Below are 72,089 nucleotides of genomic sequence, written 5' to 3' on the forward strand. Positions count from 1 at the left end.
CGCCATAGGAAGCCCTGACTAACATCTTTGAGGGCGTAGACGGGGCATTGTCCCCTTCTATACACATTTTCCCTTTTTGGTCTATCCTTCCGGGGACGAGCCTTGCTCCACTCCATGACAACCAATCCACGCAACTTAGCATAAGCTAAGATCTGCTAATGGCCGGAATACGCCCAACAGTCCAGGCAAGATGAACATCATCACGGGGGCCGTCCCTTTACAACAAACACTACATGCCTCACCTTGCACCTCCTCTTCATATGCGCTTGATAATCCACTGTTTGATCCCTTTCATGCAAATAATTCTATCATGCCTCAAAGCCTAACCCTGATTCACATTTTGCAGATTTCCCCATAGTAGCCGTTAAAAAAAAAAAGTGGGAAAGAAAAGGAAAGAAGAAAAAGAAAAAAAAAGAAAAAAAAAGAAAAGAAAAGAAAGAAAAGAAAAAACTCACAATCATAGCACGACATTTAGGGGTCCTCAAATTAGGTACGCCCAGTGACCTTGGTCGGCTGGCTCCATCCCTAGTCCCCTAGCCCTCTACACATCCCCCACAATTGTTCAGGGCACATTAAGGGTAGGACATACCTAGGGAGCTTGTCTCGCCTATAGTTAGACCTGTCACCCTGACCCATTTGCACGATTCCTTTTTGCACTCTACCTTAGTATCATTGCAATCAATTGTGGTAAGCACCACACGAATGGCCATGAAAAGTACACGGTACTCATCAAGCAAACCCAATAGCTACCAGCTACTAAAAGTTCGGTGTCAATGTGTTCAATTATGCTACATTGTGCTATCACAATGCAAAGGATGTCTCATACACCTTCCTGTGTACTTCTCCTCAACATGGACAACTTTGCTTCATCCACACATTGTACGAGGAACCAGACCCACGGTCTTCTAACTACATAATATCTAAGTATGTACGAGCACTCACATCATATCTACACCAAAATATATACACAATTTGGAACCCAGGCTAATACTCTCAGCTTGCTTAGAGTTCGACCTGTCTCCCAAACTAATCAAACTACGTCTTGTGCACGATAAGAAGACTAGCACTACCCCTAGGGAGAGACCACATATGAGAGGTTTTCAATCGCAAGTACTAAAGACTCCATCAAATGCATCGTCAGCTCTTCATCGTCACTCAATTTTGACCTCTTGACCATTCCTATCATGCAAGCCCACCAAACAATTGGCCTGTGTAGAATCCCCACAAACCACCACCTGTGCCAGTCCCCAGTGCAATCCCCAACAACAAACAGCCCTATCCCCAACTCTGACCACCCTACCACCAGCCACCCATGCCAACAATGTGCCCCCAACAACCTTCATCTACCCACCACCAGAAATCCTCCAAGGCAACCACAGAGGTCCTTGCCACCCATGTCTTTGGTGCATGCTAAAGCCTGCTACCTACAATTGTGAGTGCCATGGGACTAGCACTCGTCTAGGAGGGGGGTAATGTTAACCCTCAAACGAACAAGGTGGAAAACTTGGAAAATCTAAAGCAAAAGACAAGGCCAAGGGAAAAGTGATATAGAAGACGAAGGCGTGCCAAGAAGAATCTGTAAACACAAGAAGTGCAAAAAAGTCCTAAATCAAGGAAAAAGGCGCATGAGAAAAAGTGCAAGTCTATATTGTTGTAAAAAAGTGCAAGGCGAACCATGATTTATTTTAAGATTGCCGGGCTCTCACCCGTGCAATTTGTAAATGTAGACGGGCGATGGAAAGGAAGCTAGGAAGATAGGAGGACAATGGGAAAAAGGGCCTAGGCCATGGCTGGCCATGTAAAAAAGGGGATAAGGGGATGACCGCCCAAAAGGGATTTAGGGTTTTGTATATAAAGTTGAAAAGTGAATGAGAAGCTCATTCTTTGGTGTGTGGCTAACAAGAGTCCTCTCTTCTTCTCTTCTTCTCTTCACCTTGCTTGTGGGTGTGCTCTTGAGAGAGGGAGTGTGAGACTGTGAGGGAATGAGTGAGTGTGTGGGAGTGAGGGATCAAGAGGGTGAAGCTCTTCACCATCTCCTCTTCTCTCTTCTTCTCTCTTCTCTTCTCTTCTCTTTTCTCGCGCGCGTGGCTATGGTGGATGGAGCTTGGAGATGGAGGAGGCTTGAGGATGCTTGAGCTAGCATCTAGGATCGTGGAGCTATCGGCGTGTGCGAGAGAGGAGGAACTCATTTGGGCATCAATGTAAGCTCACTACACCCCGAGAGGATCGACGATGCGTCAGCTAGGTGAGAGATAGCCATGAGAGATCGCTTAAAATGCTTGAAACAATAAGCGGTCCGTGGGTCTTGGCAGTTGAGTGTGAGCTCCCACTACATCTATTGATGGGGTGCTTTAAACCTTCTCTAAGCTCTTATGCTCAATGATCAAATAAAAAAAGATGGAAATTCTTTACATGGGGCATGACACTCCTGTTGATTTGGATCACAGGTTTATGGCTTCAAGGTCCTTAAGGAGGGCAAAATTCTAAGATAGGTTGTCCTCTTAGCTTGTGGTAAAAATTTTGGTGGTTCAAGGTCAAAGTGCAAGTTACAATATAGAAGTGGAGTGCTAAGCTCTCCCTTGGTGGAAGAATTCTCATACTAAATTACAACACTAGTGTTTGTGGTTGCCATCTTTGCATTCGATGTTGTGTGTTTGAGAGAAATAGAGAATCTATTCATATGTTTTTCCCATGGTAAAAGTCAGTAATGGCATTCTATTGCATGGGATATTGTCATGTAAAGCTAAATGTCCCTAATTTAGAGGAAGCATAGAAGCTTGCCTTTATGTGGAAGTCATTTGTTAAGTGCATGCTAGGATAATTTTATCATGTCACTTGAAAATCTCTCACACTCCAAGTCTTTGCATGAGAGGAGATATAAATTTGGGATCATGCCACTCTTACATGGCTCATTGTAGATCAAATTGCATGCAAATGGGAGATTGATGAAGAAGTCATCATATCTAATAGGGGATTTAATACAAAGAGAAGGGAGGATTGGCTAGACTCTTGTAATTAAGCATTTAGACTTGATAAGATGCCTTGAGATTAAGAGAGGTAACTTCCTTATGGATAATGCTAAGAGAAGAGATTGTCATTCATTTGAGGGTAGATATAACTTCAAAGCATATGAGTAAAGGAGCAAGAAGTACCCTAGGACCAAGCTAAGGATTTGGAAAAGGAGAGTAAGAATTAGTTGGTCTTGCACTCCTTTTGGGGAGACCTAGCTTAGTGCATCGGAAGACCCCTTATAAGTTTCTTGCAAGGGAGAGGCAAACCTATCCATCCATTATGTTAACTTTGCAAGCTACAAAGAGACAATACATGTATTTGGGGAATGTGAGGAAGTCAAAAGCCTATTGTCAATTCTTATGAAATGGGTGGCAAGTGCAAGTTTTCATAGAAAAGTCTAGTAGCGAATGTTATTTTTGAAGATATTGGGAAATTCAATGAAGGAATGGTGAAGCTTTGAGATGTAATAAGAGTAACGACAATCATTAGCTCCATTTAGGTTTTCAGAAGCACTAAAGCATTTGGAAAGATATTTTCTATTATATGTAACTATGTTCTCAGTCATAAAACATCTCCATCTTTGTGGATATACATATTTTCTTGATAATATACCATTGATTTGACATTTTAAAAAATGTAACAATTGTGACATAATTTGAGATAATTGCAATCATTTATTGAAAATATGAAATTCATAGGAGACATGTGTCATTATGTGAACATTCTATCTACATGCCCAACAACAATGAATGTATATAAAATTTGCATCTTGTTAAGCGTACAAATATTTTATTCATACAAGTCAAAATTGTAGCTTTCTACAAAGTAATGGAATTAATTTGCATATTATTTATTTAAAAACACAAATATACTACATATGGGATGGTTTTGATAATGCAAGCATAAAATTCATGGATGCATGTGAATGACACCTTAATTCTTAATGCCAAAACACTTTGAATTTGCATTCAATACTTATCATAAGATAGAGACACAAAGCTCAAAATATAGGTGGGCTTCAAAGAATAGGTCTATATTGATGCCTTTACAGTACAGTAGAGTGCTATTAATTTTGTACACTCAAAGTCTTAGAGTAAAGCCACATATAAATAATAAAACTTACGCATAAATATAAGGAAAAATGAGTACTTAGTATGTTTATTGATGCTAGGAGGCATATTCCATGGTGGATTTCTTGATTATATTTATTTGCCGGGACTCATACACAAGGTGGATTCCTTATGCGAGAAGTTGACGAGGATTGCTATCCTTTTTGGGCGTAAGATTAATTTAATGTACACGTGGGCGATTTCACAGTGGGTGATTTTGCAAAATACATCTCAAATTAATGGACGTTTATGAGTTTAGAGTGCGCACTCGAATTAAATTAAGGTTAGGATAGAGTTCTAACTTATTTAATTATTTTGTAGCTAAAGACTGCTAGGTATTCACTTTTGTTGGCTTTTATCTAATTAGTTTCTAACAATTGTGAATGCTTCAATTGATGTGTAGAGCAGGCGACAGAGACGTTGGGTAGCACTGGGCGATGGCGTGAATCCAAATACCGAGAAGAATTACTATTTTTGGTGGGCACGTGCCTTATTACTAAAGGTGTGGCACCAATATTTATTTAGGTGCGCTTATTTATTAAAGCACTTGACAAAATATTTATTATCTTGTATGTGCATAGGCGCATGGTTAAATATTTCATTATTTGACGTTTATATTTGGGCACAGCCCGACTTTTGGACACCGACACGCCTTACTCTATATTTGGGCAAAAGCAAATACAAAAGCCAAAAGCATGCTATTTGTAAAGCGGGCTATTTTTGAGCTTAAAGATAAATAAATCTATAAATACATGCCTTATGAAGCGATCACACAAGGCATGGGGGAGATTGCACCCAATTTGTCTTTTTGTCTTATGTCGTGAAAATTCTCTTTTACTTTTTATGAAGGTTTGTAGAGTTTTTTGTTCTTGGGGACCTTCCGACATTCACTATGTGCATATACAGCATTCGATCTACGCAGCAGTGGTATCAGAGCAAAGCTGAGATCAAGAGCTTCAAATCTCTTACCATCTCGCGTGAAGGCAAATCTCCTAGAACGAATAGGCTCTATAGGCTGTTTCACGATGAACTGACAATACAAGCGTGTTCCTAGCAGTGAAGAACCCCCTACTGTACCCTCTGATCGTGAAGGACCTCTCCCAGAAAGTGGAGAACCACTCGAGAAGTCTCCTCTTCAAGTCATTTTTTCTCAGAAAAAAGGAATTCATGATTAATGTGAAGCTAAGCTTAATGCTTAAGCTTAGAAAGCTTAAGCTTTAAGCTCTTTAAAATTCAATGAATTGCGGTGGAAGGATATACACATGGGCGGTGATTCCAATGACGCTATATTAATGTCCTATGCACTACCAACGATTTACTAAAGCTTTATTTTTACAAAGCTTAACTAAAGCTTCAAGTCAATAATCAATCTCCTATTTAGTGGTTGTTCACACAATGGTATTCTCGAACCAACTTCGAAGTTCCAGCAAGCCCTTGTTCCCACTTGCAACTTGGCAGAGCTAATTTATAGCAAGAAGGCTGTCACACGCAGTCTATGTGAAAGACTATTTTTCTTAGAAGAAGACAGTTATCAATTGCCGTACTCAAGAAAAGCAAGATCATAAAAGCAAAAGACATTAAAAAAAGGCAAGCATTGTAAACCCAAATTTGAGCTATGCTCATCCTTCTGATGAGATTTTTGAGTATGTACGGTTGTTTGAGATTTTTGCAGGATGTCGGATCATAATATGGATGATTTTATGGGCGAAGGCGATTTGCTAGAGCTGATTATGGAGTAGAAATTGGATCTAATCATGATGCAGCTTCAAGAAGAGTGAAGAGCATGTCAAAACTTGCAAGTACAACTGGGCTACACCTCAACAATCCACTGTCGATCAATATGGAGCGCAACTTGAAGATGTTATTCGATGTACTACTGATGGCACACTTGATGTATAGGCTCTTAGGAAAGAGGCCAAGATAAGTAAAATAAATGTTAAATTCTATACTTTTAATGGGAAACGTGATGGAAAAATTGTTCTTTCTTTCATCAGTCAGTTTGACGATTATTTTCATGAAGAGAAATATGCTGAAAAAGATAAACTTAAAACCATCTAGCAAACATAGTATCATTATGGTGGAATGTTGTGTGCAAGAGTATTGATTGTCCCTCTACTTGGGAAGCCTTTCAAAAGAAAATATTGCAGAATTTCCTTCCACCTCAGTTCCATGAGAAAGCTATCAACAAACAGTGGGATCTCATGGAACAAAGAGATCATGAATCCATCCCACAATACACTGAGCTGGAGTGCCTTACTTCAACTTCGAATGCTTGAAGATATTCATGAGGCGATCCACAAGCGCAAGTATATGTCTAGTGGTTTGCTTTGTCACTTCTATATGGAAGTGAATATGTTCAAGCCAAAGACTTTGGAGGATATGATTTCTTTAGCGCATGATGTGGAGGGTAAAATTCGTGGATGAGAAAAGCGACCACAACAAATTTTGGTTAATGGTAACTTTGGTACAAAGCAATTCAATTCTAACTTCGAAGATTCAATCAAAATCACTTTGCTCCTTCTCCTTTGCATAAACCCTAGACTCGACCTCTTGCATTACCATCAATCGCTAATTCAAACCCTAAGCCTTCCCTCCAGCCAAATCCCAATATAGCCAAACTTCGAGCCCTTACCAATAATGTCTCCAAAGCAAAGCCTATGGTTTGCTACAAGTGTCATCAGCTTGGACACTTAGCAACGAATTGTTAGTCCAAGAAGCAAGCTGTTCAAATCAATCACTTGGGAGCAACTGATGACGAGGACCATGAAGATATGCCAAACTTCACTGAAGATGATGATGATATCGACGATGCTTTAGATACTTTACCAGGTATGCCAAATCCTCATTCATTACTAACAATGAAATGTTTTGTGCATGATCAAGAAAAGATTGTTTTGCATGATGATGGAAGCACACGTAATTTTATTTCTGTAAAGTTGGTGTAAAAGAATTGAATTTATCTACTGTTCCAATTGATTATCACATAAAGGTTGCATTTTTAGGCACTAGATACAATGCTACACAAGAAGTACATGATTTAGAGATTAAAATTGGTGATTATGTTGAGCGCATAAATTTCTTAGTTGTGCCTTTGCAAGCTAGTGATATTATTTTAGGAATGCCTTGGTGTCATAAATATAATCTTGACATAAATTATTCCACACATTCCATAAAAATTCATTTTAACGGAAACCAAATCACATTACATGGATTGCACACCTTTGATAATTTTCCACTACGTAGTCACACATAGGCTAAACGTGCATTGAGAAAAGGTAGTAAATCATATTTAGTATGGGTGAATGAAATCGATGCTAAGAAAAATAAGATGCATTCTAGGCATACACAATTTCTTTCACAATTTAAAGATTATTTTGCTATTGATTTACCACCTGGTTTACCACCTACATGTCTTGAAGACCATAAAATAGATTTAATCCCAAGTTCTCAACCACCATGTAAAGCACCTCATAAACAAAATCAGATTGAGAAAAAAGAAATCCAAACACAAGTCGAAGAACTGTTGAATCGAGAACTCATTAGGCCCAGTAGTTCTCCTTTTGGTGCACATGTCCTATTAGTTAATAAAAAACCTAAAGGATGTGCATTGACTATCGTGCCATAAACAAAATCACTGTTAAGAATAGATATTTGATCCCTAGGGTAGACGACCTCATGGATAAACTACAAGGGGCCACTGCTTTTAGCAAGATAGATCTCAAATCTGGATATCATCAAGTACGATTAGATACACCTGACATTTTTAAGATTGCATTTAGAACTCAGTTTGGGCATGACGAATTTCTTGTTATGCCTTTCGGTTTGACCAATGCACTAGCTACATTCAGTCGTATGATGAATCCTATATTTTTGAAGTATTAGAATTGTGTGATTGTTTTCTTTGATGATATATTGGTTTTAGTAAGAATGAGAATGAGCATTGTGAACGTCTACCTTTAGTTTTCAAATTTTTAAAAGAGAATCAATTGTGTGCTAACCTTGACAAGAGTGAATTTTTCCAAACCTAGATTGAATACTTAGGTCACATTGTTTCTTTTGATGGTATTCGCGTTGATCCTAAAAAGATAGAGGCAATTTTGAATTGGCCAATCCCTAAAAATGTGCATGAGTTATGTTCTTTCTTAGGCCTTGCCAACTTTTATAGAAAATTTGTGAGAAAATTTTCATTGCTTGCATTGCCTTTGACGAAATTGTTAAAGAAAGGTGTTATGCATCATTGGTCTGACAACTAGCAAAAGTCTTTTGATTTGTTGAAACATGCTTTAACACATGTACTTGTCTTGCAATTACTTGATTTTAATTGATCATTCTTCCTAATAGTCAATGATGCTAGTGGATCAGGAATAGGAGTTGTCCTCATGCAAGCTTCACATCCCATAGCCTATTCTAGTTGCAAACTTAAACCTTCTGAATTTAAGTATTCCACCTATGATAAAGAATTATTAGTTGTAATTCAAGCCTTACGTCAATGGAAACATTATCTAATGGGATCCAAATTTATGATTAAAATTGACCAACAAACTATCAAACATCTCCTTAGTCAGCCACAAATTTCTGACCGTCATATTAAATGGACTGCTTTCATTCAAAGTTTTCATCCACTTATCCAATATCAACCAATAAGAGAAAATGTTGTTGTCGATGCCTTGAGTAGAAGACCAAGTATCCATAATATTTCCATCCTATCTTTTGATTCCCTTACTCCTATGAAGTATACCTATGACCATGACCCTAGTTTTCAAGCTGCGCTAATAACTGGATTCCAATTGATTCTTTATCTTATTCTGATGGATTTATGTTTTGTGACAAAATATTGTGTGTCATTGTTCAATTTAGATCATTTTTGTTGTACAAACTTCATTGTCCTCCATATCAAGGACATAGAGGTATTATTTTCACTTTAAGGACATTGATTGAAGACTTTTACTAGCTATAAATGGAATCTAATGTTTCTAACTTTGTTTTTGAGTGTTTAATTTGCTAAAGAGTCAAGTGACACCATGGTAAGCAATATGGTTTGTTAATGCCTTTACCAATTCCTGACCATCCATAGGAACATATCTCAATGGATTTTATAACTGGTTTGCCTAATACACAAGCTACTCATGATATGATTTGGACTATCGTAGATCAATTTAGTAAACACACATATTTTCTACCATGCAAGAAAACATTAACTGCATCTCAAGCTGCTCAATTGTTTTTGAAGATTGTTTTCACTAATCATGGTTTGTCAAAAGTTATTATTTCTGATCACGATTCTAGATTTTGTAATAATTTTTAGACTACTTTTCTCATCTGCATTCCATCCTAAAACCAATGGGCAAATAGAAGCTACTAATAGTACAATTCTAGATCTTTTGCGTGCATACGCAACTTCAAAACACATTTACATCTACTTCAATTTGCATACAATAATACATTGCACACAACTACTCATAAAGCACATTTTGAAATCATTTATGGACATAGATTGCCTACACCTATTACATCATTGTCGAATAAAGTTAAAGCTGCTGATAATATTTCCAACACGTATGCTACTATTTTTTCTCAAGTCAAAGATATGATTATGAAAGCCCAACAATCATACACTAAACAAGCTAATAAGAAAAGAAAAGCCATGAGTTTCAATATCGGTGATTATGTATGGTTACGCATTGAAAAGAGAAGATTGCAAAGTGTTGAGAAACACCCTGTTGTTAAATTAGCACCTAGGTTTTATGGACCTTTCAAAATAATTCACAAGATCAATGACAATGCATTTAAATTAGAACTACCCAAACATTGGAAGATCCATAATACTTTTCTACGACCTTTTAGAGGCCAATTACCTAGCCACCCTGTCTATGAAAACCCTCTTTTGTTAGAAGAAGAAATTGAAATCCTTGAACCTGAAATTATTCTAGACACACTGACTTTATGACCACCAAAACTGGCCATAGATATTTTAGATATTTGGTTAAGTTTCAAAATCATCTTGTTGAAGAGGCCCAATGGATGCACTCCCACGACCTCAGTGCTGCTTACCCCTCATAGCAATTGAGGACAATTGCTATCCCACTTCAGGGGTATGATGCTAGGAAGCATATTCCATGGTGGATTTTGTGATTATATTTATTTGCCGGGACTCCTACACAAGGTGGATTCCTTGTGCGAGAAGTTGACGAGGACGTCTATCCTTTTTCAGGCGTTAGATTAATTTAATGTGCACATGGGTGATTCCATAGCGGGCGATTCCGTAAAATACATATCAAGTAATGGATGTTTATGAGTTTAAAGTGCACACTCGAATTAAATTAAGGTTAGGACAGAGTTCCAACTTATTTAATTATTTTGTAGCTGAAGACTGCTAGGTATTCACTTTTGTTGGCTTTTATCTAATTAATTTCTAACAATTGTGAATGCTTCAGGTGATGTGTAGAGTAGGCAGCGGAGGCGTTGGATAGCATCGGGAAATGGTGTGAATCCAAATGCCTAGAAGAATTACTATTTTTGATGGGCGTGCCCCTTATTAGTAAAGGCGTGGTGCCAATATTTATTTAGGTGCGCTTATTTATTAAAGTACTTGACAAAATATTTATTATCTTGTATACGCATAGGCGTTCGGTTAAATATTTCATTATTTGACATTTGTATTTGGGCATAGCACTGATACCCAAACGCCTTACTCTATATTTGGGCAAAAGCAAACACAAAAGCCAAAAGTATGCTATTTGTAAAGTAGTCTATTTTTGAGCTTAAAGATAAATAAATCTATAAATACATGCCTTGTGAAGCACTCACACAAGGCATGGGGGGAGATTGTACCCAATTTGTCTTTTTGTCTAATGTTGTGCAAATTCTCTTTCACTTTTTATGAAGGTTTGTAGAGTACTTTGTTCTTGGGGACCTTCTGACATTCACTATGTGTGCATACAACATCCAAACTTTGCACCATTTATTGCAAAGCCAATTTGAATTAATAATATAAAATATTTACATCCTTACAAAAAATACATAATTTAACTCTAACACAGCTTTGTAAGTTGGTAATGACTAGCTTCCAACTACCATCTTTAGCTTTAACCTTCAGTAATGCAAGCACCTAGTCATGAAACTTCCCAAACTAATTGGATGGATGAGAAAGGATCCATGGCCTACCCTTAAAAAGGGTGCATTTATCCCTTTCCAAACTTTGATCAAAACATCACTTTTCACCACATGCCAAACCTTCAAAACTAACAGGGACAATCTTCCTTTTTGATACAAAAGCCATTTTCCAAGTTACCACGTCATGAAGTTGAGCCCTTACTAGCCAATCTTGTAGTTTTTTCCATAGCATATGCACTACTTAGCATGACTAGAATAAGTGAAAAACATTTACTTCAAAACCTTTCCAAAGAGGGTAGTACATGCTCAAAGGTTTCCATTTTCCAATTTTATCTGGAGTCAGAAGCTTGATCGTTAGTAGTCTCCAATGTATCAAGTTAAACCTCATAAAGGGAGTTACCTTCTAGGAAGCCAAGACCAAACTTCTCAACTTTCTAAGTGAGAGAATTTGATGAAACTTAATCGAAAAGCCATGAGCCTCAAAAACCTAGTATTCATTTCTGCTCTCTAGAATTGATATCAACTGAGAAATTGGAACATCATTAATACTTGGATGACTCCAACTTAAGTTAGCTTTGAACTTGGGTGATGATAACTTGGAAGACCATTTAATGATTCTTTATTACTCCTAGTTATTCATTAATGTTTCCTTATACATGTCCATGAATTTTTGGGACGTCTTTTTGGCCTTTGACATAAGCCAATGGTTGTTTAGCCAACATTAGTTTCCCTCATTTGTCTCATGGCAAGATAAATGTTGCTCCTTGTGCTCCAATGATCGCATATGCAAGTTTCAATGTCAACTTGTGGAATAATTTGCTATTCAATGTCTATTTACTTTTGCATCATTGGGTTATAGAACATATTGAATGCAAACACATCAACCATGCTAGCTCTCATCAAGTCATTACTAGTTTGGTATTAGATGTGAACTACTACTCTAACATAGTAAATGATTTTCAAGAATTGATATCCATTCTAGGGTCTCATTTGGAATTTCCTTGGTTGTTCCAGGGAATTAAATCAACACCTCAATGATGCTCAAGAGTTGTGGTTGTGAAGGCTCCACGTAGAGGATTCTTTTCATATTATCTTGCAATAGGATCATGACATGTACATGGCAGTTTTTGTTGGTAAAACATGATCCACTTTGTGATGATATATGCTTTGTGTTGTTGGAAATGTAGAATAAGGATGCTACTCAAAAGAGCTATCAAAACTTCAATTGATACCATAGGCCCAATGTTCTTTTGTGGAAGCTTGCTCTAATGTTGTAGTGCAACTATATCCACAAATATGGCATCGTAATGAAGTTATTGAATGAAAAAGATGCTGATAGAAATAACATAGTTTGGTCCCATATCAAATAAGAAGGTATCAAATAATGAAGGATACATTGTCCATATTGATGGCTAAGGAGTTAATATACATATTATGTCATTTTCACAAAGTTTTTGGTTGCAATTAGTTACATCATGTTTGAATAGTGTCCAATAGAGTTGTATGATATAGCTTTGTCCACAACAAATCTAGAAATACATCAACAATACTTTGGCTCAGAATACACAAAAATAGCTATATGATATAATTTGGTCCACAACGAATCTAATGATATATCAATGAATAATTTGGCTCATAATAATGAAGATTACATAAAAATCCCATTGGAACTATGTTAACATCTTTCCTCAAGCTTTTTGGTCTTGCGTTAATTGCAATGGTGTAACAAGCCTCCTCAAAGTCCCTCTTAAGTTGTTGCTTGAGCAAGGTCTTGATGTCAAGAAAGAAGAGTTTAGTTGTTCAACGTGTCAATAGGTTTTGTGGTTCCTATAATTTATAGAATCTTTAGAGATGCCACTAAATTATGATTCAAAATAAGAAAGAGCTTGAACATTGGAAGGGATTGTAGTTTCTATAATCATGTTTTCAAATATGTAATTATCCCCCTTCTACCTACATTGTTCCTTTTTGGGGGACCTCCTAAACCCATATGTAGTTCTCTATACAAAATGATAATAGGACTGTGAAATTATTAAAGATCAAGTACTTGTACATTGTCCAAAAAAGTTGGGTTGGGGGGGGGGGGGGTGTGGTAGGCCTCAGTACCTTAGAGTTATTATTGGCAAGGTGATGCTAAATGGAGCATAAAAATTCATATTTTTAAGGAAGAAAATGTGGAACTTTTGACATTTATAAAGGTTTACCTAAACTATCCACTTATTTTAACTTTTTTCTTTCTTGGCCTCGTATGGACTTTACCTAGTAGAAATTAAGATTAATGATAAGCATGACCCTTTTATAGGTCACGTGTTTTTTGATAAGGCATAGTGTGAAAAGGTTGATTCTAATAAAACTAAGAAAAAATTTAATTTAATCAAGAATTTTTGAATTTATTAAAAGAAATTATGACTCCTTTCATTTTATAATTTTCATATTCAAATAGCTAAACTTAGCAAGCTATCTATAATTGTGAAGTCTTTGGACATGTCAAATAATCTTGAATTGGTTTGAGGGTTTTATACATGTGTCCTCTTTGGATCATAATAATCCTAATTTTTTGATGGAAATGGCTTTGACGATGAGGATTGATATATACCTCCTAGTAGATAGAGGTAATTTTCTATATGCATTATTCCTTTCCATCTCTTTTAAAAAAGGATGTTAAGAATGTATGGTCACATGCTACACATTTTGTGGTATGGAATTTGATTGCAATGTTCGGCTAAACATGTTTCAAGGATATATATGAAAATTCTATTAGACAACCTAGTGTGGCATATCTAGTTGGACAACCCTTGTCCCAACACTAGAAGAAAGGGAAGGATCTCAAGTCCCATGTGTCCTCTATGTTGTGTTCTTCATTTGACATATGTCCTTTTTCAAGGTGTTGCAAGGCTAGAAGGCTAGTTCATAGAGTGCTGTGTTTATGGTAGAGGTTAGAAATAAAGGAAAGGCTCCTACTATGTTAGATTCTCTATTGGAAAGGCTAGTAGTGTGTACCATCATAAGGTACACAACATGTGAAGTCCAAGGTACACAAGTTATGTAAGGAACAAACAATGTAGAGATCACTTCAACATGACTCCTTTACCTAAATAAAGCATTGGCATTCATGAGTGTGAGTAAAGTACAAAGTGATGTGTAAAGTGAGGCAAATGCATTTGATATGATTTGAGTGTTTCATAAGTGTAAAGTAATGAAAGGAACATGACATGACATGGCTCCAATAATTGTACACAAATGCCTCTTGACTTTAGTGTGCAATAATAGTCTAAAGATAGTGGTTCCCTCATACTCCTCATTCTAATAGTTTTCATCATGACTCTTGAATAGTGACACACATGGATGGTGATTTTTTGTGAATTCTTACTCATGAAATGTCTTGATCCAAAGGTCAAATTCATGAGATCCATACAACAAAATGGGCATCCACACAACCTATTTTATGAAAATATGCTTAGTAATTTTTATAGAAATCTAACTAGTTTCTAAAATTTGATATATCATATTAAGTCATCACATGAATATATTTCATGTTTATGAAAAGCTTTAACGATAAGAAAGATGGAAAAAGGTAGAGAAAACCTCTAGATATTAAATGAAGAGGTTTTTTGTTGAGAAATGCTATACAAAGTCTTGGAAATAACATATAGAATTCTAGTTGAAGGTTTTCCTATTTTAGTATAAAAAGGGTTTTTGTGAATGTTGATGTAATTGATTGAAGTAACATAATTTTCTTAAAGCTTGGTTTCTTAGTTCTAGTTTAGCACAACAGTCCTCATTTTCTTGTTTCGAGGGGATGATTAAGACATAGTTGAACTAATGCTTCCTTGAATTTGGTTTCTCATCTAAATCTTCATCTTAGTTTGGTGGAATTGGTACGGCCTTAGATGATTTATAGATTTAATCTAAATAAACTTCATATCAAAGAACATGTAGACATACCTGTGAGGATATTGCAACTATTCATTATTCAATGCATTATAAAGAAACAACATGTACACATCAATTATCTCAACAATCTTGTTTGCAACATTAATGCTTGAAACTCCCTTTCTAGCACAATTTATTATTATTTAATTGCCATATAGAAATGGGTGGGGCACACATAAAAGTGGATGCATGAGTGGGGCACATATATGTGAGGGTATCCTAAGCCAAGATACAATAATTCATGAGAGAGAGAGAGAGAGAGAGAGAGAGAGAGAGAGAGAGAGAGAGAGAGAGAGAGAGAGAGAGAGAGAGAGAGAGAGAGAGAGAGAGAGAGAGAGAGAGAGAGAGAGAGAGAGAGAGAGAGAGAGAGAGAGAGAGAGAGAGAGAGAGAGAGAGAGAGAGAGAGAGAGAGAGAGAGATTGTGTGTGTGTTATGTTTCAAATAGACCATGCAAATGATATGCTTACTTTTATGAAAGTACTAGATAAATTTGAAAAGAAAAGAGATATCATGTTTGTTAACCACTTACCAATATATGATTCACATCAAAGAGTTGAGAAGAGATCTCAAGTAAAGAATGGACTACTTGGTCATGTGATGAAATTGTTTATGCTTTTAGCTCTTATAATCTCTCCTCCTTAGTTTCTTAATAGGCACTTTATACCTTTTTAGACATGATTTACAAGTTATTTTTTTTTTACATGCTCATTCTTAAACGATAAACTATCCAATAGCTTTCTTCTTCTCTTTTTATGGGACAATTTGGTTCTTTAGAAAGCTATGGACCCCTAAAAATTGGTATTAAGCAAGTAGAAATGTGTACATCTTTGATAAGAAATATAGTTGATGGCAGATATTGCAACCATAGACACAAATGCATTGCTTATCTAAAGCATAATAATCCATCTTATAGGTTTGAGTCGTCCTCCCTTTTGTTTCATATGATCTTTCAGTCCATCTCAATATAATTAGAGTCTAAATATTTTAGGATGAGAGCATTTCCATCAAATGATATATTAACTTTTTCTTGAAACCACTATATTAAAGAAAATATAAATGAAAAACTAACAATTTAAATAGTAAAATTTCCTCGATAAGTTTTTGATGCATTAGAGAATTTCTTGATATCCACACTTTTGTCAATTGATAAAATTCCAAGTTTGATAGGATTCCACATGCATTTTTCCATTCTCTTCATAAACATCCACTAGTATTCTGCGCAGGCTTCGCACGCACGGAATGCTAGGCCACTTCGTAGCAGCTTCGTGCTATCACACGGCAACTTTACTCAACAATCCATTTCTCATCTTTCTCTCTCCTCTTTTCCCTCTTTGTTTTTTAATTTTTTCTTCATCCTCTCTCTCTCTCTGTGCTGTCTATTTTAGTTTATTTTTTCTCTTCTCCTGATTCTTTCTCTCTCTCTCTCTCTCTCCCCCCTTTTATTCTTTCCCCTCTCTCCTCTCTTTTCCTTCTCTCTCCCTCTCCTCTTTTTTCCTTTTTCTTTTTCTTCTTCTTCTTCTTCTTCTTGTTCTTCTTCTCTCTCTCTCTCTCTCTCCTTCTTTTTCTTTCACTTTCTTTCCCCCCCTCAGTCTCTCTTAAAGTATGTAAATTTAATATTTTTTCTATATATAATTCTCTCTTTATGTTCATATTCTCTCTTTTCTTCTCTCTCTCCTTTTATTCTCTCTCTCTATCTCTCTCTCTCTCTCTTTGCCCCCTTTTCTTCTCCTTCCCTTTCTCCTATTTTTCATTTTTTTCGTCTCTCCCTCTCTCTTTTAAAATTTATCTTCTCTCTCTTTCTCTCTCTCTCTCTCTCTTCCCCCTCTCTCCTTCTCTCTCCCTTCCCCTTTCTCTTAAAAAATATTTACATTTTAAAAGGACTTTTCTCTTTCCTCTTCTCCCCCATCTCTCTTCCTCTCTTCCTCTTTCTTCTTCTTCTTCTCTCTCTTTCTCTCTCTCCCCTCGCTTTTCTTCTCTCTGTTTCCCCTTTGTTCTCTCATTTCCCTCTCTTCCTCTCCTCTTTTTTCCTTAATTCTCTTCTTCTCTCTCTTCATTCTCTCTTTAAATTTTTATTTTCTCTTTCTTTTAAATTTTATATTTCTTCTCTCTATAATCCTCTCTCTCTGTATTTAAATTCTCTCTTCTTCTTATCTTCTCTCTCCTTTTCTTCTCTCCCCACTTTTCTTCTCTTTGTCCCTCTCCCCCCTCTTTTCCTCTTTTCTTTCTCTCTTTGTCTCTGTTCTCCCTCCCTCTCCTCTTCTTTCTTTTTTGCTCTCTTTGTATCTCTCTTGGTTTCTCTCTCTCTCTCTCTCTCTCTCCCCTTATTTTTCTTTTCCTCTCTCTTTCTCTTTTAAGTTTTTTTTCTATCGCTCTCTTTTCTCTCTATATTTGTCTCTCTCTCTCTCTCTATTTTTCTCTTTCCTCTCTTTCCCTTTCTCTCCCCTATTTTCTCTCTCTTTCAAATGATATATTTTCTCTCTAAGTTAAAAACTATATAAAAATGTTTAATTTAAAAAAGACTATTCTCTTTTCTCTTTCCCTCCCTCTCTTCATCTTTTTCTCTTTCTTGTTCTACTTTTTTTAATCCTTCTCCTTCTTCTTATTTTTCTATCTCCCTCTCAAAGTGTGTGAAAAACTGTCCAAAAAATGTTTAATTAAAAGAAAAGTTTAAATTTAAAAGTTTAATCACAGAGAGAGAGAGAGAGAGAGAGAGAGAGAGAGAGAGAGAGAGAGAGAGAGAGAGAGAGAGAGAGAGAGAGAGAGAGAGAGAGAGAGAGAGAGAGAGAGCCTAGGCCCTACATATGAGAGAGAGAGAGGGGAGGGGGGAGGAAGAAAAAGGTTTAATTTAAAAAAGACTATTCTCTTTTCTCTTTCCCCCCTCTCTGTCTTTTTCTCTTTCTTCTTCTTTTTTAATACTTCTTCTTCCTCTTCTTCTCTCTCTCTTTCTCTCTCCTTTAAATTAAAAAATCTTTTTTAAAATATTTAATCAAAAGAAAAGTTTAAATTAAAAAGTTTAACCTAACACACACACACACACACACACACACACACACACACACACACAGAACCTAGGCCCTACACATGAGAGAGAGAGGGGGGAGGGGGAGGAATTTAAATAAAAAGGGGAGGGGGAAAAGAAAGAGAGAGATTATATGTGAGAGAGAGGGGGGAGGAAGAAAAAGGTTTAATTTGAAAAAGACTATTCTCTTTCCTCTTCCCCCCTCTATCTTTTTCACTTTCTTCTTTTCTTATTCTTATTATTATTATTATTATTCTTCTCTCTCTCTCTCTCTCTCTCTCTCCTTCTTTAAATTAAAAAAATAGTTTAAACATATTTAATTAAAAGAAAAGTTTAAACTAAAAAGTTTAACGAGAGAGAGAGAGAGAGAGAGAGAGAGAGAGAGAGAGAGAGAGAGAGAGAGAGAGAGAGAGAGAGAGAGAGAGAGAGAGAGAGAGAGAGAGAGAGAGAGAGAGAGAAGGGGAGAATTTAATTAAAAAGGGGAAGGAAAAAAGAAAGAGAGAGATTATACATGAGAGAAGGGAGGAGGTTTTAACTTGAGAGAGAGAGAGGGGGGGGGGAGGGGCTTTTAATTAAAAAGGAGAGGGGCAAGAGAAAAGGAGAGATTACACATGAGAGAAAGGGGAAGGGAAGAAGGGGTTTTAATTAAAAAGGGAGTTTGGAAAAAGTTGTAGGTTTAGGAAGCCCTCTGGAGGTTCGGGGCTTTTCGAACCTAACCAAAATAATATAGTAGTAATATTTATGTTAACCACATGATGAAACAAGTTTCATGTAGGTGTCTCTTGAATTTATTTCATAAAGTGGCCTTATCTTAGCACGTTCCCAAAAAATTCTACAAATAATATTTCCTCTTTCATTCTACAAAATTGATGAGGTTAAGGAATGAGGTGGGCTATCCATAAGTATAGTTATTGAGTCTTTAATGGAGAGTTTTCTCATAACTATTAGTGGCTTCTGCATCATTTGGACATCCAAGTACTTAAAAGATCGGTACATGGTTTGATAATCTTATTCACAAAAGTCCTTGCATTGCCAAGGAGTTGAATTCCTTCTATGTTGCAAGATCTAACATTGCAATCCAGATTTCTCGAAAAGAATAAATGTGAGGTAAGAGGGGACTCTAATATTATAGATTCAATAAACTTAAATCCCTTTGACCAAAATATGTTTATGCATTTCTTGGTTTATCCATTTTTAAATAGTACTTAAAGTAACCTAGAGACTTCCCTCTTTCATTTTCTTAAGAACAAACTCTAGCTCCTCTTTTGTGAAAGGTTGATTAGTAGGATCTTGTTTTTCATAAAGATGAAACCCATAGTCTTGATAGAACAATTCATATTGTGTAACAACACTACTAACTATTTTGTCTCTTTCCATTTTTTTTTGGACAAGTGCTTATTGAACCCCTTGGCATTAACTCAATTTCCAACTTGATTTCTTATTTCATACTCCATAACTATCAACATCCTTCCATCTTGTCAATTTTAAGGCTTCTTCCCAAGTTAGGGTTGGTTGTTGACTTAGAGCAATGTTGAAAATTGTTTGAAAAAAAATATTTTGATGTAGTAAGGAAAAGTGCATTGTGAATTTATTTATGTCGTATGCTAATTTTGTGATAGATTCATTTTTACTTTCTAATTGACTCCTCCATTGTGTTGGTAAAGTTAGTTAGGATTATAATTAAGGATTGGTTGTAATGCACTTGAGGTGTTCTTTTAGACTTGGAGTGGGACAACCATTAGGGGTGGATCTTGCAATCATTGGGAATTGGCCTCAAGAGCATGAGATAGGTAACAATATAGTCCAACCCTTGTGCATGACCCCCTTAGAGGGATAGAAGAGACAAGTGTTGTGCCTTGGGGGGGGGGGGGGGGGGGGGATTATTGGTCATGTTGTCACCTTGCCAGTTGCCTAGCATGAGATGTCCTTATACATCGAAGTAGAGATGCCGAAGCTAGACATGGCAAAATGGATGTGTTTATTTTATTATGTAAACCATGTGTAAAAATGCATAATATTTCATTCAAAAAAAATATGATAAATATATTTTAAATTAAAAAAAAACCTCAACAAATCCATGAAAATAAACACACAATTACACATGAAATTATTTTAAAAAAAACACATGTTATTTTTGGCTTTTCCCTTATTGAACGAAAAGGTAGAACATAAACAACAAGAGTTGCACGCATGCGCACACACGCACACACGCACACACGCACACACACACACACACACACATCTTTGTGAGCCTTTGAAGAGGAGTTGCAATGGAAGAAGAGGGTGGTTGCTTCAAGCCTACAAGTAAGTTTGAGTTTCTTATTTTTGCTATGGCAATTTCCCCCCCCTAGTTGTATGCATGCATGTAAACAACTTTGTTGTCTCTATAAACTTGTGTAGCTTTACTGAATGCTATTGCTTGTGGACTTGTAAACACAGTTATCATTGCATGTATTCCTGCTCCTCTTAACATGATTTACAATGCATATTGAATTAGGTTTGTTGACATGGATTAGGTTGTTTTTTTCCAATCAAAATATGGTTTTTGCCATTTGCATAAATGCAATGTGGGCTTAGTGAATGTGACTATAGATGGATTAGTAATCATAGTTGTTGTTGTAGGTATTTTTAATTTTTTGTGTTATTTTTAACTCCTAATTTACTAGACTTTTGGTTTATCTAGTTGTTCATTTCTTATATATATTTAGGATATACAATTTTTCATATTTACTGCTTGAAAAAAAAGTGAAAGAAGAATCATCTTGCTAGTATCTTCAAATAATCAAAGGTACAACTATCTATGTTTACTTTGATGTTTAGTTTAGTTTTTTTGTACTCATTGTTTGTTATAACAATAGTCGAGTGGGTAAGTATATTTGAGCTATTTCTTAGCATTATAGGGTATTTTGGGGATAGATGTGAGGATATGTGGAGTGGATTAATGTGATGTGAAATGTGTTTAGATGGGGAAAACTTAGTATTTGATCCCTAAGCAATCGTAAAGTACACTTGTTTTAGAGGCCATGGCAGTTAAGCTATCAAGAGGAGCCTATTGTTGTGACATGGTGACACGGTCACCAATGTGTTTGAGAAAATCTAGAATGTTGGATTTGAGAATGGCAGTTAGTAGAAAGTTATTAGGTCATGCTTATGTGTATATGTAAGCCTATGGATATGCATACAAAAATGCATGCATGTAGGCTATGCATACACATAAGTGTTCTTGTCTGTAGCCTATGTGTAAGCATAGTCTATGAATATGAGTATATGTATATGTGTGCACATAGGCTACGCATATGCATGAGGTGTTCATACATATACGTACACTCACACATACTTATAAAACACACATCCTTATGCACATACATACATGTATATGCATAGGCTATGCATACATCCATACATATACATGTGCATAGCCTATACATATGTGTATGTGTATATGTGTAGGCTATATGTATATGTGTGTGTGGCCTAGACATATGCATGTGTGTAGCCTTTGTGCATGCTTGTGTGTGTGCATAGTTGATATATTCACGTATGCATATGTGCTATAGGCATAGGCACACACATACTCATGAACTATGCATACGTATGTGCACATGCATAATTTATGCATATGCATATACATATACACATGTGTAGCTTGTACTTATGCATCTGTGTAGCCAATACATGTACATAACCTATGTGTATGCATAGCATATGAATACGCTTGTGTGTATACATATGCACATAGGCTACTTATACATATAGGCACATGCATACACATAGACTATGCATGTGCCTATATGTATATATGTGCCAATGCATATATGAATATGTATACCAATATGCTATGTTATGCCATTAATCCTATTATACTAAGTTATGCTATGTATACGTATAGGCATATATATACATATAAGTATATCTATATGTATATATATGTCTATGTGTATATGTTTGCCTATGGGTATACATATACCTATGGGTATAAGTATGCATATGCAACTTCTAATAAGTGAGCCATAGTCAAATAAAGAGTAGTGGAATATAAGAGGAGGTTAGAGCAAGGCTTGGGTCCTAAGCAAATGCTAATTACTACACATAGTCAAGAGTAGATAGAAGCTCAAAGTAGTGCAAGCAAAGGGTTTTTAGCCCCACAATAGAGGGAGGAATGATGAATCCAAATGGATCAATTTGCTTAGTCACATTATGGGTCATGAGGCATTCATATATGAGAAGTAGAACTTATAAGTATTTGATTTATTTTCCAATTTTCATATGTGACTATTTGGCATCAATTGTATTTAATACTCATGGTGTTTTCATTTTTTAGTTGAGTATTGTTGGCCGACTGCCTACTAGCCACAAGATGACTTATAAGTGTCATCATAATAGGCTTGATATATGGATGCACTTGTGGAAGCAGGGTGTCATCATAGAGCAGTAGTGGGGTGAAATCATGGTATTGATAATTTGTTGAGTTGTTTCTTTTAGCACATGCATTGAAAGTTTTTAGTTATTCTAAACTTAAAATTTCAACATCTATAGGGGTTAAAAAATTGTGAGGTGGTTAGAGAGGGAGGGAATGGAGTAGGGGGTGATGCAGAGAGTGAAGAGCACAATGATGAGGAGGGTGATGGTAATGAGGATGAGGAGAGTGATGAAGACAACGAAACTTAACCATGTAGACTCACTGTTCGAGTTGAGAGCACTCTATAGGATACCAATACACCAATATATGATATATGGGAAGCAATTAGAGACCCATACCGCCTGTCTTAAGTCTTAGAAATACCCTCTAATTGTTTGATGTAGCTTGAAGGGTCCAATTTGAGCTTGCAATAGCTCCTTTAATTAACGCAAATTCCCAAGAAATCCATGACTCCAAAGATTGACTTTCCAATGAGTAATCTTTGAAGTAAGAATTCTTTCAGCTACCTCAAGTCTTTAGAAATAAGGAATTGAAAGGTTGCTGATGAATTATTCAAATTCAACTTGATGGTATGAAAAAGACGTCCAATGCAACCAAGTTTGCAAAATCCTTATGAATCCCTACTATAGACAAGATTCTTGAGCTCCAAGCAACAAAATCCCTCTATCTTGAAGCACTTGGTGAGAAATAAGAGGCCCCTACTGTCCATGCCTGGTCACCATAGGAGATTGAAGCTCAAGAAGTGGAAGGTTTGATTAAATGAGAAGAAGAGGACTTGTAGATGATTCCCAAAGACTAAAATATTGATTTAGAACCTTCATTTACTAACATTTAAAAGACTTCTTACCACTATCCACAATCCACCATAGCTAGGGTTTCCCAAAGCTTCAAAATAAGAGAATACTTGACTTAGAGAGAAACAATGGAATGCTAAACTTATGCCCATGGTTTGAACTAACATTAAGCACTAGAAAATGCCTCTTGATGCTCCAAACGTTGAAGAAGATGAGAGTATTTGATGTTGCCCTATTTGTTCTGGTAAGAGAAGCTCAATGTTGCTTCCATGGAGAATGAATAGCCTTCAATATTTATTGTATATGCTCCAAATGCACCAAGACTCCTGATAGAGTGAGTGTAAAGCAGCTCAAATCCTTGTCAGGAGCTCAAATCCTTGGTAAGGAGCTCAAATCCTTGATAAAATTTGAAGTAAAATATTTCTACCCTAGTTATTTTAGATCAATGGAGCAACCTTTTACTCAAAGGAGTCATATAAGCCTTCAATGTTGGGTGGTATAGCTTGCATTAAGCCTTATATAAGCAATGAACCAATTAGAAGCAAAGTAATTCTAAATATTTGTCGTGTGTATTTGCTATCCAAACTTAACAAAAAATGCAAATCGTGCTGAAGGGATTGGAATCCATGTGGCTTCAAGTTGGACCAATATGGTAATCAGTGACTTGCATTTGATATGTTGAACCCACAGCAAGTACTCAATGCAAGGAAGAGCTTAGTGAAGCAAGATAGAAGCCTTGCTCTTCATGGATATGGTGGAAACATGTTTGGAAAGGAAAGGAAAGAGCTCTCTTACAAATTGGTAGTGAAGATTTTAGCCTTCTCTAGCTCTGATTGCTCTACTTTACCCCAAAGTACCTCCAAAATGACATGTATTTGAAAAATGTATTACTATCTTTAGTGGGGTTGGCCTCCAACTTTGGTCCAAGAATCCATAAATTCTTCTAGGTTTGCTGTCCTCTTGGCTTGTGAGACCATTGGTCATAGTTGCTCCTTGTCATGCATGCACTTGTTGGATGTGAAGGTCCACGAATTTTCTAACTAGAGATTGAAGAAAATAGTCTTGAAAAGGAATTAAAAATGGATCAAAGACATAGCTTTGATATCACTTGTTATGAAGTGAATTGGGTGAGAGAAAGACAGGAGGGAGAACCTTGCTACAGGAGAGAGAAATATTGCAGAAAGAGAGAGGAGGTAAGATGTGAGAGAAATACTAGAAGAAAAGAGAGAAACAAAGGAGATGAAAGAAGAAAGTAGCCATGAAAGCTAGAGGAGAGATATTGAGCAAGAAGAAGACTTGTACTTTATTCAATTTGGTTCAAAATGATTGGTCCTTCCACCTTTTATACATGTACCCTCATGTATCCTATTTTCCATCCTTTACATTCTCTTGTGGTGATATGATTATTATACTTAGTTCACTATGCTATGGGTCATATAAGCTTAATAACTATGGGAAATATGTGGAAGTTGTGGCATGTGCAATTGTAGATTTGCAGGCAGTTTCAAGTGCATAACTTTGGCATGTGTGTGTGCTGTCATGTAAATCTTTCTCATTTGATGCATCTATAGAAAATTGATATGGTGTCTTAGTTAACTACTCTTGAGGCACCTCAAAAACACATGTATGAAGGCTACATGTTGGATAAAGTGTAGTTTATCTCATTTTCAAAAGATGGTTCATTGAGAGTTGTAGCTTGTACACATTAATGTTTATGGTCAAATACAAAAACAACATCTTTTGGAAACTACATGTACTTCATGACTCTCATTGATGGCTACTCTAGGTATGCATGGATATATGGTTTAAAAGCTAAGTCATAAGTTTTTTTGTGCTTCAAGTAGTTTGTTAGCATGGCTAAAAGTTTATTAAGATGTAAAGCATATACTCTCTATTTAGATCGAGGGGGGAGTAATATCTAAAGATATTAATGCATATTTGGGTGAATATACAATAAAACATCAATATACAATGTTATATACACCTGAGTTGAGAGAAAAAGTAGTTCACTCATGGACATGACATGATGCATGATTAAGAGTTAAGCTTTACCACATAGTTTCTCACTTGAGACTAATTTATGTATAGTATATGTATTTATTAAGAGGTGACCCACTAATGCTTTGTTGTAATTCAATGGAGATGATAATAAGAAAGATGCATAAGCTATGAGAGAGAGAGAGAGAGAGAGAGAGAGAGAGAGAGAGAGAGAGAGAGAGAGAGAGAGAGAGAGAGAGAGAGAGAGAGAGAGAGAGAGAGAGAGAGATGATTATAAAAACGATGCCATGTTGGTGTTCATGAACATTCTCCTATGCTTGCTATCTTAACACTTGTTGTGAAATTGATCCTCTCTCCTCCCCTCAACCAACCGGCATGAGCATTCTCCCCTCTCTCTCTTGCAATGACCTCCATCAAATGATAGCCTAAACCTTTTTCAAACTCCTTTTTCAAACTCATGTTTTTCCCTCTCAATCCTAAACCTTTTTTCCTCCGTGGGGAGTTCACCTTATAAAACATGTAAGATATCATGTGAGTTTGAAAGGAAGGGTATTATATTTAGTAAAATTTACAAAAGTATATTTACAAAACATGTTTTTAAATTACAATTTGAAAAAAAATCGTAAGTTTAGTAAAATAAAAGGGTCATTTTAAGGCCTTATAGAATGCAAAGAAAGAGTGTTTCTTAAAATCCTATGAACAAATGTTATAGAGATGATTTCTATAGGTAGACCCTCCGGGTCTACTTATGCACTATCATAGGAATTTAACTCTCTACCCCATTTCGATGTTTGTCATATATATGATGTAATGAAAAATCACCATCTCGTTCTTTTCTTGTAATCATCCTTGATGATCATGGCTACATATCTCCTATTTGTCATCCGATTCATTTCCTCTACTTCTACCCTTTCAAAAATTTTCATCTCTTCATACTAATGTGCTTTCCCTCTAACCTTATATAAAATACTAATAGCAACTCTTGTTTTTATAAGTTTCATATCCAATCATATTCTAAACAATGCATGGATTTATGAAAAATCTTATGACTCATTTGGATGTTTCTATGTATTCTCTACACAAGAGAGTGTCAAGTTATTATCTAGGCCGCACACTTAGTTGCCCAAATTTTATTAGATATGGCATCACAAAAACCTTTAGTGAGCTTAATAAATCTTTTCAAATGATGGTTTTGGTACTTGCCCACTCACATTCGGTTTTATGACACCCCCTACACCAACTCGACAGATTCTAATTATTTCTAAGCATCTCTAGAATTATCAAATTCTTCCTACAAAAGTCAATCCAAGGACATCTCACTTTCTTTTTGCTTGGTACATTATTATTAATTATTAATTATATTATAATTATGCATATTGATTTCTTTTTGCAATGGATCTAGTTTTTAACCCTTTAAGAAAATCTGTCATATTTCGACTCTAAGCTCACTCTTTTCCCTATATGCAAACACATTTAAGATATAATTTTCATTTTACTAGACTACATCAACATACCCTTTTAGGAGAACAATTGTGATGCATCTGCATTAAATTGATTAAAAAAATATGGTAAAAATGTGTTAGGTATATAAAAATTGGTTAAATTTTTTTTGCAATTTTGAGCATTTTTGAAGGGGTTTTCTCCGTTAGTTAGATGTTAAGTGTCTTCACAAACACATCTATAATGAATATCATGAACATCTAACATCATGGATAGTGCTACCACAAGCATTGCTAGGCATCTTCAAAAAGAAAAGGTATTCTCCCTCACATAACTGCAAAGTGTCCTTATGAGCACAGCTATAGGATCTAACACAAAAATACTAACAGACATTGGAAAGGGATAACATTTTTATTAGTACTTCGTTATTAAATAATTAAGTAAAGTAAAATATTTATTTTTAAGTTGTTTAAAAATTGGTGCAAGCTAGCTTCGCTCTTACTTTGTTCCCCACTTAATTGCATGAAAGAGCTTTATTCAATGTGTTGACAATCAAGCTCACTCTACTCTATCTGTAACGTGCTTGGGTCGTGATACGTTTTAGTAGTCCATCGGGAGTTTGATCTAAAAGACGTCACCTAGAACTCCCATGGAATGTTACACGGTTTTTCGGTTAGTGAATCCCGAGTCTACTCCGCAATGAAACATATTGGCCAACCCTGTTAGGATTGACCTAAATCTTTCTAGGTTTCTAACAGTCAAGTCGTTCTACAGCCTTCTAGCGTCGGTCTTTAGAGCAATCTACTTTGCACAGAGTATCTAAACCAAGATGGACTCATGTCGCACTTGGTTCAAAGAGAATGGGAAATGAGAAGGATGCATCGCTTGACCTCTCTACCCATAGGGTAAAGTCCCATTCTGGTCCCCTAAAACGATATGAGCCAGGGTTCTACCCTACATTATCTAAGGTCAATGCGCCATCACGGTTTGAATGTTGAGAAGCCTCCCAGTTCTCTAGGACCACCGTGCTGACCCATCGGGGGCTCCGCCCACCCGCTTCCCGTGATAGCTTTAGTTTCCTACTTACCTAAGGGGACATTACTGGTAACACATACAAACAACTTCCTTAATTAACACATTAGTCACATGTTCCTTTACATAATTTTATGCACTGACACAAAAATAGATCAGACAAATTCCTTGAAAGACTTTATATTAAAATTTCAACTGAGATACAAATCCCATCCATGGGACAATTCTCGCAATCTGTAAGGATGCATCTTATTTTCTTCCAAGTTTTAGCACTTACACTAGTAACATGGCCTTGAGATTCCTTCCTAAGTCACATAGACCATCTGAGTAGGACCCGAAGACAGGGGATTTATAGCTAGAGCCCCTGGCACCCAAGCATCCTCCTATGAACAGACATTTCTACGGAGAGACCTCTCATGACTGTGTCAGAGGGGTTTTCATTGAATGGTCGAATCCACCGGGGATCAGAGATAGAAGGAAGTAGAGATAGGAGATGGAAGAGAGGATAAAGAATACACAAGAGGTAATCATGACAAAGACAAAGCACAATGAATTGAATCAATATATATTGGTAGAACCTGAAATCCTTTGTCTGGCACTACTCAGAAGCACTCTCCAAGCATTAGATCTCTTGGAGCTCCTTTGTAGACCAAAAATGTGGATCAAAATAACAGCTCCTTCTTTGCTGCTCGGAACCCAAATCTGATGGCTCCCTTGGATTCAGAAGGGGGATAAAACCAAAGGACACCTGGTCAGGGATCTCCCATATCACTTCTTCTTCTTCTTCCAGTTCAAAGTGTAGTTTTCAGCGTGCGCTATTCTTTCAACTTCCTACTAGGAACCCTACATATTCTATCACAAGTTCAATCTATACTTTGCGAGATGTAATAGGATTTCCTATTATTTCAACCAAGCAAATGGATGTGGATGCATAAAGTCTATCTAGCTTAATTGCAGTTCAATGCGTATTTTTGAAAATTTTAATATATATATTAGCATGAAATTTCCATGCAATTTATGTGTAATTTAACGACTTCTAAGTGCAATTTTAATTGATCACCTAAGATGAATGCGATGAACAAAATTTTCCTAGTATGCTCATGATCTTAAAACATGCTCAATTAAGTTACGATAATTAATGTAAATGTTCATTTCTCCCAATTTCTTTTCCCTAATACAACGAGGTGCACTTGATTCATAAGAGATGCGTTTTTCATAGTTGCGATCCCTTGGTTCATGGTCCATTGGTTGTGGTGGGAGTTTCATCGTTTGGAGAGATCTTTCTCTTGGGGGCCATCGTCCACAAGTGGATTTGAGAGATAAAGAAGGAGGAATGGATTTGAGATGGGAGAGCGTAAGAGAAGATGGCTTAGTTGAAGACTGAGATAGGGGGAATTGAGCTAACTTTCTCCCTCGCAGCCTCTTGAGGTAACTCCTCTCTCTCTCTCTCTCTCACACACACACTCTTTCTTTTTCTCTCTCTCTCTCTCTCTCTCTCAAGCTCCTTCTCGCAATCTCTTGGAGGGGTATCCTTCTACCTCCCTTTCTCTACCTCTCTTTCGTAGCCTCTCGGGGCCTCCTTGTGCTTCTCTAACTGCTCCCCATGCCTCATATTTATAGCTTAACAAGAGAAGAAGGGTTGTGGCTAAGAAGAATAGCTCTATATGGAGGGGATCCTAAAAAAATTAGCAATCTGATGCTCAAATCACAATTCTGATAGTTCTATTGGCTCCAAAAGGGGGGTAAAACTCCAAGACACTTGATTAGAAATCTTCCAGATCACTCCTTCTTCTTCCTATTCGAAGTGTTGTTTATTGCATGTAAACTGCAATTGCGACGTGCACGATTTCACCAATCCTTCCTTTTTTGTATTAAATCTCCAAAACCACTTGCTTTTTTTACATGACATCCTGTTCTAGAAATCTCCATAGCTTTTTAGGATATTCACTATAAGAAATATGTAAATTATCTAAAATATGCTAGTTTTGCCCAAAAATCTAATATTTTTGGACCATCCATACTATACACATTAACACTAGTGATTAATATGGCCCATAACTCTCATTCACGTTGTAACATCCGTGAAGGGTGGCTATAGTCCTTATTAAGTCGGAAAAAATATCGGATTACGACTCTTGATTTTTTATATTTTTAATTAAGTAAAAATTATTAGTTATTAATATTAGTTAGTTTTTACTTTACTTAGTCTTTACTTAGTAACCTTATTAACTTATTAACTGACTAACTAACTTTCGAACTAACCAACTAATTTTTAATTGCATGGAAGTATTACACTATCGACTCTTTGATTGTAGCTTTAGTTGTATGTCATGTGTGGTTAATAAGTGAGTTGGTAACTAAACCATAGTTATATCTATGGTTAGCAGTTAGACTCCTAGCTCTTTTTTCACTACTGGAGAGTTAGACTAAGTGTGATAGATTGATAATGAATAAAGAAGGATGAAGATGATTGAGAGCACACTACTTTGCTCTTGCTCCATGGACCCTTTGTCTCACTTTCTCTCTTGACTTTTAACATGGTATTAGAGCCTCTGGCCTTGTGGGAGCTAGGGTGTAATTGGGAGCTAGATGTGGCTTGCAGACCATGAAGAAAATTTTGAAGCACTTGGCATCCATAACCCCAATCTCAAATAGCATGAGGATTGGACATATCTGTGTATGTAATTCCTATCAGATAGGCAATACCATATGCCTTAACATTTGGAGGAGATATAGCTTACACATTATAGCTTCTTTAGCACCTATTAGAGCTCACAATGTTCATTTGGAGTAGCAGCCAAAATGCACATTGCAAATAGCATGATTAGGAAGGAATTGCACATGTATTTACAAGTTGTTAAATAGACTTTGATAGCAGCTCATTTGAGAGCTTGTGACATCTACTCATTGGAAGATACTTTTGAGCATTAGTATTAGACATCTTTGCCTTGGTATGAGCATCCATAGTGCTACCTAATAAATATCAAATCTGCATGTATAGACTAGTGTGAACTGTGGAAAAATGCACCTATTTTTTTAATAGTGTTGATCAAACATGTCAAGCCATCTAATGCTTGACAATGACACACTTGGACATCAAGGGATGCTTGGAGATGAAATTGGCATCATATTCATGCATCTAAGATCATAAGAAGTAGACTAAAGGTGTATGTTGTAGACATGGTGTGGTAATAATTTGGGATAGCTTCCATCTTGACATTTTCAAACTCACTGAAGCTTGTCTTGATGCTTATGCATTCTTGGATGATACTACATCATTATGGGATGGTTCTTGAGCTGTTATGAGCATTGAATGCACATTTTTCAATTTGTTGATGGTATAACAATCCCTTAACTAGTCATAGCTTCTTGGAAGGGTTTTTTTCCTTCATATCTATATGAGGTCTATGTAGTCTCATTGATGTCTAAATGGATATGCTACTACACTAGATATTTTGGCATGCTATGGAACTAAAATATCATTGGTTACTGCAAAGAGATTAGTGCAGTCATTGTAGGACCAAAACTATCCTGTTTTTGAAGATTTATATATACGCTATTTAGCTAAGATCTTTTGGGATTCTGTCTGATGTATTAATGTTTGCTTTATGCATGGAATGAGATGGACTAAACTGGATATAGACTAGCTGCCCAATGTATAAGTGTTGCCTGAATGTTATGCACACACATTGTCTTTGAAAATATACTTTGGTTTGTAGGGAGTTAGGCATTGTTAGCATAAAACTTAAATATTATAGTAAACACTTTCAACTACAGTTATGGAAAATGTAGATAGGTTAGACAATATCACATAGATCATTGGCTAGACAACAACTATGCAATATGGAAATTTTGTACGGAAAATTTCCTAATTATTGAGATCTTGTTACAAGTGTTGAGGCTGAACCAAAGCTTCTAGAAAAGAATCCCACTGTCTAACTGATGATTTGTAGAGAGCACAACATGGATGGCTTGAATGAGCTCACAAAGTCTTGCGTTGGCTCTTATTGTGTATTTTAGATGTAATGGCCATTCAAATCATGAACTGCAAGTCACCGAAAGATACATGGAATATCTTAATATGGTACTACTACTAGTGCACAAAAGATCCAGTTGAAATAGAATTTTAATACCATGGATAGAAAAGGATGGTCAATATTAGGCCATATCAAAGAGATAAAGACCATTGCTAATTGACTAGCCTCTATCGGAGTGGAAGTAGATGATGAAGATTTGGTTGCATGACACTGAATGGTCTTGGACCTAAGTATAAGTCATTTGATACATCTATCTCAGTGTGATCAAAATCTAGAGGCCGAGGTTCATGGAAATCACCAAGTATGCATAAGAATACAAATAAGGATAAGGGCTTCTACTACTGTGGAAAGTATGGGGATATTGCTAAGGAATGTTAGAAGAAACAAGCGAGTCAGAAAGGCAAGCCACAAGGTCATTATGTTTCATCTAGTCATGTTGAGGATGCTATTGTCGATAGATTGTTTGCAATGACATATGTTCATAACCATGCTACTAAAGAAAATAAGTCAGATGATGTATGGTACATTGACTCTGGGCATCAAATCATATAATTTTGCATGGAGAATGGTTCATTGATATGCTTCCTGATAAGCATGGTTATGTTTATATAGATGATGACACACAATATAACATTGAGCATAAGGGTCTAGTTTCCTTGGTTTTACATGATGGTCAGAAGAAGAATTTGCATGATATATTGCATGTCCCCTCCATGATTAAGAATCTGCTACTATTAGTTGGCAAATAACAGAGCAAAATTTGCATGTGCAATTCAATAAGCATAGTTGTTTTCTTAAGGAGTTTGGAAATGGTTGTAAGTTGATTGCTAAAGATAGAAGACATGGTTGTATGTTCACTCAGGATCCTAGTACTTCACAGCTAAACTCAACTATGATTGCATTTGGATAGGGTGCAGTTAGAGATCTTGAGATCTAGCATAAGAGGATTGGACATGTGAATGTTCAAAGGCTACAAACTATACAAAGAAAGCAGTTGGTTTTAGGCTTGCCAAAGTTTACCTATTCAAATTTAGGTCATGTTTGTGATGCATGTTAGTTTGACGAGAAATCTTGATTTTCATTTATAAATAATTTCCGGAATAGATCTAGTCCATTGCAACAATTGATTCACTTAGGTGTTTGGGGACTATCCCATAATGTTACTCTTGGTGGATCCAAATATGATGTAACATTCATCGATGATTTCAACAAATAATGGGTGTGTATCTTGAAGCATAAAGATGAGGTTCTTGTTGTTTTTAAGGACTTTAAGTAATAGGTTGAGAAAGAATTTGACTACTCTATCCCTTGTCTGAGATTTGATAATGGTGGTGAATATGTATCCAATGAATTTTAACAAAGAATGGCATTTGCATGCAACTTATTTTATGGGACACTCCATAGCAAAATGGGATAGCAGGATGAAAGAATAGGGTTCTTATGCATATTTCTTGTGTTAAGCTTAATGAAAAGAATATGCCATTGTATTATTGGGTTGAAGCTATAATGACAGCTATGTATGTGTTGAATCATACTCCTACTATAGGAATTCATGACATGGCACCATATCAGAAGTTGTACGGATAGACATATTTCATCTGAAAGTCTTTGGTTGCATTGCATACGTACACATTCTAGATAAGAAGAGGAAAAGGTTGGATAATAAGGCCTAAAAGTGTGTGTTTATTGGCTATGCTCAAGAGTGGAAGGCTTAGAAATGATTTGATCCATCTACCAAGGAAATGGTAATCAATAGATGTTATCTTTGATGAGTTGGCTTCATGGTATGGGTCATGTACTATTTCTGTTCCTCATGATCAACCTTTGGATCATGTATCTACTACTATTTCACAATAGAGTATTACTATTCTAGACCCACAAGTGATGTATCTTTGAGTGTTTCACCTTAGACTAGCATGTTATGTAGTCATGCATCACCATCCATTGACAACACTATGTTAATGAGGAGGAGAAATGTAGCAAAAGGAAAAGGCAAAGAGAAAGTTCTTGATGATGCTTCTAAGATGATGAATTCAGGATATGACTCTATTGACAGCTTGGATAGTGAATTTGGGATTCCATTTGTTTACATGCCAGGAGTTAGGCAAACTAGATATGTATCGCCTCATGAGAGAGGGGAATCAAGTAGTCCCCCTTAGTTGAGAAGGTCGCAGAGGGTGAGATACCCTATTGACAAGCTTACATACAATGGATTTTTAGCAAAGCATTATGCATATATGACAAAGGTCATGGAACATAGAGAGCTTGCTATATTCAGTGAAGCCATCATGGATAAAAATTGGTGCAAAGCAATGGATGAAGAAATGAATGCACTGGTGGCTGAAAATCAGACTTGAAAATTGGTTGCATTGCTTGATGGTAAGAAGTTAATTGGTTGTAAATGGGTTTATAAAGTTAAGTGCAAGTCTGATGTTGGCAACATTGAAATGTACAAAGACAAGTTAATAGAAAAAGGATATGCACAACAATATGGCTTGGATTATGAAGAGGCATTCTGTTCCATTGCCAAAATGGCAACTATCAGAATATTGATTGCTTTGGCTATAGCAAAGGGCTAGAAATTATAACAAATGGATGCGAAGAATGTATTATTGAATGGAGACTTGGCAAAAGAGGTGTTTATGGATCAACCAAAAGGGTACATGCACCCTTAGTATCTGAATTATGTTTGCAAGCTAAATAAAGCAGTGTATGGGCTAAAATAGGCTCCAGGACCCTATCATGCATAGATTAGTACATACTTGCAGAGTCTTGGATTTTCAATTGAAAATACTGATCATAGTCTCTTTACAAAGAAGACATATGCAGGTCTTGTGGTATTAGTCATCTATGTCGATGATTTGATCATTACAAGAGATGATGACACTAAGATATAGAATGGTATGGCTATGCTAAAAATTGAATTTGATATGAAAGATTTGAGAGAATTGAAGTTTTTTCTAGGTATTGAGGTTGTGAATTCAGCCAATGGACTTTGGCCGATGCAAAGATAGTATGCACTTGAGATGCTGAAGAAATATAGTATGACAGAGATATGCCACTAGATCAAAACACTAAGCTAGATATGAATATTGGAGCTAAAATTTTAGATGTTACTATGTATAGGTAGATGGTAGAAAGTCTCATCTACCTTACCATTACTAGGCATGATCTTAGCTACTTAGTTAGACTTATTAGTTAGCTCATGTAGAAGCCTAAAAAACCCCATTTGGATACGGTGAGACGAATTGTGTGTTATGTTAAGGCTATAGTAGACTATGGACTCTTCTATGAGAATGATAAGCACTTGAAGCTCATGGGGCACATTGATGCAGATTGGGTAGGTTGTCCATAGGATAGACGGTCTACTAGTGGATATGCATTCAAGCTTGGCAATGGAATGATTAGTTGGAGTAGTAAGAAGAAACCAATAGTTGCACTCTCTAGTACTACTGAGGCAAAGTATAGAGGTGCTACATTAGCAACTTGTGAGATTGCTTGGTTGCTAAAGTTGTTGATAGATTTGGGTATGTAGGTAGCTGCTCCAATTACATTCTATTGTGACAATATGAGCAGAGTAATTTTGGCTATGAATCATTTCTATCATGCCAAAACAAAACATATAGAGGTACACTATCACTTCATATGAGAGATGGTACTTGTAGGGAAGATAAATTTCTTGCATGTCAAAACCAAAAACCAACTAGTTGACACATTTACCAAATCACTAGGTAAAGACAAGTTTAATCACTTTAAAGAGATGCTTGGAATATAGTGTCTTTCTTGAGCTTGTGGGGGAGTATTGAAAATCAAGCTCACTCTACTTTATTGACTCTCTAGTTGTAGCTTAGTTGTATATCATGTGTGGTCAATAAGTGAGTTCGTGACTCCTTAAACCTATGGTTAGTAGTTAGACCTAGCTTTTCTTCACTATTAGAGAGTTAGAATAAGTATGATAGACTAATAATGAATAATGAAGAATGAAGATGACTGAGAGCAAACTGCTCTGCTCTTGCTCCACCCTTTGTCTCACTTTCTCTCCTAACCTTTTAACACAATGCATAAAGCATACCAGCATAAAAGCATTCTAGAGCTACGAAGCAACAATAATCCCTTTATGAAATAACATGCCACACTACTTTCCTACTAGATATTACTTTTGGAATAGCATCACTAATGATAAGGATAATGTCTATCAAAGAACCTATACAAGGCAACTAACATCACATTATCAAATATGAATCCTCTGGAACCGATAACCCTCCATGTCCTATTAAAACAACCAATTAATGGTCCCTCACTCTAGTTTTTTCTATTGTTTTTTTTTCCTTCTTCTTTCTTTTAGCTCAAAAAACTATATATACTTATTCTCTATAAATAAGGGCCCACCCAAAGAGGTGCAAGGCATTAGATGTAGGACACCTATCAAGGAGATTATTATAGCCTACCAAGACCTCAAAGGCAATGGTTATATTCTTCTTTTAAAAAAAGAGTTTATTGATTTCTTTTCACCTTTTCTTTTTAGATTTTTTATTTTTTTTAAAAAAAGGTATACTTTTTCAACTTTTATTTATATTGATTTACTTATTGTCTCTTTACCTAGAGGAAAAAAACTAGTAGGCCAGAAACTTAACACCAAGTTGAGTGTTCAAACATATCATTTTAGCAACCTTGCTTCAAGAATCTAATCTACCACATGATATTGAAAGGTGGTCAGATGGTGGAAGCATGAGTGGAACTAAGAAGAGTGCAAGATCTATGGAGGTTCAAGCAAGAAGAAGAGAGACTAGTGTGTGAAAACTCCATGCCTTCCCTTATTCTATTCGTCACTAAAAGAATAAATAATAAAGTGATAGTGATGGGCACCCACCACCTGCAATGGTAGGTGTGCAAGTTTGTATACAAGTATAGGTGGCTAGGTACATGTGGCCTTTAAAACCTTCCATTTAAAGATGAATGTGCCTCAATGAAAAGATAAAGAAAAAATGAGAAAAAATACAACATATACATAGAGTACAATAGGATGACGAAAGACGTCATCTCATCTTATGCTCATCAACCTCCTAAGAAAGAGATATCATTCCACTCAAAGACTTCTAGTGAGAAAATCTAAAAGATTCATATATGTAGATATCTTGACAAGCTCAATGGGCTTGTCTTTTGCCACCTCTCAAATGAAGTGATAGGTACCTCAATGTGCTTTGTCTTCATATGAAAGATAGGATTACAAGCCAACTAAATGGCACTACTCAAATTTGAATGTAATCTAGGAGTCATAGTCATACCAATATCTATAACCAAATGTCTTAACCATAGGACCTCCTTGCAAGCCTTAGTGGTGGGGGGCTGCAGTGTACTCAATCTTGGTAGTAAACAAGGTCATGCATTTTTGTACCCTGGACATCCAAGAGGAAGCACCTCTAGCATAGATAAATACATACCTAGAGGTGGACTTCCTACTGTCTAGATGTCCTATTTGCGTAATCTGAGTTATTATAGCCCATGACCCCTATATCTTGGCTACCATAGAAAATGCATATATGTACGTAATGTCTTTATAAAGATATCTCATGATACCACTACAAATGCTTTGTTAGGAGGAGTGGCTAACATCAAATCACCCACTACAGATGCATATAGACCATAAAGACTCTTTTTTTATTTTCACACTAGGTGGACTCTATCTTTCTCCACAAAGCCCTTATGCTACTACATATAAATCTCATCATGTAGGTCCCCATGTAAGAAATCCATCTTAACATCCATTTGATAAAGATCCAAATACAACTAGGCAACTAAGGTTAAGACTAGGCATAAGGTAGTCATATTGACTACAAGAGATCAAAGTCAACATAATGCTCCTGCTTAAAACCCTTTGCAAAAAATCTAGCCTTATTTGCTGGCTTAGGATGACCAGGGATACTCTTCAACTTGTACATCCACTTGCTTGGAGATGCATGCTTTCCATCAAGAAAGGAAACTAAGTCCCATATATAGTTCTTTACCAGTGAATCAAACTGAAAGTGCATAGCCCTCTCCCAAGAATGAGAATCACCTCTGCATAGCCTACTCATAGGTAACTGGCTTAGAAAATTCTATCGCCATGACATAATTCATAGAGGGCTCATAGTGATAAAGAGGACAAGCTTTGGTAGTATTCCTCGAAACTAGCTAGGGGCCTTGGAGGAAAGTCCTCTTTGTCTAGCATTGCGATCCTGCACAACGGGTGAATCTTGGGCCACTACATCATCACCAACCATAGCATGTGATAAGAAAGCATGCCCTCCCTTATGTGGAGGTCCACAAGCTTCTTCAACCAATACAACTAATATGAAAGACTTTCTTGTCATAAAGATCGCAAATCTTTTTCCATAATGCATAAGCACAACCCTCAATGTCAATGACATTGAAATACACTTGCTTTGATAATGAAAAAATGATAGTGGACTTGCATAGCTCATCAAGTCCTACCCAATCCTCTACATCATAAATCTTTGGCTTTAGGCCCTCTAACTTTAATATCTTAACTTTGCCTCTTTTGCACCATGATTTACCATATTTGCATATTCCAATATTGGAAGTTACTTTCATCCAGCTTTTCAATGTTAAAAATAGCACTATTGGCTAATACATGAGAACCTACCATAATGTTTGCAAATGTTTGTAAATGATAAGAGTATGGGTCTCTTTAGTCATAGTAAAATAGCCCCAAAACTGATCCAAAAGGAAAAGCAAAGGGCAAGAACAAAGGAGAGTATAGCTATCCACAAATTACAATCAATAGATTACCAAAGCAAAGTGTCTTCTCTCCAAAAGAATGCAAACAATAGTAATTACATCATTGTGCTATAATAAATAGAGAAATGTATGTCAATCCACTTGTGGACAAATGGACAAGAAAGAAAGCTTCCATTATCAAGGATATTCGAGTAGCAATTGGGATATAAAGATTGCAACTAACAATGAATAAGCATAGACTACCGGTACCAAAGGTTGTTATGCATATACAAGATCTTAAGAGTAGCTGCAGAGATTTGTCAAACACACAACTGATTGAGTAAAGAAAAATGATGCCAGCATATAACCAATATGCATATATATATATATCACTAAAAAAACGTTGACAAAGGTAAGTGCCGATGTCCAAAGCATACATCATCAAATCAACCCACAAGTGGAAGTAGCTGCATCCAATGGCATACAAGAGAGCATATACATGGATTAAGAGTTCCATAGTCTTAAAGAACCAAGATTTGCCAAGTAAGTACAAGCATCTCCCATTAGAAGCAAATAAAAAATGCAAATTGAGCAAGCAAAGCTTATACATCAAAGCATTTTGGGAAGCCTAAGCACATCAAAGATACATTTGGGAGTATAAGTATCCAATGATTCTTTCATGCTCGTGAGTAATCATTGAAGCTTAAAGAAAATGACCAAAGTCCAAGTATATCAAATGTGGCTTAAATCGAAGTGCCAAAGAATGTCATAAGAATATTTGAGTGCATACATCAATGTTAGACATCACCATAATCATGTAACATGCTCAAACAAGTAAACGTAGGTGGCTAGGCACATGTGGGACTCTAATTCCCAACATATACCAGAAAAATAAACGAAAAAATACTCACCAAATTAGCATCTTCTATCCACACTATTTGTAGTCAAAATTTGATGGAGAGAACCTTATTACTCAACTACTCGAGATAGCTAAGAAAGCAATACAAATCTAGGATTAAGATTTATTGATTTTTCAATCAATTGTTTATAGACTAGAAATTGACCAAGTCATGCACACACACTACCCCCTAAACTTCACTTCTAATGTGCTAATGTCCCATTCCTTGTGGGTGGACCCTCATACATACTTAGTTCCATTATTAGTGTTTTAAAAATAATTCTTGAGTTTTAAGTACTAATTAATTTAGTAAGCTAGAATTATGGATTTTTTTTCATTTATGTCAAAAGAGTAATAATAAATAAGTTAGGCATAAGACAACATGTATATACATATTGGCATTGCAACTTCAAAAGATAGTTGACATAAGTATTCATCAGTTTCCTAAACCAAAAATGGTAGCCATATCTATACAGGATGTATGCACTAACCACTACATTGTTAATAGGGGTTAGAGTAGTCAATATTAAATATTTTTCTTGAATTAATAATTTGATTACCCTCTTGTCACAATATCAATTTGTCTTTCTAGGATGATCCTCTTCAACTAAACTATTTCCTTCTAGCATTGTGCATCTCCACTTGTTCCTATTCTCTTATAACATGGCTACCTAGCTCTCCTTGATGGTAGGATTTTGGTAGCCAATTAAGAAACAAACCTAGGAAATGCCATCCTAAACCCCATTGGAATATCATAGACCTTGTTGCCTAGAATCACTTGAGTCTATCTTGTAAGGGAAGCTCCATTTCCATAAGTATCAACATGGGAATAACATTCCTAAACAATATTAAGATCACCTAATAGTTTATCTAGTTTCGATTGTAGCAATTGCTTATGAAAAAGTTACTCAAATATTTAAAGCCAACCTATATTGCAATTGGCTCAAAGAGAGTTAGAAAGGAGAGGGAGTTAGCACATCCACCCCTTTCTCCATAACGAAAAGTCTCACTGGACCCCCTAAAACACAATGAAGATGTGTTTGTAAACATTTTCCTATGATGATGATCATCAAGCCCTCCATAATTTCAATGGGGATTTTTTATAACAACCCTAGTACTTGCATGCTTAGCAGGTCCTCAAGAAGCTCCATCAAAATGTAATGTATAAACCAAGGCTTTATTGATGTAACCTGCATGGCAAGTAAACTATTTTTACATATGATGATCAAAGTCTAATCGAGAGAGAGGGTGTAAGACAAGTATAAACCCTCCTTCCTCACTAAACTCAAAAAGGATGCTAGTAAATAACTCTATGATAGTGATGGCAATAGACTCGAATGTCACACATAAAAGATCTGTCTTGCCACTCAGTAATGTGATAACCCTTGCTCCACTAGATCACTTTGCCTTCGTGGTAACAGTACTCTAAATATGGATGCTCAAGATAAGGAATGGTTTTTCCCATCCAATAGTATTGGTACCTTCTACAAGTTTAAGTTGGATCTTAAAGGGCTTGCAAAGGCATCGTATATTTCAAAGCATCATTGTATTCTCTAAATTATAGATGGAATTTTTTCTTTTATGCTTAAGATACAAGGTCTCAAAGCACCTAGAAGGCTTGTGTAGTAGTGGAATTTTTGATACAATATTTGTCTCATGACTTGAACTTGAGATAATCCTCTTGGGTGCCATCATCCACTACTTTCTTGTAAAAAATTACATGGTGCAGCGAAAAGAATCTGAGAAAGATATAGAGAGTACACAACAAATAAGAGGAGAACAACAAAATTTCTTTATCTCCAAACAACTGACACAAAGATGGCTCTGTCCACCCGTCCGCTTCCACTGTGAAGCTTAGATGGCGATCTAGACACAAGATAGGTGAAGAGCTTAAGGCTAGCTGGAACAACTCTGACTCGGTGAAAGATAGATAATAGATGGCTGTGAAGGGGTTTAGCTTTTATAGCTTGTGAAGGGGGGTCATGATGGATGACCTTCCATATACACCTGTGCCTGTTGACCTTCCATGTGCCCATGTGTCTATTGACCTTCCATGTGCACCTCCACTAGTTGGCCAGGGAATATTCTAGGGAATATTCACTTTACCATTGGCTAGGGCCCCTGATAACTCTCTTACCCCACAACTCGATGCAATGTGCCTCGAGTTGCTACCAACTTAACTACTCTGTCTAACTCAGAGATGAGACCCACAACGGTCACCTTTTTGCCATGTGGTCACATAGACCTCATTTGACATACAAGTCAGGACTCAACCATGTCCGGGCTCACATATGGCTTCTCCTCATAATGGGGGCCTTACAACTTTGAGCACCATGGATCATTGGTGGCACTTGATGAGGGTGGGGCATTGAGCATATCTAACACCCCCCCTCAATGTCCACCCACAGGTGAACTATATCCTCAGCCCAATGCCAAGCCTCTGAAGATGAACTTGAAGCAGATCCTTCGTAAGTGCTTTGGTGAAGATATCCATCCCATTCTCCTCTGTTGGACAGTAGATCAGTTCCACTATCCCATCCTCGATCATGCACATAGTGATACTGGATCTCTATATGTTTGGTGCACGCATGAAACACTGGATTTTTGGCAATAGTGATGCAACTCTGATTGTCATATCTCAGCACAGTTGGTTCTTCATCCTGCACTCCCATATGCCATAGGATCCTTCTCAAACATACTGCTTCACATGCAACAAAACAAGCTGCCTTGTACTCTACTTCGGTAGAAGACAATGCCACTGTTGGCTGCTTCTTACTAATCTAAGAGAAAATTCCTGAACCTAAAGAGAAACAATAACCAGAAACAAACTTCCTAGAATCACTGTCTCCTGCCCAATCTGAGTCACGATTCCCCACAAGAGAAGTTCCGAAATTGTATGTGATACCATAGTCAAGAGTTTCCTTCAAGTATCTGAGCACCCACATCCCAGCTTTCCAATGACTCTCATGAGGTTTGTTTGAGAACTTGCTCAAAACACCAACAACAAAACTGATATCTGGTTTGGTATTACACAAGTAGATCCAACCTCCTGCACCTCCCAATGTCTACTAGTGATGATGTATCCTCAATGGATAACTTTGCATTCACCTCCATAGGTGTAGTTATCTCCTTGCACTCGGTCATGCCAAATGCCTTCAAGATCTCCCATGCATACTTCTTCTGAGAGATGAAGATCCTTGCTGGCTCTTGCCAGACTTCAATCCCTAAACAATAGTGTAACAAGCCTAAGTTTGTCATTTCAAACTCAGATTTCAAAGCCTTTCGAGTTTGGTTGATCATATCTTCATAGTCACTTGTAATAAGAAGGTCATCCACATATAGGACAATCACTACAGACTTTTTACCATCCCTGTAAACATACAAGTTAGCATTTGAGGCACATCTTTTGAAGTTTAAGCTTAAAAGGAACTTATCTATCCGCCGCTGGTACCATGCTCTGGGGGCTTGTTTTAGCCCATACGATGCCTTCTTCAGCTTACACACTTTGTTCTCAGAATGGGGGGCCTCAAACCCTGGTGGCTGAGCCATGTACACCTCCTCCTTGAGGTCACCATTTAAGAATGCTGATTTAACATCCATTTGGTAAATTGGCCTCCACTGCAAGTACTGTGCGAATAGTGGTCATTCTGACAGTTGGGGAAAATGACTCTTGAAAATCAAACCCTTCAACCTGTGAAAATCCCTGGGCAACCAGTCTGGCTTTGTACTTTTCTAAGGTACCATTAGCCTTATACTTTACCTTCCAGATCCACTTGGTGCCAATAATCTTCCGCTTTGCTGGCCGATCCACTAGCTCCCAAGTGTCATTCTTCATTGTGTTGTCATACTCAGCTTGCATAGCTGCCTTCCATGCTGGATCTACAAGTGCTTCTTTTAAGTTAGTTGGCTCCTTTACTTCTCTCATAATCTCAGCCATCAAGGCCATATTGATTATGTGAGCAGAAGCCCTCCTTTGCTCCTCTATTCTTTGAGACCTCCTTGGTTCGCGTCTGCCTTCTCCTCAATAGATGCACGCATAGGATTATTGTGGTCATAGAGCTGCTTTACCCAATGCGGCAATGGCTTTTCCGGTGGGGTGATGTCAGGTTGGTGAACTTTTTCCTCATCATTTGAAGATGATGCTTTCTCCTCCTTAAGGATAGGGACACCACATCATGGCTCGTGATGATCTTCTTTGCCTCTTGGTCATATAATTTGTAGGCCTTTTGCTCATCACCATAACCCAAGAAGATACACTTTTTGCTTTTTGGTTTTAACTTGTTTCTCTTCTCATCTGAAACATGTGCATAACATTCACATCCAAAAATTTTGAAATTTTTGAGATAGATGGTTTCTTACGAGTGTAAGCCTCATGAGGTGTTTTTTCCTTGAGAGCCTTTGTGTAGCTCCGATTTAGAATGTAGACTGTAGTATTAACAGCTTCAGCCCAAAAATGGTTAGGCAATCCCTTGCCCTTTAGCATGCATCTTGCCATCTCCACAATGGTGTGATTCCTGCATTCCACAACACCGTTCTACTGAGGTGTGTGAGGAGTCATCAATTGACGCTTGATCCCTTTGCTCTTGCAAAAGTCTTCAAATTCCTTTGAGTTGAACTCACCACCACCATCTGTTCTAAATTTCTTCACACTTTTCCTTGTTTCATTCTCAACAAGTTTTAGCCATTCTTTAAACTTACCAAAAGCTTGAGCCTTATCACGAAGGAAGTACACCCACATCTTCCTACTGTAGTCGTCGAGAATAACATAAAATAAGAAGATCCCCCCAAGGCCTGTGTAGGCATCTTACCGCACAAGTCAGCATGCACTAACTCTAGAGAAGCCTGTGCTCTATTCTTGCTTTCCTGTGAAAATGCCTTTCTTTGTTTCTTGCCCATCATACAAGCTTCACATGGTTCCTTCAATTCAGTCATAGTAGGTAGGTGAGCAACCATAACTTGCTTTTGCATCTCCTTTAACACTACAAATCCGACGTGTCCAAATCTTTCATACCAAAGCTTACTTGTGCCCACTCCAGCGGTGGTTGTAAGAGCACTTAGCTCATGTAGGTTGTTCTTTCTTTCTCCTTTGCCAACAATTTTGCCAGCACTGTTAAGAATTTTTGCAACCTGTCTTCTTGAACCTCACTTCATGACCAAGATCAGTTATGGCAACAACTGATAATAGATTTCTCCTCATTTCAGGAACATACAACACATCTGAAAGATTTTTGAATTCACCATTTGCAGCAACAAAAGAAATAGTACCTGTGCTCGCAATAGGGCATTTTGCATCATTTCCAACCGTCACAGTGATGGATTCTTCTAGAGGCTACATAGAACTATATAGACCTTTCTTGTTGGTCATGTGACGGGAGGCCCCACTATCCAACGCCCATGAGTCTTTGGTAGATTCTTATTGCGCCGAGGAGCACACTTCCTCAATGGTCGCCATGAATAACTCCAACTCTACTTCAGTCGTATTAGCTGTCTCTTTCCCTTTACTTTTAAGGGTACCATTCTTTTCATCTGCCTTCTTGACCACGACAATCTATGATTGCATGTCCTCTCTTCTTGCAGTAGAAGCACTCTCCTTGAAGCTTCTTCTTACCGCCCTTCTTCTTTTTATCCCCATCATTTTTGCGGAGGAACTACCTTTGGCTTTTGCATTGGCAGAGAATTCAGCACCTCCATTGTTGCTTCCTTCTCGAGCTTTCAGCCTCAACTCCTCCTCCATCAATAATGCACAAAACTCCTCAAAAGTCAAAGCTTGAGGTCTCACCTAAGTATTAAGGGCAGTTACTAGTCCATCAAACTTTTGTGGACAAATTCGAAGACACCTCCGAGCTAGCTCTTTGCTAGCCTTTTGTATCCCAGCGCCAGCCATTTGGTCGTGTAGATTCTTAATCCGAGTGATGAATGCTTCAACCGTCTCTCCTTTAGCAAACTTCTCCACTGCTAGTTGATTCTCCAAGTTTTGAATCCTTGTTTGGTTTTGTGTTTCATACTAACTCCTCAGTACATTCCAAGCCTTTGATGCTTTGGTTGTATGCCGAATCAAAGTCAAAACATAAGGCACACAATGCATTTGCATTCCTTATTTTCCAAGCTTGTAGAAGATCTGCATTCGGAGGAATCATCACATTAGAATTTGATGGGATGGGGGTAGGCTATGGTTCTGCGTCATTCCCCAGCATAGTCTCCAAAAGCTCACAAGAATAAAGAATAGTTGTAATTTTGAACTTCCACAAGGTGTAGTTTGTACCATCTAACTTGCCTTTGTTGAAGGTTGGTGGACGAATCCTCAGTGTTTGAATAGCTGGTACAACAACACCACCTCCTGCACCACTTCCTGATGCACCAGAACCGCTTCCAGAAGACGACATCGTTCCTCTTTGCTATTGAAGCCTTTGCCTCTTGCGCACTCTTCAATCCCTAGAGCCCCCTAGGCTCTGATACCATGTAAAAAATTACACGGTACAGCAAACAGAATCTAAGAAAGAGATAGAGAGTACACAACAAATAAGAGGAGAATAACAAAATTTCTTTATCTCCAAACAACAGATACAAAGATGGCTCTGTCCACCCATGTGCTTCCACTATGAAGCTTAGATGGCGATCTAGATAGAAGATAGGTGAAGAGCTTAAGGCTAGCTGAAACAACTCTGACTGGGTGAAAGATAGATAATAGATGGCTGTGAAGGGGTTTAGATTTTATAGCTTGTGAAGGGGGGCCATGATGGATGACCTTCCATATGCACCTTTATCTGTTGACCTTCCATGAGCCCATGTGTCTGTTGACATTCCATGTGCACCTCCACTAGTTGGCCAAGGAATATTTTAGGGAATATTCCCCTTACCATTGGCCAGGGCCCTTGATAACTCTCTTACCTTGCAACTCAATGCAATGTGCCTCAAGCTGCTACCAACTTAACTACTCTGTCTAACCTAGAGATTAGACCCACAATGGTCACATTTTTGCCATCCGGTCACATAGACCTCATTTGACATACAAGTCCAGACTCAACCAATGTCCGGGATCACATAGACCTCATTTGACATACAAGTCAGGACTCAACCAATGTCCGGGCTCACATATGCCTTCTCCGTATAATGGGGGCCTTACAACTTTGAGCACCATGGATCATTGGTGGCACCTTATGAGGGGGGGGGGCATTGAGCATATCTAACATTTTTTTCATGTGACTATCTAATGCTTTTTTGATAACAAGATTGTGATATCATTCAAAGCTCTATCAGAGGTTGAAAACTATATCCAGGTAATTTTTTTAAAATCTTTCAGAGGTTTACTTGGTTGAAAACTAGTCACTGTAGCCCCGTTCTATTGTAGGTTGTTTGCAGACAATCTAATGTTTTGGTTCCATTTTAATTTTGTTTTTCTTACAAAGAAGAAACAACTATATGAGTTGAAAGTATGTACAATGAACTTTCTTTTGGACTAATGGCACACTTGATTCAGATAAGGTCATCAAAAGATATTTCACTTTTACTACATCAGGGTATGTAGAGACATCATGTTGTTTCTTGTTTGTAGGTGTCTTTTCATGGAGTTATGGTGATCAAGTTCTTAGCCTTCTCATTTATAATGGATGTACATATGGTCTACTTGGTTTTTCACTCTTGATTCGATCCATTACATGCTACATATTCGTGATCACTTTATTTTTGTAGCCATTGTAATAGAGTAGTACTTTGACTTTCCTTACATTTAGTAATTGTAATAAGTCCCAACTTGTTTTTTAGGACAAAAATTTCTCTTGAGTGGGGATGGAATGTAAAGGATGGGAAATAGGGTACATGAGGATACATGTATAAAAGGTGGAAGGACCAGTTATTTTGAATGAAATTAAATATAGTACAAGTCTTTTTCCTACTTCATCTCTCTCCTCAAGCTTTCATGGTTGCTTTCTTCTTTTATCTCTTATGTTTCTCTCTTTTCTTTTAGTTTCTCTCACCTCTTCCCTCTTTCTCTCTCTTTCTACAATCTTTTTCTCCCCCAGTCTACTTTATGACATAGAGATCATATATTATATATCATAGTGAACCAAACATAATAATCGTATCATCATAAGAGAGATCATATATTATATATCTATCATCAATAAATTTCACAATCAAGTCAATCTTGTAAAGCGTAAAAATTGATAGAAAATTCTTTTTTACCTTCTATGCATACAATGCATCTATAAGTGTGAAAGTACTACCGTTAACAATAGTCAACACAAATTTTCAACTCCTTTGACAAGATAAGAAGAGTTGTTAGCACATGTCATAGTACTACCCTTAACTCAAGAGGAGTGAATAGATTACATAGACAAATAATATGCTTGTCAATATATATTACATTTGAATTGACAAGAGAGATGTAAGAATAATGTAAAAAATAATTGCATTGTGCATTAAATTCCCATTCAATAAATTGCATAATATTTGTAGATTTTGACATAGAAGGGGAGGCATCTGCACCAACCATAATAGTCTCTTTTGTAGCCAATTTAAGACATTTCCTAATGACATGTTCTTTTGCCATAGTGCCTACAAAATCTCTAACTCTCTATTTAAGAAAAAAATCATTATTAGTATTCTTTATTTGAGAAACACATTAATGGACCTAATTTTCTTTTCTTTTTCCTTTTGAATTAGCATCAAAATGTTGGCTTCCAACATGTATAATGGACCTACTTTTCCTAGATTGTTCTTGTAGCAAAACAAAAACCAATTTGTCAAATGATAAAACATTTGGATCGCCTTTCATCATAAAATAAAGAGTAGATGCAAAACTTTGAGATGGAGCGATAATACCTACTTTTCTTTAGATAGATAGGGAGAAGTGATTTGTGATCATTGAATCTAAAGTGAGGTTCACTGAGTTTGTGCACATGGATGGTGGACTAGCTCACTTAGAGGCCTTATGTGAGGTGGAATGGCTAGGCTCATAGGTTCTTATACCATGAATGTGGCGCTTACGCATAGAAACTCAGTTTTGGAGGCATGTATTTAATGGTTGGGAGGCTACTGATGCTCTCTCACAGCTTGATCTAAGATCTCCTTCGCTTCGGTTTTATTATTCCATCAGCATCTTGCATCCAACTCATTTCCCTTCTCCCATAGAATCAGGCATGTGAATAGGCATCAAGAGGAGAGAGGAGGGAGGAGAGAGAAAAACTGATTTTTCAACTTCTCCACCAGGCATCCATACTTGACCATTTGCTTGAGGTTTGTTCGGGGCAATCTTGTTGTGCTTAATCTTCAAAGCTTCAGTCAGGGATACTATAACCTTGTTCAAGAAGTGTGTCCCGTGAATAAACAAAATCTCATTCGGTGGACCGAAATGGCAAACAATTTTCTCCAGAATGAAACTGGCTATCTCCTTAGCATTGTTCTTCACCGTTGCTCAAGCTTCAGACAACTTTATACAGTAATTTGTTACTATAATAATATACCGCTTTCGTGTAGTTGATGAAGGGTATATTGGTCCCACAAAATCAATACCCCATTTTTTAAAGGGTAACGTAACCAAAATGGGATTTAGAGATCGCCTATGATTTTCTCTCGTATTGTATCTTTGACAGACATCATAACACTTAACATAATTGAAAGCATCTTGGAAAATCCATGACCACCAATATCCATCACAGAAAGCTTTTTGGGCGATAAGATGGCTAGCAAAATGTCCCCCACATGCTGAATAATGGCACTCCTCAAGAATAAATGGTACCTCATCAGGTACTACACAACGACCATAGATATCATCTACTCCTCTCCCATACAAGGCACCTACTATAATCAAAGTGTAATGCTTGTTGCTTGATCTTTCTCTTTTCAGACTTCGATAATGCAGCCTTGAATCCTCATGTAGACAAATAATGTGTTATAGCCGCATACCAGGAAGGGATGGAAGCTGTATCAATTTTAAATAGACCTTCAATATCACTTCCCTTAGCTAGAATTTCCTTTGGATCCCCGAAATCCACAAGACATTCTACAATACCCCCCGCAGCTTTGGTGGAGTGCTCCTAATCTCATAATCGAACTCCTACAAAGTGATTAACGGCTTTGCTAAACGATTAGGTGGCTACAACTTGTTTAGCAACAATCTGAGTCCTTTCACCTTCGTAAAGAATACTACCTTCTCATAGAGAATATAGTGCCTAAATTTCTTCATCGCAAAAAGACCATCCCAAGGCACAATTTCTCTATGTATGTATAATTAACTTTAGATATTCCCAATCTCCTACTAGTAAAGGAAATTGGACGATACCATTTATCCTCCCAAATTTGTGCTGTAGCAATAGCTGATACTATGCATTGTGGTTGCTGAAAATATATAGAAAATTTCACCTCTTTTGGATACTTTTAGGATTGTCACTTTTGCTAGTTCCTGCTTCACATCCTCAAATGATACTTGACGAGCTTCATTCCACTCAAACAAACAGTTAAAAGATAGAAGGTTCGTCAATGGCAACACTCTTTCCGCAAATGCATTGATAAATCTTTGATAGTATCCCACTGATGATGATAGAAAGCTGTGCACCTCTTTTGGAGTATGCGGCAGGCTCATAGAGACTATAACCTTTATCTTTTTAGGGTCACAATACCAGCTCTACTAACCACATGGCCGAGTAACAACCCATAGGCACTCCAAATACGCACTTTCTAGGGTTAAAAGCAATGCACAACTATCTATAACGCTAAAAACATTTCCTCAAAATAATCAGTTGTCACTCCCTTATAATAGCTCCCTCCAGATCATCAATGAAAACTTTTAACTCCTCTGGGGAGATATCACCAAAGGTCTTATCAGCTGTTCGTTGCCAAGACCCAGGTGGGCGCATTGCATAGACCAACGGGCATCACATGATACACAAAGGTGCCGAAGATAGTAGTAAATGTCGTTTTCAATTTGTCTTCCTTCGCAATAGGCATCTAGTTATGTCCAACAAAGCAATCCATAAATGAATAGATTTCCCTACCTGCTAACTGATCCAAAATCTGATCAATGAATAGCAACGGGTAGTAATCCTTAACCTTTGCTTATTAAGCTCTCTGAAATCTATGCAAAGCCGAATTTGATTGTTTTTCTTCTTCTTAGTGAACACCATTCCATGTGTTGGACCAGAAATATCAGGCCAGTCTTTCGTAGCTTTGTCAATTCTTTGAATAACCTGTCCCTTAATTCAAAAGACATACACCTTACTTTCTGGTGCACAGGGCGGCTATCGTTTTTCAAAGGAATCGTATAAACAGCCAAGTTGGGAGGAATGCCTCTCATCTAATCATAACTCCAAGCAAAAATATCATGTAATTCTTTAATCAAGGACACATACTCCTTCCTTTCTTTCGAACTGAGCATGCACCCTAATTTAATTGGTTGTGAATCATTCATTGTAACAGGGTCAAGCTCAATTACATTTGCATCCCTTATCCTCTCCTGAGTCTCTATTGGCTCATTCAAAGTCACTTGGTAGATATCCTCTCTAGTGGACATCTCATTAGATTCGTCACACACATGATGACGTCTCACTAGTAGATGGAGCATCTAGGGTATCAAACTCTGGCGAAGATAAATGAACTCCCTCACTCTGAGGAGATTCAGGATAGGAACCTACTACTACATGTCTAGCACCCGACCAAAGATCAATCGCCCAATGGGTTTATCAACCTGACAGTCTGCTTGTAAAATCCATGGCCTGCGTAGTAATACTTGATAGCTAGGTTGCCCTGCAAATGTAATGACCTTAAAGTCCAAAATGCATTCTACATTGGCAACGGTCACATGGACTTTAGTAATGCAACCTTTAGGTTGTCTTAAACTGTCATTAGCCATTCAAAGAATCATGGAGGCATCTTTTTTGATTTCTAATCCCAGTCTCTCCATCAATTCTGAACTCATAATGTTGATAAAGGATCTAACATCCACAATAGCATGGTCCACTAATATTCCATCAACATATGTTGCTACCCTCGAACAATGCTTTTCAGCATGCTCAAACCAATCATCTCCGACTTGCACTATTTCCAAGGACTCAACAATATACCCAATGTGCAAAATCTTCTTAAATTCCTTGCACACTCCTAAAGACAACTTAATCAAATGTAGAAGATTTACATCTGGCTTAACTTTGCCGCTAAATCAAATTCATGATAGCTAACAAGTCGCCAAACCATTCTCTCCTTTGGTCTTTAAACCGGCCTTGGTGCTTCTTTCTTGGCTTTTGCCTTCTTCTTTGGCGACTCCTTATCCTTATTAGGGTTAGCTTTACCATCTACGGCCTTGAGAGATCCACCTTCCATATTGGGATTAAGGACTTGCGTCCCCTTATCATCTTTCTTGGGGTTTTCCTCGATAGGTTTTTCCTTGGCTTTGTCGACTTCTTTACCCTTTTGACCTCTTGTAATAACTCATAGATTATAAGATTCAGTGCCATTGACATAAACAACTTCTATAAGGCTAACTCCACTGCCACTATGTAGCTCCTATGCCCATAGCTTTCCCTCTTTGTAATATTTGTTTCGGTCCTTGATCTTGGTGGAGATTATTCCCTTGTGCTTGATGATTAACTAGATCTGGTTGTTTACTTCCTTACTTGACAGAGCTAATCTTGCTCCAACAAGTACTAGCTAAATGGCCGGACTTTCCAATACATCACACTTAACACTTGGAAAATTCCTAGGGAAATGTTGGCCACCATACCCCTTACAGCTGAATCTTGAGGGGCCACCCTCTTCAGGGCGTCAACTCCTTATCAAATTTTGCTGCTTCTTAAGGAAGTTGACATCAATGGCTATTTGTATATATTTTTCGCTAATCATATCAGTATAGTACTCTATCATATCCTTAACTTTGTCAAGAATATTCGAGGCACTTGAATCATAGCCGCTATCGTCTACCTATCATTCTATTGGCCTGACCACTTGATTAGGGATTGCCTGTTGATTCCCTAGAACAACGGTAGGATTTTTCATTGGGCTTGCAACAGTTGGTGGAGCCATTTGACTAGTCATAGGCATCGTCATGCTAGGAGGAGCTCGCAACATGGGCACATTTGGAATTATGGTTCCTCTCCCATTAGGAGGAATCATGGGCATCCCTTGAACTCCATTCATTAGCGCTAAAGTATTTCCAAACCCTAAACTCGGATTCTAGTTTAACCTAGAGGCATAAGCTGTTTGTAATCACAATTCTACCTCTTTACTCGTGTACTAGATGTATCAATGTCGGCAAGAGCAACACTGCTCAACTGCACTTGAATGTTAAAATCTAGCACATTCAAAAAGTATTGCAACTGAGCAGCAACAAGAATATGAATATAGGTTTGCAACTTATGAAATACCTCCTTCAGTTTCTTGGCATACCCACAAACATTCTCGTGAGGTTCTTGACGTGTAACATTGAGGATGCACAGCCACTACTGACCTACCCTTTCACGGGAAAACTCTCTTCGAAAGGTTGCAAAGAATAAGTCAATTGTAGTTGTGGTTCTAGCCTTTAGGCCGTGATACCACATTGTAGCTCATCCTTTTAGAGTCATGTTGAAGAACATCATCAAAAGTGTCATTCATCTTGAATTCGACAGTTAAACATTAACTTTTGGAATTCATTGATATGAAGTTCCACATCTTCATCTGCTAACCCATTAAAAATGGGTAGAGGAAACCCTAAGGCTAGCAAGTCCAGTATCCCTGCTAGGATTGCAATGGGTTGCGCCTCCATGGTAACAATCGGATTTGCTAAAGGAGTTTGAACAATTGGAACTATCACTTTGCTCGAAGTGGACCGGACTGATTGACAAGGGGAAAGTACTAGAGCTTCCTCCCCCTAATGGACAATGCATCGAGCTAGGGTTACTAACACCCCGCCCTTATAAGAATATTGGACCACTCCTTTGCAAAGAATATCTTCTAATTATTTTGGCCCACCATCTAGCCCGTTCATCTCTTTCTTACTTTTGAAGCTCGGCTTGACGGTCTTGTGAGTCTATCTCACTGACTTTTGGCATACACTAATGAATTGGTCCCAATTGACCGAGATTCAAAAACTGCCACTTATTAGTAGTTCTCGGTAAATGCACCACCTATCGAGACCTAAAATCGGCCCGACACTACCTCTAAGCACTAGTAGTCGCGCCTCTTTATACTCAAAGAACACACCCCCTTGGTCTTGCGACCAGGAGCGTCTAAGGGACACACTACCCTAATCTCTATCGTAAATTTTTCATTTGTTTTAAATTGTAGTCCAACGGTTAAGCCTTCCCTACACTCCTCAAAGGGGGTCCCTACATATACATCGGTGTAAAGCTGAATGCCATGGCCCCATTGTGGCTCTCCTACATCTCGGGGATTAGCCCCTTGATGTGCTCCTAATACAAATAACACAGACGTCACAAAATCCACTCTTATTGTAAAACATTCCAGGAGATAAGATATTTCCTCAACTTAATAGTTTCCCAAGGAGCCTGAACATCTAAACGTACAGCTTAGGTATCTCACAACTCAGCGTGGCTCATATGTATAAGAAACCAATTGCAATGCATCCAGGAATTACACCATGTGATATGCATAATGCAACTATGTATGCCATAGTGTTCAAACATTTTATGATTTATAAATCAGCATTGCGAAGTGCAACAAACATTCCTTTTAATGATTTTAGCCTACACGTAATGCTATGTTGCTAAGGGTTAGCATCGAGCATCCTCATGCTACTTGACCTCTTTAAACTTAATTTACAAACATCCTATATGGTATGCACAAAAAAATAGACCAAAATTTCAAATGTTATCGGCAACTAATCAACATATAAACCCCTCTTCCCCCTATTGTTTAGGTTTTACATTGTTGATAGGTGTAGAGAAACGAGGTTTCCATATGTTTTCTTGTAAAAAGTGGTAAAAACAGACTTTAACACAAAAACAAGACTAAAATGAGGCTTATCTCTCATGCTCCAACCATGCCATATATCCACGAACATAAAGCATATTTTTTCTTAATTTTCTAGTGCAAAAAACTAAAATTTTCTATTTTTCCACTATTTTTTTCATTTATTTAGATAATTTTTTGATATTTTTATTTATGGATTGGGATTGATCACAATCACTGATAATGGATTTTATATTCACTTCTACTCCATATGAATCCCAAAATCACAATAAAACCCCCAAAATTTATCATTTCCATAAAAATCACATAATTATGAGTTTGCATGTTTTAGTATAAACTGTTAAATGAATAAATTTTCTAGTTTTCTTCAAGATTTTTGATAAATTTTAGCATTATTAATCAAAGGCATCCATTTATAAATAATTCCATCAAACATCTATCATGAAACAAATGAAATGATTACTTACGCATAGAAATCGAGTTTTGGAGGTGCGTATTTAATGCTTGGGAGGCCGTTGACTGGAGTCCCAAGAGAGAAACCAAGGAAACATGGTTTCTACTGTAAGAAAATCTATCTTGTAACATCAACAAGCTTTTGTTTCATTCTTTGGAGAACCACAACAAGGAAAATAACAAATCTTCACGCAACATCATAATAGATATCTCCCACGGATTTGATAGAATCAACCGTAATCTTCAACATCTTCATAGAATCCATAAAAAATAACAAGAAAAAAAAGAATACATCACTTTTGAATGGAAATAATCACATATGGTTCATCTTCATTATCTTCATAGGTCTCTCTCTCAATCTCTCATAGGTAGATACATTGTTTTACATAGAATTGGCTATCTCTGACTCTCTCTTTCTCTCTCAATCAATAGTACATCATCTCCTCACTACAATACTCAAAAATCACTCATAATAATCCTTCTTAGATCATGTATGCCCCTTCCAAGAGTTGTGTCTGATATGAAAGGTCATCAGAGCCACTACATTGACTCTTTCATAGCTCACTACTATCACTTCACTCCAGTCTTCTCTTGAGTCTTCAACAGCTACTTCTTCCACTTCCTTGCGCTCTTTTGAACTTACGTTCACCTTTTTACAAGGCTAGAAAACTTTTCCAAAGTCACACTTACATTCCATAGAACACTTACAGAGGCACACCAAACAAAACATAATAGGAACAAAGCAGAAACAGAGACTCTACGGAAGCTCATCAGAGAGTTATAGAAGGTCAACAGAAAACATTAGAACCTCATAACTCATACTAAAACCATTCCAAACTATAAAAAACTATTTAATAAGCTTTTAAAATACCTCAACCTTCATCAATCATCAATCCATGATTCATATAGAAGAAAATAATAACAAAACAAAAGCTAAACAGAAGGTATCAGAACCAATCAGAACCTCAACAGAACATCACAGAACCTCATATTTCTATTGAGAATCATCATGAGCTTTCAAAACATAATCAATATCATCCAAAACACTCTCAAATACTTCCAAAAAAACTAATCATCACTCAAAATCCATTAAAAATCAACCATTCAAGCCTCAAAAACAACAAAAATCAACCAAAAAATCTAGTCATTTCAACATTCAACATATATCCCCACAATTTATAAGGAAGCATCCTCATGACCTAAAAAAAGGTAATACAAGTTCATTAAGAGCTCAACTAGGTCTTCTTTAGTATATTCAATAATCCACCCAACCACGATCCCAACTTGTTTACTTGTATCTAAGAAAGAATACAACTAAAGGAAAACACCTTATCCATTAATACATCTTATAAGTAATAGAAAGTCATGACAAATTTGTAAAGGATATAAGAGGTTCTTCAGCTTTGCATCGTAGGCTTTCCATCCACCGTCACCATCAGTGTCAATAATCGAAAAGAGAGCTCTCGAACAAATCTAATATTCAACCAGCACGAACTCATCACATAAAAATTAACACAGCACAAATACAAAACAACCATCTGAATGACACCTCCAAAAAAGAGATATATCATTAAGAAGCATAGAATATATATCTAGGGGTATCAATGAAGATGATCTCTCTTGAAAGCTTGATGAATACGAAAACGATCCATGGATAAGGATTCATCTACAAAAGATTTTGGAGGATTTTGAAAGAATTGAAGGTAGTATATCCCTTTTAGCAAAACAAGGTATCTGCTAGGTAGACAAAGGGCATGAAAATATAGGACATCTAGTTGGTGGGAATCAATGTTCACATTGACATTGATACATAACTTTGGAATGGCCTTTTGATCATTATGGTAAGGCCTATGCATATATTCTAGGTACCAAGCAAAGTGGGCTGTCAATCTCACTGAAGGATCTAGAGATTGTGAATATTGTTGGGCAAAATGGAGATAATTTTGGTACTCTGGATGTTGAGTGTTGAAAAGACTTGTTTTTTGGCTGATTTTTGTTGTTTTTGAGAGCTGAATGGTTAATTTTATGAGATGATTGATTGGTTTGGAAGTGGTTTGAGAGTGTTTTGGATGATATTGATTGTGTTTTGGAAGTTCATGATGTTTATTAGTGGTTCTGTGATATTCTGATAGGTTCTGTATACCTTCTGTTTTGTTCTGTTTTGGTCTGTTTTGTTCTGATTGTCTTCTGTAAGGAGGGATGGAGTATTGATTGATGAAGATTGAGATATTGTGAAAGCTTATTGAATGGTTTGTGAGAGTTTGGAATGGTTTGAGTATGAGTTATGTGGTTTTGATGACCTTCTGTAACCTTCTGTAGGTCTTTTGTAGAGCCTCTATTTCTGTTCTGTTCTGTTTTGTACTGTAGCTGTTCTGGTACTGTTCTGTGACTGTTCTGTATGCTTCTGTATGTGTTCTGATGGATGAGAGTGTAGCTTGGGAAAGTTTTCTAGCCTTGGAAAGAGGTGAATACAAGTGCAAAAGAACTGAAAGAAGTGAAAGAAGTAGCTGCTGAAGACTCAAGTGAAGACTAGAGTGAAGTGACAGTAGTGAGCTATGAAAGGACACTGTAGTGGCTCTGGTGACTCTTCATATCAGACATACCTCTTGGGAGGGGTATCCACGACCTAAGAAGGATTATTGAGAGTGATTTTGAGAGTTTGTAGTGAGGATATGATGTATTATTGATGAAGAGAGAGAGGGAGAGTCAGAGATAGCCAATTCTACTGAAACAGAGTGATTGTATATGAGAGATTGAGAGAGAAGACTATAAAGATATTGAAGATGAATATATGTGATGTATTTCCATTCAAAGATGGTGTATTCCTTTGCTTTCTTTGTTCTATTGATGGATTCGATGAAGATATTGAAGAATATGGTTGATTCTATCAAATCCGTGGGAGATCTACATGATGCTGTATGAAGATTTGTTGTGCCTGGTGTTCTTTTCTTCATTGTGATCATATGAAACATGATAAACAAGCTTGTTGATGTTATAAGATAGATTTTCTTGCAAGAGAATTCCCTTTTCCTTGGTGTTCCTCTTGGGGCTCCATGTTTTTCCAAAACACTCTCAAACCACTTCCAAACCAATCAATCATCTCATAAAATTAACCATTCAGCTCTCAAAAACAACAAAAATCAGCGAAAAAACAAGTCATTTCAACACTCAACATATCCCCACTCTTAATAAGGAAGCGTCCTCGCGACCCAGGAAAAAGGGAATACAAGTTCATTTAAAATCGCAACTTGGAGGTTCAATATCTCTTCAAAAAGAATCCATCCTAAGCCTTGAGGTGTCAAAGTCATAGAAATTCCCTAGACTAGGCCTGTCTTCTTGTTGTAAGAGGCCAGAAACTCATCACATAACGACGGATCCTCTGGAAGCAATGGAAAAGAAGTAGCCACAAAAGCAGCAAGTCCCGCCTTCGTGAGAGGCTCAAAAGTAAGTAGGGAAGAGTAATCCCTACTAACTAATGGGACGTCCTGGATAGGGGGAGGAGCATGAGAAAACGCCATTCAGATGGTTACACACACACCACAAACACAGACAATCAAGGAGAATGCCTGCAAAGCAACATACAAAAAACCAAGGATAAGAGAACAACCAAAACAATAAAACGTGACTCGACCAACTAACCCCAAGCAAACCACAGCCTAGAAAAAATTCGGCATGACCTCTAGACATATGCGACCGAAAGCTTCATGCGATGCATTAGACAAACACCCAGAACCCCGTATCAGGCAATAAAAGAAAAAAAACTACACACCGTACCCTTGACCGTATCAAAGACAGTAAACCAAAACATCACCACATCCGATACATATCAAGACTATATCATTGATAAACCAGTGTTTGACTATGGAAATAACTCTAATGACTGGGCATACCCATCCCACGAAACGGTTTGTTAAAAAGGGGAATTAAGTGGAGTGAGGGGGGATTAATTTAATGAAGGGTTTATTTTAAGAAATTATTAAGAATGGGTGAATTTTTATTAGGTGATAAACCTTAGCAAGAAAACGACAGTTTCTTATTATAAATTTAATTACCAATTATCAGGTGAAAACGGTGCTTTAATTCGAATCCCGGACGTTGATACCTAGACTGGGTCTCTAAATGCAAGTTCATTGATTACAAATTAAAGTGATGTGGAGCGCTTTTTTGCCAGCGCGTGCTCTTGTGACGGCTGGTTCATTTTAATTAAAAATTAAAGTGCCTCTTTAGCGTACGTAGCGCGTGCTAAGTGAACGGCGGGTTTATGTTAATAAAAAAAATAAAAAAAATATGTGTGTGTATATAGCGCGAATGCGTGTGCCATGGTGGTGTGTAGGTTTCATTTATGTGAATTATTTGGGTGTTTGTTTGTGTGTTTTTGTTTTTCGTGGTTGGGTTTTGTATTTTTATATTAACCGTGGGTTTTGGGGGAGCTGTTATTTGTTTTTAAAAAAATAACAAATAAACGGGAAATACCTGGTAGTGGGTGTATGGAAATGCAAAGAATGCGCTCTCCTCAATCCAAAAATATCTGGATTTTTTAAAGATGTTTAGTTGGCGTTTGGATGAAAAAGGTGTTGTTTATATGTTGTTTTTGTTTTGGTTTAATTTGCAAGGAATTTAGGTGTGAAAGGAAAGAGTATGATAGTTGAGAAAAATATGCCAAAAATAAATAAAAATGTTAAGAAATTTTCAAAAATTAATTTGGAATTTTTTAACATTTTTAATGAATTTTTATCATATTCTTGGGTATTTTGAAAGATTTTGGAATTTTAAAATGGGCAAAAATATTTGTTTTTGAAATTTACAGGTTTAGAAAAATAGGGCCATGGGGTGCAGAAATAAGAGGAAAATTTTCGAGAATCGTGTGTAATTTGTTTAAAATTGGAAGTGTCTGTTAATGATTTGTTTTTGCATTTGTCAATGTTTTTGTGTTTTTGTTTTGTGATTATTTTTGTTAATTAATTAATTATTTGTAAATATGGGTTCCATGTATAAAAATATTGTAAAGTGAAAAATGAATAGAAAAAGGTCAAGGGGGGTGAGGGGAATTTTTTTAGAATTTGTTAGAGTTTTATGTTGTTTGTGGGTATTTTTTACTAAGTTAAAATGATTTTTTTTTGTTTTGTTTTGTTTTTTTTGTTTTAAACTCGTTTTTTAAAAGGGAAATTTGAATAAATTGGAAAATATGGATTTTTTTGAATTGTTTAATAGAAAATTTCAAGCTATAAAGATATATATATATATATATATATATATATATATATATATATATATATATAATGGTGGAAAAAAGGTTTTAGTAATTTTTAATAAAATTCCAAAATTTTTGTCAAAGTTACTGATTATAGTTTATTTAAATGTTAAGTGTGTTTAATGGAGGTGTGGATTTAAAAAAAATATGATATTCGGGATGTCAAAAAGGAATACCCGGACACATGTGACAGCTGCGCGTGCATGAACCAGCACGCACACCTCAATCGTCAAATTCAAACGCGCGTCCCGCGCGTGAACAACGGCTAAAAGATACTCCCGCGCGAACAACACACATACAACTCCACGCACACGAACGACAGTCGGGGGAGGGTGAGGTGAAGCCAACGGGGATTGGGGGGTGGAGTTTGGTTTACGGGGGGTGAAGTTTGGTTACGGGGGGAGGAGTCTGGTTACGGGGGGTGGAGTGCGAATGGGGGTTTAGGGATGTTTATGGGAGGAATGAGGGGTAGTGGGGTGGGGGGTTAGTGGTGTGTGAAGGGGGGTTTGGGGGCGTGTGTGTATGGGTGGGAAGGAAGGGGTGTGAGGTGGGAAAGGGGTTTAATGGGGGTGGGGTTAGGATGGGTGGGAAGGGGGGCTAGTGGGGGGGTTAATGGGGGTTGGGTTATGAGTGTGACAGTGGGGGGAAGGGGGGCTTAGGGAGGGCTGGTTTTAGGAATGGGGGTGGGGTTATGATGGGTGGGAAGGGATCCCATTAGGGTAAAAGCAAGTCATGGCATACATGCATGAGCAGGTTGAGGCATATGCAGAGGGGTAGGCAATGTAGACGCGCAGGGACGTGTCCCCACACTTAAGACCTCAATAGATAGGGTTAACCGAGCAACAGGGACCTAGGACCAGGCCACAGACCATCCACTAACGTCCCCACACTTAAAACATGACCGTCACTGAGAAACACAAGTTGTAGGGTTAGAAAGCTTGGCCCATGTCGTCAAGAAGCAAGGTTGAGTGTCGATGGCACGTCCAGTGTTGTTGTCGGCTTCTGGAGGTACCACGGCATCTTCTCAGCACACGTCCGTCAGGGCAGGGACCATTGGCAGCACCCAGGGAGGTAGCTGATGGAAGGAATCGCATGAAATTTGTCGATGATAAGGAATACTACACTCCACTCACAATCACTCAAATGAAATGAAAGAACCGTCACTCGCCCCATGACTAATATCACTCGAGGAATAAGGATTGAAACCCATATCTCGTACCCGGTTGAGGAATCGACAAGGGGGGAATGGTGCAGAAGGAGTATGCCAGGGTGCACAGTTGATGGTGCATTAGTGCGTCCAACCCGTCTGGCATAGGTGCAAGAAGGAAGGGAAGGGAGCCTTACAGTGTAGTGTACAGAATAGGGTGATGTGTTTTATGTTGACGGTAGAGACCCATCCCGTGGGTGCATAGGGAAACAAGAACATACCTGACTCCAAATATCGTAACGTCCCTCAATCTCACCTCTCGGTAATTGATTGAAGAAATTCCAGTCACACTCAACCCCCCCTCTGTCTCACGCTCTGTTGATAGATACAGGAGGGCAACCATATCCTGAAACCCGTTGATGTAATCCTCACAGTCACTTGTGCAAAGGTTGTATGCCTTGTGCGCATTGGATGGTGCAACTATGCATCCCGCCTTGTGCCGACATACGGTGCGAGAAGGAAGGCCAGGGAGCCTTACAGTGCAATGCACAAGAACAAATTGTGCTTTGTGCATTGAGAGGCCCATCCTGTGCATGCAACACTTCATTCACACTACTCACCTCTCATTTGATTTGAAGGGGAAAGACTGGTCTCTCGCCCCACCCTCTGTCTCACGCTCTATCAATAATTATAGAGAGCAACCATACTCACTTCCCCATCCGGTTAGGATGAAAGCTCACATCACTCAATTGTTTGTCGATGAAGATCGCGTCGTCCGTTGTTGAAGAGGCGTACCTAGGGAGGTAGCCATCAAATCGAACGTTGTGTTGGACAGGAACATGTCGTCTACTAGAGGACAGTTAGACATTCTGCAGAGAGAGCCAGGACACAGCGTACCAAGGGAGGTAGCTTCGGAATTGGATCCTGGAGATATCAATCGATAAATCCACTTTCTGGACTGCTAGGTGTTGCCACCTTTTCCACAGCCAGCTTCCCGCCCAAGAGTGTTTACCACCTTTTCTTGGAACGAGGCCTGCTATGACAGGGAATTTCTTCATTTTCTCTCATAACAGATTTGTTTTCCTTTTTTTTTTTGGCTTGTTTTCCCCTATTTTCGAGGATGTTTCCACCTTTTCTCGAAGAATAGGTCAGCATGACAGGGACCTAAGTCCTTTTCTCCCATGACCGATATGTTTTTTTTTTCTTTTTCTTTCTTTCTTTCTTTTTTTTTTCTTTGTTTTTTTCTTCGAATTGAGCAAGGGAATGGTAGAAAGACCATGTATCAGAACCAACCTCGCCACTGTCGTTGGTGGAAAATAGAGGATAAGAGATCAAGGCTGGAAGGGGGATTTGAGGGGACAGAGGGTTGCGTCCACTTCATCAGGAGTGACTGAAGAACGGCTATCAAAAGTAGCACCATAAGAAGTACAGTGCCGCGCCAATGAGGGAAAAGATCAAGTGACCGTAATTGTCAAGATCCCCAAGGAGGGAAGTACTTCTTCAGGTGATATCCATTGATCAGAAAGGGATCATCAGAGGCATCAACGGTCTGCACTTGGACAGAGCCATTAGGGTTGACGGCAAGTACCTTATAGGGGCCCATCCACCGCTGTTGGTGCTTGCCAGGAAACTTTCCAAATCGTGAATCATAGGCTAGGACCAAATCACCTTCTTTGAACTCCTTGTGCTTGATGAAGCTGTCATGGTAAGCCTTGCGTCAAGCTTGCGTGGCTTCCATGCACTGGAGAGCCATCCTACGAATTTCGTCCAAACATTCCAAGTGCAGGAGACGGCGTTGCAGTGAATCATCGTCCCCCAAATGTTCTTTGATAGCCACTCTCAAAGAGGGTAATTCCAGTTCAACAGGAAAAACAGCTTTTGTACCATACACCAGTTGGAAAGGTGTCTGTCCTGTTGCTGCTTTATGGGAGGTTCTGTATGCCCAGAGGGCCTCTGTAAGTCGATCATCCCAATCACGACGATGTGCGGCAATCGTTCTTGTCAGAATCAAGCAAAGGATGCGATTGGTGACTTCGACTTGGCCGTTGGCTCTAGGGTAATAAGGAGTGGACTTGCGATGGCGGATCTTATACAACTCTGTCAACTCTTCCATGACTTTGTTGAGGAAATGAGTGCCTCTGTCACTTACTAGCGCTAAGGGACTGCCAAAACGGGTGATGATATTCTCATACATGAACAGGGCCACGCTGTTACCATCGTCCCGCTTTAGGGCTTTAGCTTCACACCACTTTGTAATATAATCCGTACATACGAGGATGTATCTGTTCTGTTTCCTTCTGGTGGGAGGATTGATTGGACCTATGAAGTCGATGCCCCACTTCTCAAACGGCTTCAAGGGAAGGATAGGTTGCAGTGGCATGGCACTTGTCTTCGTGGGTTTTCCCATTCTCTAACAAGAATCACATCTTTTACAGTAATCATAGGCATCCTTGTGGATGGTAGGCCACCAATAACATGCTAGTAGAGCCTTCCTGGCTGTAGCTTCTCCTGCAAAGTGGCCTCCACATGGCTCGTCATGGCAAGCCTTCAGAACAATCCCAATTTCATTTCCTGCAACACATTTTCTGAGCACTTCATCTTTGCCTTTCTTGTACAGTGCACCACCTAGCAGGTGTAGGGGGCTGATTCTCACATAAACTTCTTCCTTTCCCGAGTAGAAATACCAGGAGGATACTGTTGGGTTGCCAGCAGATTGGCAATGTCTGCATACCAGGGAGTTACAGTTTCTACCAAGAATAGGGAAGCATCAGGGAGGTCTGGATCATCCTGCTCCTCGTCTGCAGTTTGTGGGATATGCGACACATGATCAACTAGAACATGGGAACGACCAGGCTTAGTAATCACCTCAAAGTCGAACTCCTGGAATAAAAGGAGCCATCTCATCATTCGTCCTTTCACATCTGCTTTGTTCATCAGGAAGGATAGGGCCTCATGATCCACATAAAATTTAAAGTGGGTGGATAGGAGGTAGTGGCGAAAATTTTCCAGGGCAAACACCATTGCCAAGCACTCCAGCTCTGTCACTGTATAGTTCCGTTCTCTATCAGTGACTTTTCGGCTTGCATAATAGATCGGTTGATCCAGCTTAGAGGAGCCCTTTGGGCAGAGAACTGCGCCTAAGCCTTCAATAGATGCATCAGTGTGTACATGGAACTCTTTCGTTCAATCAGGAGGTTGCAGAATGGGTGCCTCAATCAAACACTGCTTCAGAGTGTTGAAGGCTTTGTCACATTCTTCCGTCCAAGTAAAATCTGCCTCTTTCCTCAGAAGCTTGTGCAAGGAGGTTGCCTTTGTTGCAAAATGAGCTATGAACCTTCTGTAGTAACCCACATGGCCTAGGAATCCCCTCAACTGTTTGAGGTTGGTGGGTGCTGTCAGAGCTGCAATCTTTTCGATCTTTGCAGGGTCTGTTGATATCCCTTGTGCAGAGACAATGTGGCCCAACAGAACTCTGGAAGAGATCCCAAAAATGCATTTGTCGGGGTTGAGGGAAATCCCATACTCCCGGCATCGGTCAAAGCATTGTTCCAGGTGTCCCCAGTGTTCACGGATCAAACTATAGACACAGAAGTCATCCAAATATACCTCAATGAAATCGTGCAGATGATTTTGAAATGCGGCCATCATGACTCGCTGGAAAGTAGTAGGGGCATTGCAGAGTCCAAATGGCATCACTCGGTAAGCGTAGGTCCCCCATTCTGTGGTGAAGGTTGTTTTGGATTGGTCTTCTTCTGCAATTTGGACTTGGTTGTATCCACTGAATCCATCCAGAAGGGAGTAAAGCTCATGTCCTGCCACTGTGTCCAACAGTTGGTCTGTGAAAGGGATAGGAAAGTGATCCTTCTTTGTCTTGGAATTGAGCTTTCGGAAATCCACACATATACGAAGCTTGCCATTCTTCTTGGGTACAACCATGATGGGTGAAACCCATTCACTATTTGCCACTGGATAGATGAACTCGGCTTCCAGAAGCTTCAGCAGCTCCGCTTTCACCAATGTGGAATAATTCGGGTTCATTCGCCTCTGTCGTTGCCGTACTGGCTTGGCATCAGGCTCCAAGTCAATATGATGTTGACATATTGTGGGATCAATCCCCTTTAGGTCTTTGTAAGACCATGCAAACACGTCCAAATTCTCTTTCAACAAGTTGTACAAGGTTGACAACTCCTCTTCTGGGAGGCTGCTACCCACCTTCAAGTGGCGTTCAGTGCCATCTGCATCCACAAAGGTTAACTGCCTTTCACCTTCTACTTCATGGATGAAGGTCCCACGGACTGCTTCCAGATACATATCTGACTCCTTCAAGGGAGTGGTGTCCTCTTCTGATGTCCCACTAGAACCAACTTCTTCTTTTGGTGGAGACTTAGGTTGCTCCTTAAGATGTTGAAATGGGATTAGAGCCGTTTCGGGCTTGGTTTCAAAATTAATTACCTCTTGGCTTGAAGACTCCTCTTCTGAAGATGACACATCCAAGAATGTCACATAACAGGGACCCTCTGATGCCTGTTGGGTTGGTGGGACTGGTGCTTGTTGGCACCGTGCATCATCATCATCTTTCTTAGGCAAAGATGAGTTAGGACGGCATGAGCCACTGCTGAAAGACGGCTCGTTCTTCTTAATCCATTTCTTATAAAGATTTTGCATGTGAGAAGATCCATTTACCAGACCAAATGGTACCATCACCATTCTGTCCCATAGCATGAGCTCATTTGCTTCTGAAGCTTCTGAAACTTCTTCTTCATATATATCCTCTTTGGGTGGAATAGACTCTTCTAGCTCACTTTCATAACCTTCTTCGTCCATATCATATCCATCCTCTTCTGTCTCTGTCTCTGTCTCTGCTTCTGTCTCTGCTTCGGTCTCTATCTCTGTTTCTGTCTTTGTCTCTGTAGGAGCTCTGTAACAGGAGAACAGATTCTCTATTTCCTCTCCTGCCTCTGTCTCTGCTTCTGCTATGGCCATGTAACAGGGAGAGCAGTACATCCACACTTCTATCTCACTGTCAGAAGTGATTTCAGAAGTCATTCCTGGTTCAGGCAGGAAGTATTCACCCATTGATAATGGCTTTGCATCTTTTGGAAGTCGGCTTACAGTATCTACTATTAAGGAACGTGCCACTGTTTTCTTAGGAAGGATCTGCTCGACAGCATCTTCGTCTGTTGATGTTCCATCTGTAGCCTCATTAGGGGAGTCAGAAGATAGTTCCAAGGAGGTGGATCCATGTCCTTTTTGAGAACCATACAGTTTCAGCACCACTTTGTTGGGTCCTCTACCCAAGGTCAAGGTTCCTTTGAACCAATCCGTCCTTGCTCGGGCTTCAAAAAGACATGGTCTTCCCAGTAACAGAGGGTAGGATGTGCCATAAGAGTTTGGCTTCACCACCAGATAGGTTAGCCAATAATCTTTTCCAGCCAATGTAGTCTTCACATATGGGAGAATGCCCAAAGGCTTGATTCTGCTCTGATCCGCCAGTCTGATGAGCCATTGGGTTGGTTGCACACCTTGTAAGCCTAGATCTTTCATTGTCACATCCGTCATAATGTTTACTGATGAACCACCATCAATCAGTGCATTTGCAATGAAGTAGCCTTCTATCCACACGCCAGTCTCTGGAGTACCCGGATCTAGGAAGGCGTTAGCTACGTCCACTTCTTTCACAGGCTCTGGAGCTTTGTTGGACTTTGTCACTGTTGAGGGAGCAATCTTTAAACCACGTCTTCTTGTCAGTATACTTTTGAACCTTTTTCGGCAACTGGAAGACAACATCAATAATTGTCAGAATGTGAGGTTTGGTTTAAAGGTATCTAAATCGCTAACCAGATCGTATTCCTTAATAGGATCCACTGGCTTCTCTAACCGGTTAGGGAATGGGGCAACACCCATTTTCATTTTCCCTCTTTCTTCCAACAGAGGAATTACAGGAACTTCTTCTGCCACTTGTGGCACGTCCTCCTCTTCTGTATCCTGGACCTCTGGTCCTGTCTCTGTAACTCTCTGTGGCACTGTAGTGCTCTGTACGGCACTGTTAGGCTCTGTTCTGTTCTGTTCTTCTAGTGGAAGATTGAACTTCACTGTTCTGGAAGGAGGGTTATTTTCTTTTTGGATAGGTGGTTCCTTCTGCTTTGCACGTGTGATGGCAGCAACTTCCAATTCCACTAAATTGGAGGTAGGCTCTTGGGCCTTAGCCGGACTATCAGTAGCACTGTTTTTCACTGGGGCTGGGCTTGGACAGTCTTTTGCAGTGTGGCCTTCTCCTTTGCATCGACTGCATAAGGGCTTGTAATCCACTGACCTTCTAGGATTTGGACAATTTGGTGAGATGTGTCCCTTTTCTCCACATCTATAACACTCCACTTCTGATCTCTGACCACCGCCAGACTGTCTTCCTCTGTAACTTTGGGATGGAAACCTTCTTGGACCGAAATTAGGACCAAACTCTCTAGGCTTGGGTCCAATATCCTATGTTGTCATTTTGGATTCCAGCAAGTTAAATCTTGCATCTTCTTCCTTCCTTCTCCTATCATGCATCTCCTTCAGAGAGCAAATGTCCTCTGTATGGTTCTTCCGCAAACAGTAGGAACAGAAGGCCCCAGGAATAGTTGGTTTTTGTGTACATTCAGTGGCTAAATGGCCTGCTTGATGACACTTACCACACCAAGTATTTGACCGCATCACATCTCTTCCTGCTCCTGCAATGTTGGATATGCTAGCGGTATTCACTTTCAACGTCTGTAGTTGTTCTGTAATCACATCCATCAACTCCTTTTTGATGTTTGCAACTGAGTTGGATAAGTAGTCCTTCAAGCTTTCTCCTCTTGAGGCACTGGCAGGAGGGTTTTGAGGAGTCTCTGTAATCACTGCATAAACGGGTTGGGCTGGTACAGAGGGGTCGCTGTTTTGGTTCTGATTCAGAGCTCCTTTTTGAACTGTTGGCTGTTGGCTCCAGTTGGTAGGGTTCCACCGTTGCTGTTGATTTGGCATTGAGGAAATTGGTTGGGACCATTGTTGTTGTGGTTGAACCACCATTTGAGGCATGGATAGTGGCCACTGTGGATTTGGTGCACTGTACTGTGATACCGGGGCCATCTGTTGGTAGGAATAGGGAACAGTCCCAGGAACTGCATTTGGTGGATACATCATTCCTGGCATCAGAGGAGGTAGGACTCCTCTTCCTGTATTCATCGCTAATCTAGCTTCCACTTTATCGTACAGTCTTGCACCTTCTGTTGCAGCTTGCAGTGTGGCTGGTCTTTGTAGCTCCACAAACTTACGGACTTCTGGTTGTAATCCTCTAAGAAACACCCCCTTCTGAATGCCATCATCTAGATTATGGTTAGTCCATCTCTTCAGGATGGATTCCATTCGTGAGACATAAGCTTCTACTCTTTCTCCAGAGGATTGACTTAGGTTCATAAATTCCTCTCTCATCTGCTTTTCAAAACCTTCACGTCTGAATTTAGTGAGGAAGGCCAACTTCAAGTCGTCCCATGTGCCAAAAGTTCCTGCTGCTTGTCTCTCATACCACTGAAACGCCGCGCCCTTAAAAGTGGCGGGGAATATTGCTAACCAATGCTCAGGGGTTCTGGCATTGTTAGCCACACATGCTACCATAAACTCTGCTACATGAAGATCGGGGTCTTCATTGTACTCTCCCTTAAAAATTGGCAATGGGACTACATTCGCTGGCCTGTCATCAATATTTCCAGGACGGATCTGGCTTGGAAGTGGACCTCCAACAGGAGGAGGAAGGGCTTGATGTGCCATTGGGACTTCTGTAAAGAGTTCCACATGGCGTTAAAGGCGGCTTCTGCTGCAAGCTCATTCTCAGCCTTGATTTTTGCTTTCTCTCTTCTCACGTACCTCTGGACTCGTTCTAACGCTTGCCTCTTTATTGCGTCATTCATCAAGGGGTTGGCTCCACTATGTTGTTAGTGCTCCACAGAGGGTTAACAGAAGGCTTCAGTCTCTGGAGGACCCTTTTGCCAACATTTCTTCTACTTCTTTCTTTTCAATGTCCCTGAATTCTGCTTTCATGCCACTGCACAGAGGAAGGTATTCGGTTCTGAAGGTGTCAAAATGCATATGTCTGAGCATTGTGGTGGTACCATCATCATAATAGTGCCAGCTTCTGATGGTTTCAACAGTGTATGTTGTGAAAAACACTCTGTCTACCAACTTCCAGTGGGTTTCTAATTGAACAAACAGAAGATTATCAGTACACCAAGCATCCCATGTATCTTGCTGTTGAGCATCCACGAACAAATTCCAACTCTTTTTCTTCTTGTCTTTGTGAACCTCTACAGACCAAGACTCCTGAAGCTTCTTCACAATCTCCCACTTGATGTTGTCTGGAAACTTCTCAATGAATGCCAAATCTTCCATGTATGGTCATTCTCTCTGTTTTTGCTCTTCAGTTTGTTCCCAAACAGTTTGCCACCAAGATGCAAGTTTCTGCTGCTTCAACAGGAAGAGGAAACTGTCCACCACATAGAGCATGCATCATGATGGTGATGTGTTTCCTCCATTGTGGGATGAACTTCTTGTGGAAAGTGGATTTGATTATGAGAAATTCCAACTCTTCAGTGAAAGAAGCAACTTTACAAACATCCATTGAATTCTTCTCTTCTTGGCAATGCCATTTCCTTCATTTTCAGCCTCTTCTGGTGCTTGTTGATGGCAAGTTTCCCCGGCTGTGCACCAAAAACATGGAGCCCCAAGAGGAACACCAAGGAAAAGGGAATTCTCTTGCAAGAAAATCTATCTTGTAACATCAACAAGCTTGTTTATCATGTTTCATATGATCACAATGAAGAAAAGAACACCAGGCACAACAAATCTTCATACAGCATCATGTAGATCTCCCACGGATTTGATAGAATCAACCATATTCTTCAATATCTTCATAGAATCCATCAATAGAACAAAGAAAGCAAAGGAATACACCATCTTTGAATGAAAATACATCACATAGTATTCATCTTCAATATCTTCATAGTCTTCTCTCTCAATCTCTCATATACAATCACTCTGTTTCAGTAGAATTGGCTATCTCTGACTCTCCCTCTCTCTCTTCATCAATAATACATCATATCCTCACTAAAATCTCTCAAAATCACTCTCAATAATCCTTCTTAGGTCGTGGATACCCCTCCCAAGAGGTATGTCTGATATGAAGAGTCACCAGAGCCACTACAGTGTCCTTTCATAGCTCACTACTGTCACTTCACTCTAGTCTTCACTTGAGTCTTCAGCAGCTACTTCTTTCACTTCTTTCAGTTCTTTTGCACTTGTATTCACCTCTTTCCAAGGCTAGAAAACTTTCCCAAGCTACACTCTCATCCATCAGAACACATACAGAAGCATACAGAATAGTCACAGAACAGTACCAGAACAGCTACAGTACAGAACAAAACAGAACAGAAACAGAGGCTCTACAGAAGACCTACAGAAGGTTACAGAAGGTCATCAAAACCACATAACTCATACTCAAACCATTCCAAACTCTCACAAACCATTCAATAAGCTTTCACAATATCTCAATCTTCATCAATCAATACTCCATCCCTCCTTACAGAAGACAATCAGAACAAAACAGACCAAAACAGAACAAAACAGAAGGTATACAGAACCAATCAGAACCTATCAGAATATCACAGAACCACTAATAAACATCATGAACTTCCAAAACACAATCAATATCATCCAAAACACTCTCAAACCACTTCCAAACCAATCAATCATCTCATAAAATTAACCATTCAGCTATGAAAAACAACAAAAATCAGCCAAAAAACAAGTCATTTCAACACTCAACACTAGACTAGCAGTTGTCCAGTCCCCTGGAATTAATGGCCTATTAATCTGTGGTCCCGTAAGAGAATCAGTTGAGCTCCATCCTCTTCTTCGTGGAATCTGCTAATCAAATCCTTCATATCCACTAACCAACTGAGGGGGTTGAGAAATAGAAGTCATAGGAGATGGAAGAGGAATGGGTGAAAGTGGATGAAGAGATGGGTAGGCAAAGTCCTAAAATGAGGAATAAGCTAAAGAAGGATTAGCTGAGAAATTAGGCGAATCAGTTAAGAAAGGTCTTAATTGATAAGTAGAAAAAGTAGAAGGAATATGGATAGATGGGAAAGGACAAGGCGGAGAAGGGGAAAATACTCAATCTTCAATGGAAGAACAATAGGTAAAGATTGGGATTTGAGGTGCACCCTAAGGTTGAAAAAGGAGAGGTAAGATGGCTGCTGAGTTGGATTGATAAAGGTAAAAATAAGCATTATAGTGATGGGCCATTTGTTGATAATAAAATAAGCTAGGAATGGAGGGGCCTAAAGCAGATGGTCGATGGTATGCATCAAAGAAGGATGAATCAAAGGGATGGTTCTTGGAAAGATAAGCTAAAAATCCACCCTCAGGTGGTTAGTGTTCTGCACATGAGTAGAGGCTTTATTCTGTCGTTGGTTCAGGACTACAGAATCAATCATTGTATTCCATAAAGTGTCAGGGCAAGCAACACTTTAGAAGAATAGCATTGGAACATTTCATCTATCCTCAACTCCAAATGTTTGACATATAAGGCAGCTTATAAGACCACATCCCCTACATACCAAGCTAGATCTTCATCATCGGGAATCAATAGATCACCTCGTAAATACATATAAGACAACAGCATTGTATCCAAAGTCACAAAATCTTCAAAGACCATACGGACAACTTTTGTCAGCAAATTAGAAGACTAGGCTCCACTGCAACCATCCTCTAGAAGAGGTAGATCCATCGTTGAGAGCTTAATAT

The sequence above is a fragment of the Lygodium microphyllum genome, chromosome 11 (genome assembly GCF_053477565.2).
Source record: "Lygodium microphyllum isolate KBCC chromosome 11, Lygodium_microphyllum_v1.1.10, whole genome shotgun sequence".
Classification (NCBI taxonomy): Eukaryota; Viridiplantae; Streptophyta; class Polypodiopsida; order Schizaeales; family Lygodiaceae; genus Lygodium; species Lygodium microphyllum.